This window comes from Malurus melanocephalus, unplaced genomic scaffold, assembly GCF_030028575.1.
Source record: "Malurus melanocephalus ecotype Western Australia unplaced genomic scaffold, MMel_1.1 scaffold_217, whole genome shotgun sequence".
NCBI lineage: Eukaryota > Metazoa > Chordata > Aves > Passeriformes > Maluridae > Malurus > Malurus melanocephalus.
Genome location: NW_026623449.1, coordinates 1181814 through 1249272, shown reverse-complemented (window position 1 = coordinate 1249272; position 67459 = coordinate 1181814). Strand labels below are relative to the sequence as shown.

Below are 67459 nucleotides of genomic sequence, written 5' to 3'. Positions count from 1 at the left end.
ATGTATCCATTTAACAGCTTCAGGCAAAGTAAATTCTACATAAATCTTAAATAGATTTAAAAACAAACAAACCAAAAAACCACCAAAGCAAACCAAAAACCATGTAGAAATCCCAATGACCAAGTATCATCACCAGAACAGCAGGCTTGGTCTGTTTAAATTTCAACATTAGTGATAGGAAAGAAAAGGCAGTGAATTACTTACAGTTTGTGCCAGCTTCAAACAAACAGACAAAAAAAAATACAAGTTAGCTTTTAAATATGCTTGCATTTTTAGTCGCAATTATCCATGAAAGGCACAGAGACAGGGCCTCGCTCAAGTGACAGCATGTTTAAGKGAATTACCATGCTCCATGTTTAAAMAGCCCATCTTAATCATCTTTGAGAAGCTGAAGAGCCTTTCTGTCGCACAAGCARTTGCTGGGATCGTGATCAAAACTCTTTGGGCTGTGTCCTGAGGGAGATATTTGTACAGTGGACAGTTACCTGTGGTGTCCCCTGCAGCAGGATTCCCTGGATTCAGCAGGCTGAACCTTCGGCCATCTCGGCGCTGCCACAGCATGAGTTGAGCACGAGGCCTTTGCCATGGCCCTGTATGAACTGCTCCTGGCAAACGTGCTCCAGGATGATCCCGTGTCTCATCCTAGCTAAGTTTGGCTATAAACACATGTGGAAGACCTGGGAGCAACAGGGAATGCTGTGCCATCCCAGCTGGTTGCTGAGGACAAAGAGCGAGCTGAGTCAGCCTGCACACAACGTGACAATRGGACAGCGTAACAGGCCACCAAACAGCACTGCATCCCAAGATGCCATCAGCAAGGAATAAAGGACACTCAAACTTTCTTTCCACAAATACACAACAAGAAACCTCTTATTTGGAGCAGTGACCWAATGCCAGCAGGGAACAAAGCACGGCTGTGTTCCCAGAAGACTGTGGCCTTGCAGGGAGGGTCCAGAGGAGCAGCTGTGGCCTCACGTCCGTGCTGTGGGACATTTTGAGGAAAGAGGTGAGCCTGCACTATCTATGGTCACATTCCCCATATTGCAGCTTCCGTGCAAACAACATTCAAACACACAGCTCAAAAGCTGCAATAATTTGCCAGGCTGGCTGAGTAGGGAGCTAGGGCTGGGGCGTGCATTCCACAATATATTCCATGAGCACTTCCTAGCTCCCCCACACAGGCAGTGCTGCCTAACCCAGTCCACTGTTACTGAGTCTATTTACTCAAGTTCTCACAATAAATCAAAATAGCACCTCACAGCTTTCCCTTAAGTCTCCATTGTAAACTCATAATAATTCCTTATCTCAAACAACAGCATTTAATCACTGTAGAATAAAACAATTAAATCAAGACAATAATATAAATKATTAAAACCTGCAACTTCAAATTCTGTCTTTCTAGATCTACAAGCTAACCTAGAGAAAACTGGAGGTGATGTTCTGGTCCAGGTCTGTATCTCATACAACTCAGGAGGAATCCCAGACCTGTCATTTTTAACCCAGGTTCCAATAGCTGTTGACTTGAAGGGGAGTTGGGATGTGATGATCCTGACAATTCCAGCTCAGCATATTCCATGATCCTATAACCCATCACACACATGCCAAGCACATCTGACTTTCACCTAATGCCTAGTCTGACCAACAACAACTGCACAGTAAGCTCTGGGATGGGACATGACAGATATATATGCATAAGTACAGTAATTAAGCTGTGGAATGAAAATATAGCTTTGGAAGGTCATTCTGTGCATAAACACATTGTAAGAATGCTTTAAACTCCTTTTGCATATTTACTGATTAGCTCAAAAACCTATATGTGAAGGCATTTGCCTAAAGTTTTTCAGTCTTTTCCTCATCCATGCAAAGAGATTGCCTCARCACAGAGAAGCATCTTCTCAAAGTCCAACTTCAATCAGCTTGACATTTTTCAGATAATTAACAAAAAAAAAGTATATATATTTGTTAGTGCACATATTTGCTACACACGAGGTTACAACATCATTTTTATAGGAGCAAGATCCATTTCCACAGACTATTCACTTGGTAGACWACCCTGCTATCCCTGGAATCTGAATAAATGATGAGGTGAAGCACTTTGCAGCCCCTAGGAGAGAGGGGAGCACAACACCGTTCTGCTGAAGGCTCACCATTCCTGGAAGCCCTCACATCAGTGCACACCRTGGTAAAGATTCAGCCACACTTCCAGGTAGCTGCTTTCATCATCCAGTTCACCAGAGTAGTYCAARCTTTGCTGGGTGGCATTTTAACCAYGTTTAATATTTTCATCCTCTCACTTTTGTTATAGGTGGTGTCACAACCACCTCTTTGGTTCCACAACCTTTAGATAAAATAGGTGAGACCTGGACTTGCGGAAAGCATTCCCAAATTATTTCATGGTGTTCAAATAGAAAACCAAAAGGTGCCTCAATCTCCAAGATAAAAGGACAAGATTCAGATATATATATCTGAGGTTTGGGGAAAACTGTAATTAGCACAAACAAAAATCACATCAGATAAAGCAGTAAAGCAAGAGTAAAAGGCAATTTTGTCAAGAGAGATGCAGTGCAGGGAAGGCCAGCCATAAGGGCATGCATTGCTCACCCTTATCATCAATTTGACAGCTATCAGAATGGTTGCTATAGGCTCAGAGATCTGATCCTCATAGTTGTTTAATCCAGTTTAAATATCTGCTAAGGAAAGKCATTTTAAAGTAATATATGGAGATTAAAATTAAAAGAGAATGAAAGGAAATATTTCTAAATCCTTAAGGTTTCTAAGCATTGAAGGATGGAGAAAAACAGTGTTTGAGCAGCAAAAATAGCCACAAACAAACTTTTCATTAAGAAGCTCAGACATCAAACAGTGTGCCAGAATGAAAGGGAAGAACATGTCCCTGCAGAGAAATGATGACTAAACTTGAAGGGGAGAATCTAATTACTTGGCTTAAGCATTCATTCCTGCTGTTAATTAGGGTATCTCCCAACAGAAAAGCAAAGTCATGATTTAACACTGAGGACCATATGACTAAGGGCAATGAATACAGCTTTGAGTAGAGATGCTGATTTTAAAAAATGTGAGCAGGTCTGAAGCATAATGTTGATCCGTGTCTACTTGATTGTCACTGATTAGTTAATTGCTTAGTTATTTTTGGTAAAACTTGTTGCATGAAAACAAATTATAAGCTATTACTGAGTCAAGTTAAAGTGGACATGAAAAAGCCCTTTGGAACAATCTGAAGGGGGCAATTAYAGTGTAGAAATTCTCCTTACACAAAACCAAAGGCAGCTCACTGCTCAGWGTGCAAATTGCTCCCAATACATTATTTGYGTACTCCAGGAAAGGCAGCCTGAKGAGAGCCCTGTTCYATTAACCAARGCAGATGGGCAGGGTCTCTTACCTTGTACGWGACAAGGGGGATGCCAGAACTGGCCCGATTCGGATGGAGGCATTTGGTCTGTAGGCTTACTCAGGCAGGAGCCAAGTCAGATTCTCTCCTCTCAACCGAAGACTTCTGGCTTAAGGAGGGTAGTAAAAGCTCCCTAACCACAGGGCATAGAAAGCAGGGCTAGCCACTAGATCCATTCTCTGCCCGGTCTGATGGGAATCAGTTCTTGTGCCTAACCCCCTCTCTTTCCACCTACAACAGGCATCCCCAAAGCAGCAAAAGAAGATTGAGCCATATTCAGAGCCTCAGAGCATCTTAGRGGGCACTGGTCCTGGGAGGAGCACACGGGTTAGAAATTAGACTTTTCACAAAGGTTAAACTGCCAGAAAGCAGGATCCAGGGCAAGCTCAGGAGGGCACCAATGCCTGTCAAGCAGAGTGMAGCAAGTGATGACTTGCTGGAAAGTGACTTCCGAGGCATCTACCAAGGGCTGCAGCCWAGTAGTGCTTCAGGGCAGTGCTCAACTTCTCTGGGCAACTGTATCTCTGGAGCTGGTGCCAGTCTTAAGTGCCAGCCAGAGATACCAGACACCTGAGAATTTCAGGAGGTCTTAAAGTGACACAGATACCAGCCTTGGAAATAGCTCTTTCGAACTTTGTGCTGGAACTATTTACAAGCACTTTCTCCCTTCCTTTCCCCTCTGATGTAACAAAATGAACAAACAAGCAAACAAAAATTTAGCTGAGGTGAGCCAGCATACGGATTTAGACCCCTTGAAGTATAGAGTCAAGGTTAAACTAAAAGCATGCAAAAAAAAAAAAAAAAATAGCTGAAGCTGTTGCTGTTTCTTGCAAACATTAGAGTTAAAACCYTCCTCACAGAATGTTTCCCACTGGCTTTTTCCTGAACAGCATAAACACTGGCAGCACTCATCTGACGGTCAGCATTGGCTCCACCCCATCTGGAACAGTTTAAAGCCACAGGCTCTATGCAAAGCCATGCCCAAGAGTCAGGAAAGCAAATCTGCAGTTAAAAAGAATAGCTGGAAAGCTCTGGCTCAACTGGACAGTTAGAAGAACAAAGATGAAAGCATCCTCCAACACAACATGTGCTCCAGGCTGGGGGTGGAGGGAAGGAGAGCACCCTCATGAGCACTGCTAGGGCAGAAAAGTATTTGGCTAAAGTACCAAGGCGTCCGCACGGCCATAGTATGAATGGTTACATARGCAACCACTTGAAGGGAAAGTCTGTCTTTTTTCCTCTTGGCACATAATGAAACTGAAGACAAACGGTGTATAAATAAAGCAGGGTGCTTGTGTAGTACAGAATGATAACAATCTCAGCAATTCCTCGGCTCATGCCAGGAAATTCTCCTCACACTCTGCTTGCAGGTTTATCAGCCTTATCTGATTGGACACAAAAAAACAAAAGGACAAAAGTGAGGAGGCGAAAGCTGGTGTCTCCCCAAGGAGCTTCTAAGGAGCAAACAACACTTTTGTGGGAAAACTTTCCCACTTTGTGGGAAAACCCAAACCATGGCTTGACAAATACTGTGTGAGGCAATAAAGGGCATAGGGCCCTCAGTGCTGTGCCACTGTGGATCTGTGCATTGTGTACATCGTATCAGTCATCCCGTGACAAAAACGCCCAAGTACAAATACTGAGGGCGGACACACACCTACCTCAGGTCTACTGCTTGCGAAGGGAGGGTGTCACACATATGCTGCTCCTCACTAGACCACAAAGTGCTTCACAGATGAATGAAGTATCACCATTCTTCTTCCACAAAAGGGAAATCTGAGCAGCAACACATCCCACTTACCCCACGTCCAGCAAGTCTGATTCCAAGCAGCTCTTTGTGACCTTGTGAAGTCTTTGTCCCACCCTTGAAATCAAGATGAATTTATGTATTCCTACTAAGGTAATAGATGAGAGCTACAACTAATGCAATTCTGAAGATTAAATACCCTATAAATAGCAAATTTTATTCATTTGGTAATCTTTTAGGAGAGGCTGTGAAACCCCTACTGAAGGTTTACAACCTTGTCTTCCCAGATACCCCAAAACACCTGAYGGGAGAGCAAAGTGAAAGCAGTCTCACAAGCAGTGCCAACACTATTTCATTCACACCCAAGCTATCCCTTTGGATGTTTGGAAGCTCAGATGTGAAACTACACTAATGCTCCTCACATGACCACCTGCCTCACAAGTGAAGTGACAACACCAATCTTTCCTATGGATTTGTTTGTCCAGGTCCTCTGTGTTTGGTGGCAGCAATATCACTTCAGCAATCTCTACTATGCTTAGAGCTCTTGCATTTGATCTAGGTAACCAAATCAATATTTAGTGGACAGTTAGAAGCCCAATATATAGGTACATATTCTCCTCTGCTCATCTTGTGCTGCTGTACYGGCCATGTTCTTTTCAGGGCCTCTCCTTTATTTTTTCTACRYACTGACACATTCTACTCTAGATACMTGCAAAGTCACAATACAACAGCCTTTTAAGACAGATTCCTAAAATTCCCTCTTCTAGGAAAGTGACACAGAAGATACTGATTCKAGAAATTTTAGTCTCAGATCACCTGGTGTTTTGAAACCCTTTTGAAATATCATTGTGCCTGTATTTTCCTTAGCTAAACACATAAAAASACTTAATAAAATTAGGGTATCTGCCTAAGTTTTACAGAACCTGAGCTTCATATTTCAATTCCACCACTCCAAAAGGCAAATCAATCCATTTCCAAACTTTCATTTTTTAATCAGTTATGGATTTATTTCAGGTGAGTTTAAGACTTCAGCATTTAAGAGTTTAGGCTTCTGCATGTTCCGATTAGGCTAAAACTACAAGGGCAATCTCTATATAGAACAGYCAAAAACACATGGTTTGTTTTCAGGGTTTCAATTTTCTATTAGTTCACCAGTGATGAGATATAAATACTCCAATGGAGCCTAGACTAAATGTATTTTTAGGAGCAGTGGTCTAGAAAATATATAATTAACAAATTAAGAAGCCAAAAATAGTTCTACAGAGYAGCCCACGACACTTCTTCAGCTTGTCACACGGTTTGTGCTGTGCCCAGCTATAACTCCTCACCAGCAGCATTTTGCTCAGTTTTTATAATTAGCTACAGAGTTTGCACTAATTTGCTTTCGGAGCAGCTCCCATCAGGCACAGAGGAAAAACCCTCCCAGTTTAGAGGATGACATCTACATCTGTTCCTTCACTTGTGCTCATGGGGGCTGTGCTCTAGAAGACACATTTATGTCACAAAAACATATCCTCATCCCACAGCTGGAGAGAAAAACACTTGAGATTTAAGTGAAAATGCACTAAACTAATTGATGATTTTCAGAAAGTAATAAAACTTCTAAAGACAGTAACTATCAGTCTGTGGATCTCTTCACTTGAGTATTTCAGATGAAACAGAAATGGAGTCAAACAAACATGACTTACTGATTACTTTGATTTAGCTAATCATTTTTGATATGTGCAACTAAATATTTGTAAAACTATTCATTTACAACATGGACTTAAAATAAACTCATTAAACCCACAACTTTTTTCTCCCAAACAAATATAAAAAGAAAACAATATGGCAGTTTATACCCCGTTTATTAAAACAGAGCCATCTATTACTTAATACACTGGTTGGGTAGCCATAAATCACATTATTTTCTRACTCTATTAAGATGCAAGACAGTTTGGCAACCAAATAACAAAGATAAATTAGGCAGGGTGGAGAAACATTTAAGCTGCAGCAAGTTAAAAAACATCTAAGCTGGGGAGACCTAAACCAGCAGTTACACAAGGTGCTGGCATCGGGTGACGCTCAGCATGGCGTGCTTGCCAGCCAACTCCTCGAGTGCCCAGCGGGCCTGCCAGGCCCTTTCAACTGGAATGTCAGAAAAGGTCCAGAGACCGTCTGGATGCCGCTTTTTTGGACATCTACCAAAGAGCGCACCACCAAAGCTACAGTTTCTGTGCAGGGATCGCATAGTTCTTTGTAAGAATGAAGGCTTCTGGTAAGAAAGTTTATAGTGCAATCTGAATTAATTTGTGCCCACAGTGTCATTATTCATTTTCCCAAAACAGTCTAAATATATTTGTGTAGGAATTCGCTATCTCTGTAAAGATATTACAAAGCAGTGCTTATGCAGTTGGTGACTACGTAGATTCAATTTTAATAAATATCTCTCCTCAGGATTTCGCAAAACTACAAGTACAAAAGCAAGAAGTGACAAAGCAGCCCAATGCTTCTGTATCTTCGGAACACTATTAAAATTCTCAGGGCTCTAAGGAGTTTAGATACTTTATCRCACAGGAAGCACACCCCGTGTTCAGTTTAACAGCTGCTCAGGGAAGAACAAAACCTATTCCTGCTTCCTCTTTGCCAATGTGCCACCAAGTCACAGCTCCTGCYGAGAAGTCAGAGAGGTTGCTCTACTCAAGACAAGCAAGTTCAGATATGTTTCTGCTTGTCAGTGTAGCTGTGTGCTTAACATGCAAATTTGTAACATGAGCTGTACTGCACAGAGTTACACACTTTTTTCCCACTGAAGACCAAAAAGGGTCAAGCACCAGGAGCTTCAGCTCATAAACATATTGTGTTGGCCCTAGGGAACCTCGCCGGTAGCAAATGTAGCCTTAATGCAAATTTACAGAGTGAACACTTACTCAGCTTGAAAAGCATACACACAACAGTTACCTTGATAACAATAAGTATAGCATCAGGTTAACAGCCTTTTGATAGACAATTTTTGTAAATGAAATATTTTATAAAATAATAAACGGCAATGCTTCATTGAAATAACAGATTTAATTTGCTTCTTGAAACAACTATTCTTCAATCAGTCTGGCAACATCCAAACAAATTAATAAAAGCAGTTTTTAAATTATTGTAAGATTTAAGTCCTCAAGAAATTGTTCAGCTTTTGCTTTTTTTTCCTTTTTAAAGAGTCTTGATTTAAGACACAGTGACAGGGGAAAACTTCTAAAAAGCATTTTCAAAAGATTCTTATCTCACTGCACAACATTTACTTCATGTATCCTGCCATAAAAACAGCAAGCCTTATTCTCTTCAAAACCCTTGTCAGAAGCATTTTCAATTAAAAAAAAATAAACCTTACAATTCAGACATTTTAAGTGAAGTACATTCAGCAGATAGAACTCATGGTCATGCTAAATGGTTCTCTGTACATCAGTACTGCAAAAAGGGAGAGCAATTAGCAGTGCTGCACCACTCTCAACAAGAATTAATACTTCAAAAGTCAACTGATTTTATTTAAAAATACAAGTATGAAAAATCTCCTTTGGTCACAAATCCAGAGACTACTGTTCAGGCAAGTGTGACAACAGCAGGGAAAAAAACCCCACCAATCTACTGGACATAATATGTAAGTGAATATACAAATAAAATAGTCCTTTTATTTGGAAAGCATGCCATGCACAGACATAAAACTGAGAGAGAATTTTTAGAATTCCAACCCATTAATCCTTACCATATTGGTGTACTTCAGCAGCTTCAAAAAAAGACCATGAATGCAAACATGCTTGGAGGCATCTTATTAACATAAACATGTGCTAGATACTTGCAGACTAAGGTTTGGCACACACATGCTCACTTCAAAACAACAATTTAGGAAAATGAGGCTCAAAAAGCACTTYCATAATTTGAAATGTGAATTTTAAACGTCTTAAATGGAGAAATGCTATTTTAGAACGAATCAACTAAGATTCAGTTCATTTTTTCCATTAAATACTGTATTTCAAGAYAGGTTGAAGAAAAAATAACCATGATCCCTGCAGATGGTACTGCTCTCTGGTACTCAGCAACTTCTGACAATGACAACTTCTGTCTTACATACAACTCTGTAGCAGAGACAAGCTTTAAAGCATTCTGCAAATAATTGGGCTTGCACATGGAGACTGAAGCAAACAGGTTTTTTATCACAGAAATTCAGAATACTTCCTTGTTTCTAAGTAGTGCAGGACCTTAAAGTTAAATACGGACTTAAGGATCTGAGTGACATCTGTAAGGCTTGACTTCCTATTGTCAAACACTAGAGACAGACACACCTTTCCATGATTGTACACTTTTGATTTAAGGACTGTGGTTTTGTAAGCAGCAAGCTGTCAAATACACATAAAATTTAAAAGTACATAAATGCAAAACATGAATTTGTGACTTACTTTCTTCAGAAGCTCCATTCTGACAAGTAAATTATCCAAACAAGTGTCTACTTGCCTTAGGAGTATCTTGCAGTTGCGCCTTTAAAACTGATAAAACTGATAAAAGATCCCAAACACATAAACCCTCCAATATATTAAAAATATAGTATATTTTCCTTTCTCCGATTCCATGGGGATATAAAATATCTTTGTAAGATTTCTCACAAAACTCTCATATGGAATAAGCCCTTTCTATAGCCCTTTCTGCAGAAATGAAGATCACCTCAACAAAATACTCGACAAGACCGAGGCTCAAAAACTCATCTGTCACGTAACCAAATTACACTGGAATAATTCAAGTGTACCTCTTTACACCAAACTCTACTGTTAAATAAAATAACAAAACTGTGGTTTGTGCATATCTCTAAGACATGTATAAGATTTTCTGAACCAAAGCAGAATGTGAAACAGAAATGAGAAATCCACTATTCGCATTCACCACATACTAGCATTTTAATGCCTTTAGAACTGAAAATGTATTCATTAAGAAATACACTGCATCTGGAGTAGTCAACACTCAAGTACACCATAATTGAAAAAGTGATGCATTTTAGCATAAACACACTAGCAAATTATTCTGTATATTTCAGTGAAGCAAAGCTTTTAAAATATTACAGAGAAATAGATAATTCATTTTCTGTGTRTTTTAATGGAACAGTAAATGGCTCCATAAGGATTATTTACACAAATGCAAGACCAAACTTTCTGAGATAAGAGTTTGGGGTTTTTATTTTTTTTTTCCCGAAGATTCCACCACATGATAAAAAATTAATGAATGTGTATTTCTGACCACATTGACAATGTATTTTATGACAAGTAACTGCAACGGGTGTAAACGAAAAACATGTCCCTACACYGGGACAAAGCTTGGTTGCAGGCTGACTGTATGACACTATTATTGAAAGCAAGAATTTAAGTAAACTCATCTGGCATTCAGACCTGACTGAGGGAACAGTGAGAATGACACAGTGAAGGTACACTTAGGTGCAATTTCATGCTGGTGACTTTTTCCTCTTTTTATGCTTAGAGCAGATTTTAAACCAGGAGTTGCATATCCAATGACACACACACACAATTCAAAACTTAAAGAGACCATTAGCACAGTTGTACACATAATTACATAAACTTAGTATTTACATATTCTAAACAAAGTTCCATTTTAACAGTTGAAGTCTTTTAACACATGAAAGAAGATAATCTACTACAAAGAATGCATAACRGGATCACAAATTTTCCACAAGCATATAAACACATGTTTTAAAGTGCTTTCTGGGTGCTTCAGATCAACCCCTCAGTACGAACTTTTATGTAGTGCTGTTCCAGTCATTACAAAATTATTTAAATCACTCCTCTTCAGGTGCACTGTGAGTTCAGGAACAATGACGACACCATTGATGTAAAASCTTTAGGCTCTACCAACATAAACGTATATGTTACTTAAATTCAGATGAAGTTGTCAAACACTTTGGTTATCATAGCTTGGGATAAATATTTGATAGAACAAAAATTGCACCTCTCCACACTTGAGTTTGTTTTTTTTTACTAAAAAAATACCCCAACATAAATTGACAGTATTCTTTGGTAAAAACAGGACATTTGGCCAGCTTTTGTGTACATCTATTTATTAAAATAGCCTAGAATTAAACAAATGCCGCTGCTGTACTGTCAATTTACAGGAATAAGTATTCCTTGCTCAGTGGGGAGTACCAAAATATCAACCTTAGCAGTTAGCTATATAACGAGCTGAAACACCTTCAGCAACCATTACAGGGGATCAATATTGTTTTAAAACACCTTTTGCTTAACATTTATCCTTTGCATTACAAAAACCTGTAAAATGCTCTATGCCTGCAGACAAGTCCATACCTTTGCAGTGACCATAGAAATGTTATTCAATGGTGTGCACTGTCAAGTTTCTGTAACAAAAACCAGGAATACGGTGTGCCAACCAACTAATACTCAACTGCACAGTACTTGTGCATAACCTATCCTAAATACTAAGAAAAGCCTATTAAAAAWTCAGTTAACTGCTACAAGTTAGGTGAATATATAAAAACAGAGCAGATATACAAGTATAACACTGAACATACTGTACTTTATTAGCACAAAAAGCCAGAACAAGGCACAGCAAGCAGAAAAATACATCAATAGAAGGGTTAGTGTAGCATACAAGAATAACGTTTATTGTACTTGCAGCCAAAATGTTTCCTACCTCACACAGGTCACTGCCGTAGAGAAGTAAGAAATAACACACTGTAGCAGCTGGTAAAGAAACTAGGGAGCACTCAGAACTGGTACAAAACATGAAAGAGGGGTCAGGGCATTCCAACAAAATTTTAGTGCAAAATATCTAAGACAGAACTACTTTCAGTTCCATCTCCAATTAAATATGCAAACAGAAGTTAGAATCCTGTTTCTAAGTAATCTGTTGAAACTATCATCAGTGCATATTACTTTAAACCATGTTTAAAAGCGCAGATGGAAAGATATTTACAAATAAAGTGTAACAGTGAAACCTGACATTTGTTTCAGATATTTCAGATTTTGTACTCTGATTATAATAGTTCAACTAACTGTCACGTTCTCCATAAAAATATCAGACAACTTTATTTAAACTTTTTTTTCCTGTTATTGTTGCCTTCCATTTCAAGTTACTAGCAGTCAGGCCACCAAAATCTGCTTTGGAAAAAACCCACAACTTTATGTTTCATGGCAATAATCTAATTCTGTGTCCTGCCACAGAAGAAGCGATKCATACTGAAAGGTATTTTTAATTGTCTGAGACAGTATTACTTTTGCTAACAATGCCACTTAAATCTCCAAGTGTTTATAACAGAATTACAGTACTGAGCAGGCATATTCAAGTCTTAATGATTAGGAAACTTTATACACTGTGAAAAGCATGATTCATCTGTTAGCATCAAARAACCATTAATTCTTAATGGACTGCTTCTAATGAACTGCTCTTCATTAAAACAAAATATTCGCTAGTATTTGGAAACTTGTTTGTGAGCTAAATTATTACTTCGAGTAGTGGAAAGTTTTCAAGATCAGAATTTAAAAAAATACTTCAAATATTAGCAAAAATGCTCCTCTGATAAAGCCTTTCTTTATTAGCATTAGACAAATGCCCCATGGGAAATGCCTCATAGTTTCTTCATCCAATTACTACAGCTATAAAAGGGAAACAAAGTATTTAGAAATTAGCAAAAATATTTTCATTAGGCCTTAATGAAAAACGTGCGGAATTGTGTCTGCTTATTGTTTCCAAGAGGCATCACAACTTAGTTTGATTAACAGCAGGCAGCATCTGACAGGATACTAACACTCAGCTTAAATASGATATTGCAGAAAAGCTAGACGTCGTCGGTGCGCTTGCCGCAGTTAAACTGTAATACACAAAAAAAAAAAAGCACGTTCCAGAAGCTTATTTTGATCTCCATTTACTTTGTTTTTATAGGTTCCCGTTCCAGCCATCGCACCCTGACTTTTTGTTTATAGTGATACTCCTTTAGAAAGTCTTGCAACATTGAGGGTAGAGGAAGGTCATCAATTCCATCATACGTAGTGCACCTGCAGATTACTGCCCGGCAGATATACTGCAGACTAAAGGGAAAGGTCCTATTCAGAGACACAGTAAGCAATGGTTCAAAGAACATGCAAGAGCTGGGGTCTTTGTAGTGTTCCAGGAGCCCTGTAACAGTGGAGGAGTGAAATACACAGGGATCGTGGGCATCGAAGCTGAAGTTGTGGTTCCACTGCTCAATGCGTGCGTGCAGCGAGCGGTTGTAGCGGCGGAAGCTCACCGAGAAGAGGTAGTCCTCCTGCGCAGAATCCCTGAGCAAAAAAGTGCCTTCGGGTTTACCCTCCAGAAGYGCCTCTGCTTCGTAGCGGTCCATGACCCCCCAGTAACACGGGTTACCTGTGATCTGGAGTAAGTCTGGCACGAGGCAGTGGATGTAATCGATCTGAGTGTGCACTTTCCAAGCCCCCTGCCTGCTGATATGGCCATGGCTCTCTCCTGACATCTGACGCTGCTTCTGCCGGCGCGACTGCAGGCAAAGCGTTGTTGTGTCCTCTTCAGAGTCACAGTTCCCTGGAGGTGTTATGGTTTTGTCCCCGGTCAGCTCAGTCATACCGGGGGCTAACTTTGGTCCCAGTTTATACAATGGATTTACCTGTGCTGTAGCTTCAAAAGTGTGTATTTGGGCATTGGGAGGGGGATCGACCCCTTCTTCAATACTAAGTCTACGTCTCTCTCTGAGCCTGTCTTCTTCATCTTCTGTGGAAACCAAGGAAGGATCAAATGTGTCAAAGAAAGTTGAATGAGGACTCACAGGGGCTGTGTGTTGTTTAATCAGATGCCACTTCTGAGCCAGATCTGAGCCTGCAGGAAAAGGGCATTTCTCAAGCATTAGTTCAGAGAGATGGATCTTTCTTTTGTTAGAAAACAGAGGTTTGGACTGTTTGCTGTAAGTTCTCATGGGAAAGCACAGMCCAACAGTATCTTGGAGACGCTGTCGCAGAGAACGGCTGCCTACTGTCCTGCTGGATACTGCATCCATGTCGTGGACCGAGCTCACCCCATACCTTCTCTCCCTCCTCTGCAAACCACTTCGTGTTCTACCAAATCTTTTTTCAGTATCCAAGGAGCTCTGTGTTTTGGTAGAGCAGGAATGCTTCTTCTTCCCACCCCAAGGAGCATGCCGAGAATAAGAGTCCCTTCGAGCAAGCCTGGCTCCCGTGGTGACACACGAGTCATTCTCTTTCTCAATGCTTATTTCAACAATCTGAGGAATTTCTGTGACACAGTTTTGGTTCCGTCTTGCTGAATTCTTTGAAGGACTYAAGCCTAATTGCAAAGCAATGTTTTCTCTCAAAGGGCTGCTGGGTTGTTGTTGAGTCAAATCAGTTATCTGCATAGTTTTCTCTTTACCAGATGAGCAATTATTGGAGTTCACAACTATACTCTCATTTTGGCTTCCACCCTCATGACTAAAGAGATTCTGGCACCTGTACTTGAAATTGTTCCACATCTTTCCCACTTTATCCATGGATTATGTTATCTAAATTCAAGAAGAGAAGAAATATTAAAATATAGTTTAAAACCTTGAGGCTATATCTTCAGTTATCAATTAAATTACAGACCCAAGATGACTATTAACTCCATGCACTACGTCTTAAAAAGTGTCCCAGTCTTTGTAGGGTTATGTGGAAGCAAGATGCATCGCGCCACTCATATTTAGAAAAATCACCAAGAAGACAATGTTCATTAAATTAAAAACATTTCATTTATAAGCAGGCCCTCTCATTTTTCTGTAGGCATGTAGGTAGGTCCRCATAACTGTATTTGATGGATAGGAAATACACAGCCTAAAATTCTTCATTTTAGGAAGMATTTTTAAGTTATATGTATGACTCTTTAATAAGCGTCCAATAAGCAGCAGTAAAACAAGTTCTGAATAAGAACTGTTCAAATCCCAATAAGCAGCTGTAAAACAAATCCTGAATGTGAACTGTTCAAGTCACCCCAAACTAGGAGAGCAGTGAGTAAAATCCAACAAGCGCAATGCAAATGTCCACATATACCATGAAAAAGCAAAAGCTCCCTGCAGGTCAGATAAATCCTAAGATATMACTTTGCAAGATTAAAAGAATTAAYACAAAAATAGAAATTTAGCGGCAAAAAAAGAATTCATTGTTATTAGATGAAACAATCACCGAAAGACAATTTTAGAATTACAAAGTCTCTGATACATTAATATACACCATATGAAACAGCTGAAAAAAACCCCCACCAACCAACGGTCTGGCTTTATTACTTAAGATACAAAAGAATGAAAGAGCCCAAGGAGCTTTTCTATCTTTAGTAAGAACACTTAAAAAGAAAGCAGCTCCACAGCAATAACMCGATGACAATGAATCATGAAGATACAGTAAAAAGATAAAAACATTAGCAGTGTGTATACTGAAACTACATCTTTAGAAACTGAGTCTGATAATTGGAACAAGATTTCCAAAATTACAGGACTGCCCTAGGACAGAGAGAAACAGGCTAATTCTGTACTAAAAAAAGTCAGGCAATGCCAAGCTAAATTAGATCTAATTAATTTCTGAGAARAGTGCTAAACTTAAAAGACTAAAATACGGCATCTTATCTAATTTAATCCTTTWTGGAAACTGCTTGGTTCCATGAAAACATAATTTTGAAGCAATATTTCTCTGTTGCTGCAATTCTTTTCTGTTTGTAACCAGAGAGGAACCCGAAGCAGTGATTTGAATGCACTGGGGCTCATGAAATAAAGTGGATGCTAAACAAGTAAGCAATACTGCAGTGATCCAGCCTCATAGTCCYAAGACAGGAGCACAGCTGTAAGGCTGTGACTTTACAGCAGAATCCACTGAGACTGGGGAAGAGTCAGAGGCACAGCTTACGTAAGAAACATGAAAGCAGAATGAACGTGCAACTTCTGACTGTGACAGGAACAGAAAACAGGGCTTTTTTTTCTCACTCTGTCATCAGATGATCCAGCAAACCCAATGATCCAGGTATCTACATCCAGCTGCACCAAATGAGGCCTTAAGAATWTAGTGCGGATGAGAGAGGTGGTGGAAAGAGGGAAATCAGGCCTTCAATCAGACCTCTGGAGGTTACTACTACAAGTTACCTACGACACAGTGCTAATGACAATCTGCACATCACCCAAGTGGTTATAAAGGAGGGAGACACTTGAAGAGCACTGTTGTACGTAAAAGATGCTATAGCATTCCATGTGTATGTAAAAGTGTAAAGTCAATGAGCAAGGAATGTCTTTCTGATTAAAATAAAAAATCCTAAAATTGTTTTTCTTTCTGGAGTTGTCTCGATCAAACTGGGGAAATTCTAGGAGCAGCAGAACTACTAAAGTCAGACCACATACAGATTTGCAGGAAGAATCCAACATGTATCATGTCATCGCAATAATCAGAGCTGTTTGTGGTATCTCAGAATATCCATGCTGACCATGAGGGATGCACATGTTTGCTGGCTGCCAGCCTGTCAACACAATATATGTAAGGTTGACTTCTGCACATTTTTTTTAAGTTGTATGTTTTTTATTCTCTTCCTAGTCAGAGAGATGTTTAAAATTTTTGGGCAAAGATTGAGACATTATACAATAAATTCAATTCCTTTGCCAAGTCAGGCTAGAAAACGTACACATTTTTRTGACAATGAACTGGAATTAACTTTTCTAACCAATCATATGCTATTCAGTGGTGTCTTTTATTCGGAAATTGCTCTATATTTCTCTTCCTTTGCATTATTAGCYTAAAATGTCTTAAGACTGTTAGCCAGGTGGAAAGTTCTCTAAACATGCCCAAAAAGCTTCAAGAATAAATAAAAATAAAAACCAACAAAACACTCCACCCACAACCCCCCACCATTGTGGCTTGACAGACTCTACTTTTCAAAAGTTAAATTTAAAAGGTTAAGTACATTTTGTCACACTCGAGAGAATATAGATACCTTTCTTACCCAGAAAAGTAAATGAGTCACTGTGTCTTGTCTTGAGAATATACCTCAACATGAACTTGCTAGATTCCTTCTTTGACTTGTGSACATGATTACTACAAAGACAAAAGCAGAAATTTCGTTAATATTTAGAATATCTTTTCATTTAGATATTTACCATTAGCCACCGACATCAAAAAGTTACTTTAATATTTATTTCTGAAATGTGTGCATGARATTGCCTGCTCACTATATATTTTTAATGCATATTAACATAAACAAAAAGCTTCAAAGAACTTTCTTCTTTTACACATTAACAACATTTGTCAACGACAGTCATGGGGAGGACTCTCAAATAAAACTTTTGACAACCAAGAGCAAAGCCACAGCATCTGAATCATTCAAGTGCCAGGCACAATGGGCATAATCAGGCTTATGAAATGGTTTTCCCACATTTTGGTCTCCAGTCCAAAACAGCGGTTCCCAAGTTGTGGCTGGCAGTGCTGTCAGATCACCACACACTGTCTCTCCTCCTTGTTTCCAGCTGCTATATCATATCAAAAGGCAGCTAAAAATACACRCTTTTCTAATATTACTTTTCCAGGTAAGCAACTGCTGTACTCTCCACAAGGATGTTATATGATTGTGAAGCAAGAGCAATATGAACCATGATTCTAAAAATGGGAAAGTGGAATACAAGACAAGTTCTTTATTAGAAGAGTAGGTCAGCACTTCTCTAAAATAATCATCATTGTTTTTCAGAAATCCAAGAGGAGTTGAGAGATTTAACATGCTCACACCACTGTCAGAAATCCAACAGTAACAGGTAACAGAACAGAGAAGAATAATTTGCTTCTCCATGCTAGAACTAAGTCCAGGAAAGCAGTAAGAGTTAACAGAAAACATTACGAACTTACATTAAAGCTTTACATACAGAACAGGAAGAAAAATATCGAAACGTGATGCACGTGTWCTTGAATTAAAAGCTACAAGGTTTAGCAATCACTAGGAGAATATTAAAAGTTAATATTCTTATGTAGAAACTCAGAGMAGTAGCAGAAAAGTACAAGTATTACTAGTTTCCATTCGCCTCTGGTAGCAMTAAAATTGCTGAAACATTTTTGAAGTTAGGCCACATTGAAAGATTCCATAAAAGTAATCTTTTCAGAGAGCTACAGAGTGACAAGTACAAAGTATTTAAACAAAACGAAGATCAAAGCACAAGAACAGTTCTTTTGCAACTGTAACATTTACCCTCATTTCTTTTGTTCKGTATTATGCTCCTAGCAAGCCTACAAATCCAACACAATCAAACCTACTCTAATGGGTTCAGTAGAAGGCCTTAATCGAGCTAAAGGTAAAGATGCTAGAATAAGGGCTACCAATTTTAAACAAAACCTTATGTAAAACATTAGGYCATTTGGCCCACCGAAGTATGTCTTCATTCCAAATAAAACCAGTAATGCTGTTTCATTGGGCACAGGTGGCAAAGGGGCTGCATGCTAACCACTTTAACTCATTAAAAATACAAAAACCCCCACATGGATGCTTATCCTGAAGAGTCATGCTTAATGGCATTMGCTTTATATATCACTACTCTTCTCAGGTCTGCTCACTAACATGAGCAGTTGTCCCATCCCGCTGTGAAAAGAGGGAGTCAGAAAGGATTCTTTTAGTAGATTTCTTGAACAAAAAATRAAGCGCAAATGCGGCAATATTATAACTGAGAACTGCTTATTAACAAAGAAGGGCAAGAAGGGGGATGGGAAAAGGAACAAAGGACGAAAAAAAGAAACGGAGAGAGAGACAGAACAGTAAACAGATCGTTCACGCTGTACCCCGGCCGTCAGCTCGGCAGACGGAGCGGGTGTGCTTCGAACCGCGAGGAGCCTGCGCGGCTCCCRAGGCGGGCTGGGCGCGATTTCCAAACAGCAGCGGCTGCGTGTCCCTCCCGTCGGCAGAGCACACGGTGCTGTGGCTACGGGCACACTCGTGGGGCGGCTGCGGGACACACGGCTGGGGACAGGCTGGCTGCTGCGGGCACCGCCGCGGGTGCGGGCACTGCTGCAGGCGGCGGCTCCGTCGGTCAGACAGCGAACACGAGGTTGTCGCAGGGTTGAGCTGCCTCGGGGAAGTGGCAAAACAGAGCACATGGGCAGGATAGGTGCGGACAGGGAAGGCAGGACCACCGGGAGAAAAGGAAAAGCGGAGGCAGGAGGGCCAAGGTGATCCTCCAGGCGGTTCCCTGCTCCCGCCAAGAACCCAAAGGAAAATGGCCCCGGCTGTGTCGCAGTTAGCTGCTTTTATACGCCTCGCCCTCCTATAGCGTGATTTCCCGCGCGTTTTTTTCCGCGCACTTTCTTCCCGGGCACCACCAGCAAGGGGGGCAGCGTGCTTGCACAGCAGTAGGGGAAGCTGTCTGTGCCATGACTGGCTGCCGGGCGAAGCCTCCCGAGGGACAGGGCTCCCAGCATGCACACCACTCCTGAAAGCCATGCTTTACCTCGTGTAACATATGCTGAGGCAKGAATAAAAATCAGATTGGTCTCTGTCAGCAGTGAATGCAGCACCTATGACATCACCACTGCCAGCCAGCTGACATGGCCTCTTGGACAASCTGTCAGGTGGCTCCAGGAAGGAGTGGTTTCTTTGGGAACCAGCCTTCCCTAATGGAAAACAGTTTCTTGAATCTGGGCGAGTTCTCAGTTAAACCTCTTAGACTTATGTTAGAATAAAACTTGAGTCACTGGGAAAGTATTTAAAATTCAGCCTAGTGATTTTAAATTAGTTTAAATCAATGTGCAACAGATGTGTGCTTTCACAGATTGCTTGTGGCAGCACTAAGCTTGACAAAATAAAAACTGTTTCTGAACTGGTTCTAAAGCCATCCCAGTTTTACAAAGGAGCACCGCCAGTGCTTATTCTAGCCTAAACAGGAAATCAATTTCATTCCATCAAAATCCACACAGTGAATTCAACCATTTGTAGATATTCTAGGAAAAAAATTAGTTATTTTTGTAAGAAAAATAGAAGTTCCACTGATGTYCTTAACACAATCTCTTTTCAACTAAAAATTATTTCTGTCTATTTTGAACTGGCATTAAGTGATCTTAAAAATAACAGAGGGACTCCACAGGGATCATAGAAGCAATGAGCAGTGGTATCTTAGTGCTATATTCCCATTTGGAGTAAATTTAGAGACATTCCAAGGCATGAAGTTTGCATGAGTGTAGTCTTCCAAGTATTCAGAGTGCACAAATGATGAAACAACGAAGATTTTGAGCAATATGATAAAGCTACGGTTACAATCTGTTTGTAATCCTAAAATACCACATATTAACAGATTACTGTGAAAATTCAGACCACTCTTTCCAGAAATGTCRTAAGATCTAGCTAGAGCTTTCAGCCTGTGACTTCATAGCAAGACTATTCAAGGTCAAGACTACGCTCTGTCTGAAAGATAATACACTTCACTCTCAGAGTTTACACAAATTAAAAAAATAGTCAGTATGGTTTATTTTATTGAAAGTATTAACTCCTAAGAGTGTACCATCTTCACAAAGATGACACACTGCACAAACTACGATAGCTTAAAGAACAGTTTCAAAAGCAAGAACCTACAAGAYTATTTGTTTTGATATTTTTGTAAGAGAATAGCTTCAAAACATTGAAACATAACAACGTCAGAACACTGAAGGAATACAAAACCAGACAATTCTTAMAAGTCAAAAGGCCAATAACCTGATAGGAGAAGGAAAAGAGGGGAGGGAGAGAAATCGAACTCCCTACTCCTTGCATGCTGTTTCATTCAATGCCAGCAGAAGCCTACTAAGGCAAACCGGCTACTCCCTTCCATGGCACTGGTGCACACCCCCATGGTGCACGGAGCTACAAGAAAAAGACTGGAGGGAAACTATAATTCTACTTGTATCTACTTGTATTCCTTAAAATGATTCACTTAGCAGTGACAAGAGATTCYTATTAAAGACATTTGCTTCCATGAAGGGATGCTGGCTGAAGAGGTCACTGTCCTGTCTGCACGCTGCCAAATGCCCGCTCTAGACGTCTGCTCCAGGATGCACTGAGGGAGCTGCTCACATCAGCATTCCTCAACCTTATTCAGTCAAAGTGAATAAGGCTGGCAAAGCCCTATGTCTGAAGTAACCCACTTGAGGAAGGAAGGGCAATACTAAGGAATACAAAGAAATTTCCTCCCTTCCAATACACATTCCAGAAATAATGAATTACTACTGGAATACTATAGATAACATTTCTTAAAAAACAAGGAATATGTTGGCTCAAGTGGAACCATGCATTTTTCTACACACACAAAAATGTGCTCACTGCAGACAGCTCAAAGAGTGATTTAGAGGCCTGGAAGGAAGAGGTGGCTGCTATTTTTTTTTAACTAGACAAGGTAAAGGCACCAAGGGCCTCAAGTGTTCATAAAACCTTATTAGGATAAAGTACTACTGTTTTTTTCCTATTAGGCTTTGATAAATTGGAAGTGCAGTTGCATAGGAAGACAAATATGAAGGTTTGAATCCCCAAACCAAAACTCAGACCTGCCAGAAAAGAGCTAAAGAATACCGAGCTGCAATTCCAACACACAAAATTGGCCTAAGTCAGCACTGCAACCAAAAGAAATGGCGTCAGCCTCTTCCTGGCCACCTGTGCCGGTGCAGAAGGTGGTCTGTACACCATATGGCTGCTCAGTCAACCAGCTCAAGGAACTGATCCAGACTAAAATGAATTCTCAGAAAAAGTCTCAACCATTTACTCCATCTGGTTTATGACTTCTGTATAAACATTCAAGTTAACACATGGGAGGAGAGGATGAAGAGAGAGGAAGCAGCAGTCAGGGCAAGACTGCTTCCTTCCACAGCAGCACTGGTTAGTTCTGCTTAAGTTATTAAGTCCTTAGATGGCTACTTTGAAGAGAAATCTCCATTTGAAACCTATATATATTAATCAACTGTGGGGCCCTGGCTGCAAAGAGAGAGATTAGAACTCCACTTAAGATGCTGCTTTGAACATTKGCATTGAAAGTTCAGCCACCAAAAACCCTTATTTCAAAAATAAAATGCTGAGTTGGCTTGATGCATTCTGCTAAAACACATGGAAAKCTGCAAAGTTTCAAGGACTTAAGCTGGCAGACTGTCAAGTGAATGAAAAATAACGATATTTTGCCATTGTTCCAACCTGGAGTAAGAATTAATCTCCTCCCCCTCTTTGGTGCAGATTGACAATGAGCAAAAAGCAGTCTTAGCTTGGACAGCTGATCTTCTGCCAGTTTCTTTCCAAGCAGCTACACATTGGTAACTTCAGTTCAAAAATACTGCTCCAAGACATTTCGAACAGTGGGAAACATTCTCGTAAGCCCTTTACTAGGCTTTGGGTTTCAAAAATGACAACGCTGGGACTATGTGTGCTCACCCTGGACTGAAATGTACTGTACAGTTGCTCTCCATTTCTTTTATGTTTAGAAAATCTACAATCCCTGAAGTAGACAAGCCTTCAATGGAAGAGCAGAAGGTAATGGCATTGAACCAAAACTAGAGGCAACTGTTTTTGAAATACTCCTTTTCCTGTACTTACACAAGTCTAGTAGGTAATAACACAACCACCATGAATAAAGCTATTATTTCTAAATATGTAAGATTCTAAATATGTAAGAGCAAACATGAGTTTCAGATATTGAAACAGAAATAACACTATACAGATCTACCAGGAACTCCACATAGTGGCAGCTCTCCATGCTAGAAACTGCAAATTCAAGACAATGTTGCACATTAATTCCAAGTCAAGAAACCTTCAAATCATTTAGGCGGTATCCTGACRGTGGCCACTCATTGTAACATGTAAATCCACACAAGCAACATTAAATGGAAGCAGTTTCCTTTAGGCTATCTCCACACACCACAAGCAGGCAACTCAATTGCACCTTATCACCTGAAAAAACRAAAGTATGAACATTAAGTTAGCAAGGTAAAGTACCTGCTGTGGAAGAGTGCTACTTGCTGTAGTAATGTTTTCTATACTGCTATGTTTAACTCTTCTCATGCAGAAGCTGCCATATACTTTYTTTAAAAGTCATGGGGACAGAATAAATGGTTCCAACCAGTGTTCAAGTTAAGTACAGCAGCCCTCTTGATGACCTCTGCAAAAGTCGTAAGTACTCTGAGAAAAGTTATGGAGCTCTCCACTAGCTGAGCAGAGTTTGTTTCTCTTCCTAAGAACACTAATGAAGCATATCCTCCTCTATGAAGTTCTAAAATATAAATAGATCTCACATTGATTCTAAGAGTGATCTAATTATTTGTATGCAATTCTTGGTAGTTCTGAGTTAAGAAAAAGCATACCTTAATAGCTGTGCCTCACTAAAAGCAAAGGAAATTGGAAGCAAAGTTGAAAAGATGAGTCAAATCACATCCCACATCCTTCAGTTGCTCAGTAAAAACATCCAATTTAATATATTTTGTAAACAGAGCATTTCATTCAATTGCAAATGGCCTATTTTCCAAACACAGTTTGTCTGTTCTGAGATCAATTTATACTGGTTTAACAGCCCTATTTCTTCTCACTACATTTTTCAAAACCTCAACAGCCTGTCTAATTCCTTTCCCTCACCACCATACCCTTGCCCCACATCAGCTTACAGGCATCTTGTGTACAAAGAGCTTTTCTAATACACCCAGACGGTTCCCATGTGCCCTCTTAACCTGACCAAGCATAAGATCATATTTTCCAATACAAACTAGCTACCTGTCACCTCCTATCAACTGATAAAACGGAAGYTGTACTTGTCTTTCTCTAGCAATGTATCTGCAATGGTGACCACAYAGGAAAAAGCATTATTGCTATTCATGCAATTTGCAAGACATAAAATAAAGCAAATTAAAGTTAAATGGACCCAGAAGTTCAAAAGTTTCTAGAGCTATAACAACTGAGAAGAGCAACAGCCTAAGCTATTATCCAGCTACAGCTCTGCTGTACAGCAAGTAGAGAAGGTGGCCTGGGATGGACAGTTCTGATAGCATCCACAAATTTACGAAGTGACCTTCATCCTCACTTAACTCCTAGTTCACATTCCTTCATGCCAGAAGTCTGGCAAGTAAACTCTATCACTACACACCACTGCAAAACTTAGACCAGTTTCTGTACAGAATATACTTTCATAAAATAGAAGCTTATTTGAATAGCAGCAGAATGAGACCAGGGAATTTAACCTGAGAAGCATTTGGCAAGCAAGGAGTTAAAATCCTGCCTAAGACTACCCCACAGCTGCTGTCAGCAGTCAGGCTTGTCAAGAGAAGCTCTGGGCTGTCTTGACAAGACTAATTGGCAGYAAGCACCTGGTTCCCCAGGCCCAGCCTGGGGAAGGTAAAAGAACATAAACCCTGCAAAGAAGGAGAAGCAGCTGGAAGGCGGCCAGAAGGTCTAGCCTGTTTCATGTTTTCACTTTAATCCAYAGGCAACTTTATCCTAGACTATACCCAGTTAGTGTTAGCAGAAACATTTCTCTGCAGCCTCCCAGCTGMAGGAAGCCTGTGCTTTGTGGCTCTGTACCAGCACGTTCTGCCACTGAGCACCCACCAAGCCTTGCTGTGCAGGGTCATGCTGCAGCACAGCCAACTGCAACATCAAAACTATCACTAAATTGCAGGGGAACTGAAATTTTGGTTTTCTAATGTCACCAAAAATTCACTGAAAGATGTTACGCTAACTTTAAAATTACGGACTAATATGCTAGAAAATCAAAACTAAGATTGTATATTGAATTTAAGTTCAATATATAAGTTCAATTTTGTATATTGAGCACATAAAGCATGTATTGACAACTTAAGAACAAGGTGCTCCCTTAAAGGAAGTAAAAAAAAGAAAAATTAAAAATCCCCAGCATTCTGGAAACTAGCTAAAAGTAGGATGCATGAGGAATTTTAAGTGGGAATTCCAGAGAAGATAAACGACTTTAAACATATTTTGACCTCTGCTAAGTATCATGATTTGAGCGAATGTGAAGCTTTCTAAATTTCTGCCCTTGTTTTTTTCACATTATTAAAATTCAAGTAAAAAAAAACCTAAAGCATTAGCCTTGTAGGTTTAGCCCCTGAGGTAGGGAGATCTTTCTTACAAGTAAGGGACCAAWAATAAAATCCCTTAGTTAGTTTAGCTGAGTTTTTATAGTTGAACCAACAAGTGTCTAATTATATATAAACATACACATATTTTATATATATCAATTTTTGTGTAACATCAATATATATCAGACTTTTTTTGTGCGAGACAGTGTAAGTATAAACATTAAAAAGTCAGAACTAAATTTCTTCAAAGCAAATTGCTCAGCAAATACATTGACTATGCCTCTGCCAAGTTTCACATTTTAGCCGTTTTAGCTTGCTAGTCGAGAATTTCAACAATGTAGAGTAGCACGAACGTTTCCGTATCTTAAAATCGAGGAAATTTAGAAGTGTACATAGTCTCAGTATGAAAGACACTTCAATCAATAAGCATTAAAGCCACATTATGGTGCTTGGGTGAACAAAAGATAGCAATGGAACTGCTTGATAGTCAAACAATTGGTATCACTGGAACAAACTCACCCCAAGAGCCAGAGAGCGTCTGCTCTTAGCTGGACACACCATTCAAACGATCACAACATTCCTTTAACTGGTAATATTAAAAAGTACCAACACAATGATCTATTAGCAATATTTAAATAGAAGAAACCTCAGTGTAACAAAATTATAAATTACTGTGTTCAGAGTTACTGCTCTAGCAATAACAAAAAAAGTTTCTCTGCCTGCCAGCAAAGGATCCAGCCCTTTGCAACACCTGCTCTCCTCTTGTATTCAAAGACTACAAATGAGTTAATCTAGAGGCTATCTTGGTCTCTACTCATGCACTTCATGACTCAGTGTGTCAAAAAAAAAACCAAAACAAAACACCAAAACCAAACAAACCCAACCAAAAACCCCACCCCAAAACCAAGCCAAGACAAAAAAAAACAAACAAAAAACCCCAAGTAAACACCCACACTACACTTTCCATGTGCCACGCAAAACATGATGCCCATGATTCAAAACACARGATCAAGACGCACCATAAAAGCTTCAAGCAAAAGAATATAACCCTTCACATGGTCAAAAATGTATGACTATATGCACAGGACATACATTACAGAGACTGAACAATCATTGATAAGGGAATCAGGTCTATCTTTCCTCTAAAGAGCATCAATTGCTTCAGTCCATTACAACTGAGGTGCTAACTAGATTATTACACTAGTATCATACCTTCAAGGAGCTAAACTCTGTTGCATAGTAAGATGAAACAAGATAGCAAGATTGTCAAGATATGGCTACATCTTTCTTCTAGGCCTTACATAAAGCAACACTTAAATCAAACCTATTGGAATGAAATGGTTATTCCACCAAAGAAGCACTTGGGCATGCTAAGTAAGTGAACTGCCACAAGATGAGAATTTTCTAAGAAAAATATATGTATTTGGTTAGCTCCTAAATTCTTCCAAAATTAAWATAAAATAAACAAATGCTTTGTCTTTTGAAGTCATCGATCCAATAGGAAAGCTGTTACAGTGATAATAAAAGTTATCATTAAGGACTGCTGCAGCAAGACCTAGTCTATGAATCAGTAAACCAGTGGTTAGTTAACAGTCATTCCTAGAAATCAACATCTAAAAAGACAACTCACTAACCTGAGATACCACTTGAATACCCACAAACCAGCTCATTCAGCATTGGAAAACTGCTTAGTACCCATGGGTTGCTATCTGATATAGATGAATATAAGTTTCAGGTTGCAGGAACTCCAAGAAGATGCAGCAAAGGAACAGCCTAGAAAAATTAATCTTTACAACAGCATTACCAGCTGCCTAAGACTATGAAAAGTAATAATGCTCTTTTGCCCTGAACCAGATCTGTGAAAGCAGAGATTCAGCTGTATGAATGGTATATCCTGCTTGGGCAGGGAGGAGAGACCAGATCACSCACTGTGGACCCTTCCAACCTTACCTGTTCTGGGATTCTGTATAGGCTTAAAAGGCTGCATTTCATACAGGAGTCTGCAGCACCACATAAAACTGAGCAAACCTAAATCAGATTATTACTGAGTGATGAACTTGTCAGAAGGTGGGCATTGAAGATTACAGCTCTTTCTAGGTTGTTTCTCATCACAGAACTCCATAGCCATAGACAGGGCACCCCCAAAGGTGATAGTCTATGGTAACTAATCTACTCTGTTTTGCTCCTATTAAAAGCAACATTCATGTTTCCCTCCCACCCCTTTGCATYATACAGCATTCATCTGACCTCCATYTTCACCATAAGCTAGCTAATGGAAGCACAAGCCAGACAAATGGCACCTCAGCTAGGAAAAAGAAGCCAGAAGAGACAAGTGACAGCATGAGGGCAAGAGAATCTCTGGAATCTTATGCAAACAGTAAAAAAGGGAAAAGAACCACTACTCTACCAGTGAGCTGCTAATACTGGTTTAGCCATTTCTGTGAAACCCAGATTCTCCTTATAAYCAGAAACACATTTTATCAAATGAAAGATTAAATCAAAGTCATRATTGTAAAGGAAAAAATTAAAAATTTATCTTTGAGACTAATACTCATCTAGAAAACCACTGTATCCTTCAGATCAGAAACTGTAACACTGTTAACAGGAAAAGCTATTAACATAAAAATGCAAGAACTATTCACCTTTATTTTTTAAAAAAGATGGTTTAACTGCTACTTGAAAGCCGAGACAATTCATGGTTATTTTCATAAACATTTTCAAGAGTACAGGAACAACCTGTTCAGTGAATGATTTCAGGAAGTTGTGATGGTTAAGCATGCTCCATGATGAAAAAGAATTTGATTCTTCATGCTAAAAATAAAAAAAATTCTCATTACGAGACACAGCAGTTTCCATATCTAGCTACTGTCACACAGAGGCTAGGAATTCCTGAAGAAAAACATGCATGGTGATCACAAGAATGAGAATTCCAAATTCTAGATTCAAAAACAGATGAAAAATAAGAATTTTTTCTTGAGAGACTCRTGATTAGTCACAGCTTGAGTACCCTTCAAACCATTATATAAAGCTGAAGGGTCCAAATAACTAAAACCAGTTGTGCAAGTTCAGAGATCTCAAAACTCCTCTGCTACAGATTGGCAGCAGTCTGCCACTTAGGTGGGGGGAGGGAGGGAAAACCCCAAAACACTGTCTAACATTTGACTGTACACAAGGCTACAAATTTCTGATTGYACTGGTATCACTGGCACATAGACATACAAAACTATCCTGCAGGTTTTTGAAGAAAAATTATTTATCTTCGTAAGAGTTCTGACAAGCAACCAGACTGGAACATTCCTTCAGCAAAATCTGTTTGCCTCTATAGTGAATTAAAGTAGAAAAGAAACACCTGATCCACCAGGTACTAACTTTCCAAAATGTTCACAGTGCTACAGTGGGCTCTGCTCTCTTCTCTCAGAGAAACAGAGAAACACAAAACAGAGAAAGCACAGCAATGAAACTCAGGGAAAGTTCTCTCACACAGCTGCAACTGTCTAYATAATTGACATAGATTTTACTACAGGGGAAATGCATTTAAAAAGGAAAACTTTCAGCTGTACTGTGTCAACTGGCAAAGCCATATTTCTTAAAGTTTGAACTAGCTACCATAAAAACAGAAAGTCAATGTAGTTGGTGGCCTTAATTCCCAACAAGAGGGACATGCCTCTGAAAAGATTTTTTTTTCTTTTTCCTTTAAAAAAAATATTTACTACTATCACCTAATGCTTCCTATTATCAGACACATTTAATGGCTTTCTGTAGCTTTCTGATTTGGTCAAAATTTCATAGGCTGGGTAGCTAGCTAAAATAGTTCTTCAAAGTCTAAGTTGCTGTAGGAAAAATGCCAAAAAAGTTACATTTTGGCTGCCTTTAAAAAGCCACCTCCTCATTTTATAAATTTGGGAAGTGCAGACTTTGTGTGGAATATCTTCTGCTATCCTTACAAAACTTCAGCCAAACTTGGTCCAGTTTGGAACTCCATAATAAAAAAAGATCTTTCCGGTTAATTGGCCCAGTAGTCTTTTGAGATTTAATCCATGAAGGTTTCTGAAGGTTTCTTTTTTTGGCTGTCACAGCAATCAGTCCTGACCAAATGCATATACCCTGCTTGTGTGAAGTRACTGAGCACTCTCCCTACAACCAGTTACACACTGGTGTGAGGTTGACATCCTTGTTAWGCTCAGAAGCAACAAATGCATTCAGGTATAGAAGCCAGGCTTTAGTCCAGTATGGATACCTCAACTTCACTGAAGAAAAAGGCTTAACACAGTCAAAGTCACAGTCAAAAGTACGGATGTTGATAGGAGCCTGGAGATATTGCAGAGCTGATGGGACAGCAAAGGAGGAGGAACAAATGCATGATTCAGGAGCTGACATGTGTCAGGGCTGTCTCAGAGATTTCCCACCTAGCTTTGTGCCATAGGACCCCCTCAATCGCCTAATTAACTTGGGACAGTTCTGGCTCCCATGCTCTGCACAGCTTATTGCAGCCCAGAAACATACTTGAAAGCAAAATCCTACTGAGCATACAGAACGCAGACAGTCTCCAGGGTACACCACAGAAAACAAAACAAAAAGCTGTCATGTCCAGATCAGAAATTTTCGAGAATTGACTCAATTCTGATAGATTTTCATGTAAAATTAAAACAATACTGCTCAGCCAGAGGCTGTCCACTGACAAATTTCAAGTAGATGTTCCAGAGGTGCACTACAATATCTCAAAGCAGAGACTGACATAAAAAAATGGCCCACTTATTCTAGATTTGTTTCTGAAAACAGATGAAGATTTTGGCAAAAAGCTTTAAGCAAAATTAAACTCAAGGCAAAGAAAARGCATAAAGTATTTTGGTCCAGAAGATCAGAGATGGGGAAAGCTATAAATGAATACACAATCTATTAAYATTTTTCCAACACTTCCTATTATCTATGGAAGAAGCAGATGAAGGAAGAACACCAGTGGGAACAATGACTCRTGTGAACTCCCATTTTCACTTAAGCAGCAATGCTCTTTGTTACAGAAGTTTACAGCTGTGTAACAAAATAGGATGCTTTGTCAATGATACAAAATCAAACCATTCAAATTCTGACTTTCAAACTGCTGGGTGAACAGTTAGACACTCAGAGTTATCTGTGCAATGGCCAATGTCGGGTTCAGTGAAATGACAGCACGGATGGAGCCAGTAAACACAAGTAAAACATAATACTATCTTCCTTCCTAAAAATTCCAGTTATTTGTTTACTCATTGACATCAACATTAATACTCCATGCCATCTTGTTTTCTCAGAAAAATRAATTAAGGTAAATCAGAATGACCTTTGCAAGCCTCAGAGACAGATGCAACTGGAAGCCTGGATCTCACACAATGGCATACTTCACCCTAAGAGAGCAAACAAGATGAAGCAACATGGACATACACAGAAGACAATATTCTCTTAAGTCAACACTGAAAATAAGAGACTTTCAGTCMCACAGTAAGCAGGAACTAAAGTCCATAAGGACCAGAAAAGACCCCTCAAAGAGACTGAAGAGGGGAAAACCCCACCTCAACTGTAAGAAAATACAACAAAGTTTTTTATTCACTCTTCTGACACTCTTCCAAGCAGTTCTGGACATTCTATTTAAATTTAAACCATATATAAGTAAAACCAGAAACTGCCATGGCCATCTAACTCTTTGCATCCAGTTAGCATTGTTCAATTCCCCCTATGGGCAGTGTAAGCTATTTGAAGTAKCACGACAGGAGCACTACATGCACCCAGCCTAAAACTGAAACAACTGTGAACACAGCTACACTTGGTAAAAAGTTAACTTTGGTTGCTGGATGTTTGCTGTTGGGGCTTTTTTTTTTAGTTTGTTTGTTCTACAGAATAGAATATTTCAGTTGGGAGGGAGCTATAATGACCACCTGGACCAACTGCCTGACCAATTTTGGGCCAACCAAGTTAAGGCATTTGTTAAGGACATTTTCCAAAAGCCAATGAAACACTGGGGCAATGACCACSTCTCTAGGGTGCCTATTCCAGGGTTTGAAGAAATGCTTCCTGATGATCAGTCTCAATGTGCCCTGGGGCAGCTTTGAGCCTTTCCCACACATCCCATCTGGATCCCAAGGAGAAAAGTTCAGCATCTCCCCCTCCACCTCCCCTCTTCAGGAAGCTGYAGAGAGCAATGAGATCATGCTCAGCCTCATYTTCTCCAAACCAGAAAAGCCCAAAGCCCTTGGCTGTTCTTCACAAGACAATCCTTACAGGCCTTGCACCAGCTTTGTTGYCCTCCWTTGGCTGCAAGGACTAACTGTGTYCTCACAAYAGATTTCCATGGTCCTATGCCMTTTTTACCTGATGASRGGGGAGAAAGATACAAAAGCAGAAATAATTATTTTACACACCAGTTTGGCATCATGGTCAGCTGTGGTTGTGCTACTGCCATACTGCAAACTGGAGCTTGGCAGGGATCTCACATAGAAATCAACTCTGCTCACTTCATGATACACTCCTTTGCTGTTGCTCCTCACTAAGGGGGCTCAAGCCTGTCTTCTTTCTGTGTACYAACGACCCAGAGTGCTTGAATACACAGTTTACCCCTATCTGCTTGACTCCTGCACACACAGGACAGGTATGTTTCTGCAAAGCCTTTTGAGTAGCAATTTTCTACATGTGTTTGAGCCCCAGGCTCAGCTCCTGCATACAGGCATCACTTCCCATGAGAGYTAAATACATAGTTAAACTCCAGAATTAGTAAAAATATGAAATACACACACAAAGCTAAATGAGTAGGAAATAAAGCTTAGGAGTACAGGATTCAGCTACACTTACGGGATTTGCAAGTGGTGCTGTACTGATAGGCCCACCTAGTGAGATTCTGTAACCTTTGTAGACTGACATTCTTCTCCTGATTTGGCTTTCATCACTGTCCCAAATTAAAGACCAGAATTTTTTCATACATAGCTGAACCTTTAACACCACCATAATTCCTGCTACATACGARTTACAAGGCTTCCAACAGCAAAGAACAAGACTATTTTTCCATGCTAACAACAAAGTCTGCTATGTTTGCAAAATGTTTCCCTTTGGATCATTCCTTACAGTAATACTATAATGTTTTTAYAAAAGAAAAGTGCATCCTGAACATTAGGAAAACGTACAGTGATTAATGAAACCGCAGAACTAAACATCCTTCAGAAGAGAGGCATCAACTGCATACTATCACACGCTATTGAGTGACCAAAGTATGTCATCCTGCTGCCTCAGAGYACCACTGCTGCCTCTTCAGCCCCTTCAGGACGATAAAGGAAGGCACATAACCAAAGCAGAAGAGAGGTTCTGTTAGCTATGTCATCCATGATGTCCTACACATTCTTAAATCAACAACTGCTAACTTACTGTCCTCTCTGAATTCACAGTAACTTGAAAAAAGACAGGGTACCATGCTTTAGAGATGACAACCTTACTGTTGACAGGAAACTTGGAGGCAGTTTTAAAAATACCTCAATATCAATTTGCTTTTAAGAGTGAAAACTAAAAAACTTCCAGGGAATTGYAATCTGTTTTACAGGTGAGCTGTACTCCAGTAACTTTCTCACCAAATTAAATCAGTTTTTTACTTCTTTGGGCAACAGCTCACACTACATCTACAAATTACTTMGGTAACAGAGTTTTGAAAACCTTACTAGCACCTACTCCTATATTTGCCTTTGGCAGAAAAAAGTTTTTGACTCATTTTTACGTTCAATTAATCCACAGTCACATTCTTCATAGAAAGACTTCTGGAAAAACTCAACTTGCTGGAAACAGTAACTATAATTACTGACCCTCTTCAAGTCAGCCAAAATTAAATTGCAAAGTAGAATTTCTGGCATTCAAGCTATAACTTAATAGTACAAAGAAAATCAAGACTATGAGTAAAAGAAGAAACCAAGTCCAGCATTTCTGAGAACCCAGAAAATGAAATGCAAGAAGGGAAAAATTGAGAACGGACCCTGAACAGTCTCCTTCTAGATTTGTACTGCATAACAAAAGAGGCAAAACTACTGCTTTGTTCATCTTTGCCGTATCAAACTTCTGTCAAACAAAGCATTAATATTAAAAATGAGAAATACAACTTCATCAAATTTCGTAATAAAGAGCAACTTAAAAAATGTAACTGTATGGCATTCTACCTCCTTATATAACATTATGGTCTTTTCTGCACAATTTGCAGTTTTGTTTTACTTACTGCTCTCTGTAATTATTAAGGAAGTAAAACYGAAAAATGCAGTGTATTTCTCAGGAAAACAGAAAACTTCACTGCAGGTGTCCCATTAGGAAAGCTGTGTGAAATTACACATGCCACTGTCAATGAAACTGTCAAGTCAAGATCCTTTTCATTTATTACAGGCTTTAAAGCAAGTACTAGGATCATATATTCCTCAATTATGCGCAGATATACTATTAGTGTGCCATGTTAACTTTACCAGCATTGAGACAATTGGTTTATCATGGTGCAAAATTGATGAWTTTCTCATATTTGACTAAAGTTTAAAAAATATAGAATTCATGGGCTATGTAGAAATTCTGCAGTTTTTGCTTCTACTGAATTATTTGCATAAATAAAAAAAAAAGTGGTTTTATAATGTGATAATTTTTGAGCCCACAAGCAAGAACTTACAGGACTAAAACCAAAATAATTTTTATCTTAAAAACCATTCACAAAATAAGTTGAAGATTTGCAGTCAATGCTCTCTGTTGTCATCTATAATACTCCAGGAGAGTATTTTCTGCAAACAGGGCTGTAAAGTTCCTACAGAGCTCAATAACAAGGATCTCCAAATATATTTTAATACAGGTACCACCCAAAGAGACAATACATGGTAAAATGCTCTTTTTTTCCATTCTTAAAATTCTGATCAAAACTAGTGAAAAAAGCTAAACATCAGTCACAAAAAAAACCAAACAAAAAAAATTCCCAAAACAAAACAAACCCACAGCAACCCCAGAAAAAGCACCAACCTGCCCCCCCCCCCCAAAAAAAAAAAAAAAACAAACCCACAGCAACCCCAGAAAAAGCACCAACCTGCCCCCCCCCCCCAAAAAAAAAAAAACCAACACCAAAAAACCCCACCCAAAACCAGTGAATCACCAAATGTGGGGAAGGGACAAAGCAAACAACACTCAAAGCAAGGACAGTTCAAACTTCCAGACTGCTTAGGACTTAGCTCCTAGAAACCAGCCTCTGACTGGAAAACAAATATAAGTTCAATCAACAAAAAGCAAGTTTTTCCTGAATTATATAGAACTATAGAACACAATGATTTTCCAAAACTAGCACCATACTGAATCTAAGTTCAAACCTTAATCCAAAATACACGATGCCTACTACCTTTTCAGACACTAGCTGCTCTACTGGTCTGGACYATAAGGCCCCTAACTTTGTTTATTCTGTTCACAACTGTTAGACAAATATCAAAATAGAAAACGTGCTCAATGCAGTGGTCATCAGTCACCCACATAAGCAACTCTGAGCTATAGATGAGTGCAATTACTCAATGGTTKTGAATGTTAGTCACCATCATTCTGATGAAACCACTGAAAATCCTTTGACAGACTCTTCACACCCAAGGGAGTTTGAGAGAACGAAACCATGTCGTATACACACGGGGACTAAGAGTTCTACTGACAAAAATGCTAAATCTTCTAACATGCTTCAGACGCCAAGGAATTTGAGAGAACAAAACCATATCATCTGCACATGAGAACTGATATTGGGAACAGACTCTTGAGGCAAAACAGCTTTCTTACTTACAACAGCACAACTATTTCAATATTATAAAAAATAAAACTTTTGACTGATTCCCAGATTTTATCCTTTTAGTTCCAGTAAATGAAAACAGGAGATCACTAGGTTAATCTGAAAGAGTAACAAAGTCTCTGTATTTATTAAAATAAATTTTGCTAGAATACAATTCAATAAAAATAACTCTATAATATAGGCTAACTGAACTTGGAAATAATTCAACTGAGACATGAAAGACCTAAGAGAATTTATTTTGGAATTGTCATACAGGAAGAGTAATTGCTAAGTTATCTTTATGAGAAAGAACAAAAAATTATTTTTCCTTCTTAAATTGATTAAGTGAATAGGGCTTAAAAATAAAAAAATACAGTATTTCTACAACTTTACCAGCGCCCATTGTGCTAAGCATCAAGCATAAAGCTAGATTTTCTGCAAAAGACCATTTCAAACATTYTCAACTAAAGAGAGATAAATTATGGGAAGAAACCAACAATTACAATGTCATAATCCAGGATGGGTCAGAATTTGTTAACTGCCAAACCRAGCTATATGCTAATCATGTCAGCAAATACTAACAGGCAGATGACACACTCCTGAAATACAGTAATGGGATGTAATGTAAGAATAGCCCTGACCATCACAGGGTACACCTAATAAAAAACCTGTCTGGCCAATACATGCTGCTCACAAGGGAATACAAGGACAGGTGAACTATTTATTAACACATTCTCAGTACTCTGCAGGTCCAGGGGCTTAAATCCAGAAGCAGTAATTTGCCTTCTCCAAGATACACCATACTATCAATAATGTCAATCTCATAATTTAAATCTAAATTATGACACATAACCTGTTTTACATCTATAAGAACCAGTGGTCCTGCTGTCCAAGTTTTTCCTTCCATAAATAAGTTGTCTAGATCTTAAGAAAAATAAATATGAGGAATTTCTTCAGTGGATAAACCACACACATTTTTGAAGAAAAAGCTGGTTAGATACCGAAACTTTAAATCTGATTTATATTCCAAGCTACCATTGTGACAATCAGCATTAAGGTCTCAATGTACTATTAACAAATAAAATTGAAGCAAAAATCAAAGCACATCAGGTGTGTTGCCAAAGTTTTAAATAATGTCAAGTGTCCAAATGAGTTAAACTGCTGGCAAGAACTTGCAGAAATACCCAGTGAGATCTTGGCAGCTGATCTTGCTCACTGGATTCAAGAGACTTTTCAAGAGACAATAAGAGTAGAGCCAGATAAGGCAGACTCGAGATAACAAGTCACGGCAGTCTGAAGGGACAAGGTAACACCATCGCCTTGTCACACACCCCAGGACACACCCCTGTCACACACCCACCCCCACGCCCTGTCACACACCCCAGGACACACTTAGGCCAATACCAACATCCAGAGTTGGTCTCCCTTAACAACCCACTACCAATCAAACCAGAGGAAAATAGAAACTAAAACAGTGTGGACTAAATTAACCAGTTGAATAAATACTGAGAAACTGCATCAGAGAATCTGGGGACTCCAAGTATACAATAAACAGGCACAACTTAAGACAGGTCAAACAGAAGCTTTATTAACTATGATCACGGGGAGAGAACTTTGAGAGCATCTTTCCTGGTTCTCTGCCAAGTGATTGCAGAGACCTAACCCATACAATGTTTCAAGAAAAGGCAAGGAAGAGCAATCATATCAACGTTAACAAAGCCAGGTACCCTTTCCTAGGAAGGACAGACTTCTTAAGTCTGTTGCTAAACAGCCACAATTTTAATGAGGACTAAGGCAGTAAATAACGATAGGAAGATGGTTCTTGACGGAGCCTACAGGGATGGCCAGCTATTATCCTGAGGCACAAAGCTGCAAACAATCAGACTGCTAGCTTTTAGTTGAAAGGAATGTTCTTGAGTATAGACAACCTCTTAGCCAGACCTCTCAATCTTAATGGTTAATAATTTTACCACAACTGTTTGACAGATTGAAAATACATTGTTATTGTCCTCTTCCAAGCCACAAGTAATGCAAATGAATGAGAAATCATATATACAAAATCCAAAACACAACTGAACAGAAATTTTAACTTACTGAGCAAATTTTAAATTAAAAAAAATTATTCAATTGACAGTTTAACTACTCATCCTGCACATCTGAAGCAATAAACTACAAACCAGTTTTAAAATGCTCTTTGTATATTTAATTGACTTCCATTTTCTATCCAAGAGAGATATAACATTTGTTTTTAAAAAATATTTAATTCACTATCCCCCAACAGAAACAGAAAAATTAAAGACTTAAGAAAATAAAGCATCAATTAAGCAGTGTGTTTAACTGAATTTGTCACACAAAGGTACAAGTCAACTGAAGATTAAAGATAATTTGCTGTCTAAAATTTATCCATATGCTACTCCAAAAGAATAAAAGTTCTCTTAATGCACTAGTGGAATGACTAAATTATCTCTGTCGCAGATGCCAAATGTAAAAGCTCCCCAAAACCGAAGTTTGGTAATGAGTACTTTTTCCACAAGCAAATTAGTCAATAAATCAAACAGTGCTGCACAGGTCTTACTGCAAAACCAAAACCCCAAGGTACCAAGGCAGAGTATTTCGCTAGATATAAAAACGGATTTACCTAAGCAGATGAAATTCTAAGTATCAGAAGTTAGAGACATCTTGGAGATGGAWGTTTCCCGTTCAAGTTCCTTTCAAGAAACAGGGTCYASCCCATTAAATATGTTCATCCTTAGCTAGGCAAATTCCATGAAGAAATTTAAGTCAAACWGGCATAAGCAATCACTACAAGCTAAACTTTTGTTATTAGAGGCCAAAAAGTCTAAGAGATTATCTCAATCAGTTTTTATCATAGTCTTGATCAAGCCTAATTCATTCAACTGCAGTCCTTGAGTCCCCACTAGCCTAAAGGGAATGTTAGGTAGTAAGCRCCAGACAATTTTTATCCCAGTCTTACAATTCTTAATCCTATGATTGACATTTGAGTCTTGAGCAATGAGGCCCATGTCATTTGGGAGCCAGGCTGACTGTTGAATTACTATCAGAATTAATTCTGCTAAGGAGGAACAAAAATTATATCAGATTTAGTATTGGAGAAAAACTACTTTTGATTGCTCCTACCCTGGTTAAATTTTTAAGCAATACTTCAAATTTCACCTCTGTAAAGGTGGTCCAGTCAGAAATGACTGAAGCACTTACMAACATTATAAAAAATTCTACCTGCAAGAAACTGGTGCTTACCACCACTATTACAATATGTATTGCAACAGTATCTTAAGGAATGCTCCATGCACCTTCAACAACAGTGRAAGTATTTGTCATAAAAACCTTGAATTTACACGAAGTATTTATGTACTGCACTGAAATTGCTCTTATTCTGTTGCAGCAAAAAGAAAACCAAAGTCCTGACCTCTGATTCTTCAAACACTGTAAAGACTCAAACTTTCACAAGAAAGGAGTACTGGTTTAAATACTTCAGTTGATAAGGTAGTACATAAACAAGTAGTCTACAGCTAGCCCTGAACACACAGTATAGGGCTACAGAAAGAAAATACTTCAGAGTCCTTAAGAAGTATTACTTATCTGGGCTGGCCTCCATCTCCCCCTCCTTCATATCCCAATCTTTCAAAGATAGGCTTTAAATGTTTTGCAGCTGTCCAACATTAAGGCTGAAGAATTCAACAACCACAGCACTGCAAAAGCACAGGGTGAAAAGCAACTATGCTCAGGACCTGTTACAGAGCCAGAAGAGGTTCCTGACTGCAAATTTCTTCAGCAAAATCTGGATAAGCTCCCAAGAGCAGATAAACCTGTAAAATTATTCTTTCTTCCTTCCAGATAATTCTTCAACTGAGTTCCTACCATATAAACTAGTGCAGACTATGCATAACTGCATTGAGTTTTAGCCAACCTCTCTCACAGCCAAAAATATCAACCACCACCACTGCACACATTTTCTTACTGAGATTTTCAGAAGGTCTGCATAATCCTGTAACTACGAAGTTAGTGAGCCATTTCATATTTCCTGAAACTAAACTGCACATTAGATGATTCACCAATTAGTGTATTCATAAAGCTTTAAGAACCAATCAAAATTTCATTTTTGTTAAAAAATTTAACAGAAATGTCCAGCTGTATGCATGGAGAGAGCATGTGGGCTCTTCTCCTTTATTTAACTTAACTAACAGCTACGTTAGCTGGTGAAAAATATTCAGTATGTCAAAGTTAATTTATCAAGCTGACAAAGTATAAGGGCTCCAGAAGGTATGGCATACATTTACTAAATTTTAAATACAACATTTTAACTAGATATAGCTCAAAGATTAAAATAAACTGTCCAACAACCAAACCACACAAATACATACCACTCCAAGGCACTTCTTATTTAATGGAGCAATTGCATGCTTGTTTCAAACTAATGCATAGATAMCATATCAGAAAAGCTGATCATCCTTCAGACCCCAAATCCCATACATCAAAATGTTTTTTTAACTGGGTAGCTACGTTTGGAAGACAGAGGGCTTGTCAGTACACTGCAGGCCACAATCAGATCGAGGGGAGGCACTGCATGTTGCTCAAYACAACCAAACCTTGCGCCTCCCCGAAGCCTCTAGGCACAAATACCACAACGTAAAACGGAGTGCTAATTTMCCCCTACGGTTGAGACTACTGAGCACAGTTCTTGGGGAAACAAGAAGCAAGGAAATCACCCTATTCAAGAATTACTCAACTAGCCAATCTATTCCAATACTTTGGAATTGAAATCAATATTTTAGGAGTTTATTGATGGAGCCTTTACATCAAAAGTTCTTTTATTCTACAAAGTCAGGAATGTACGATTTCTGACAAAAAGGGATTCTTTAAATTTACATTTGTAAATGTAAATTTACAATTGTTTAAATTTTACATTTGTTTTCACTATTTGCAGCAAAAAATAAAATATCACCACTTTAACTAAATTTTAAGGATAAAATTGTTGGATGTAATTTACATGGAGTGAGATGAATCCAGGAAGTATCTACCAAAAATTGAGCTATTTTCAAAGAGGCTATCACAGGGCAAAATGGTTTACAACTATTAACAACAATCATTACTATTGTTCAATTAAACTAAAAGACATCTCTTAACTTTAAACACAATAAATAAGCCTAAAAAATATACGTTCTACCATATTGGGTTTTAAGTCCATCATGGAAATACGTAAATTGTCACAGCTAATTTGATGAACAGTCAGTCATCTCTCCAGAACCTTGCTGCAGAGTGACAGGTTTCACATGTTTCAAAGAAGATTAAAAAAAAACCCTTTCTGCTAGAACACAGTTGATTTCTAATCCCTTCCATCTGCTCCCTCTTTCTTAGAGGTACCTGCCATCATTAAAAGAGCAATAGAAGAGAAATTCTAGATACTCCTTCAAGGACTCACCCAGCCATTTTTTCAATCCTCTCATATATATGAACTCATGTCAAGCTACCGCTACCCAGCTGTCTGAATTAACTGCCTGGTTTGTATTGCTAATGCAATTCTGAAAACCAGAGTGGAGGCAGGACATTTAGACCAACTGGAAAATCAGAACAGATTTCATCAGCTCAGTCCACCAGGTCGCAAAATTGGCTTGTTTTGTCTCTTTCTGTCATTTGCTTTGGACTGGCAAAYAATACACCCTAGTAGTATAGCTAATTCACTCCGCCATAGTCAAATACAAAAATGTAAAGAATTGAATCTGTTCTGACAGAGATTCTATTGCTAAGGCTATTGCTTTGGTATGAGGTCCATTTGAGAATCTTGGTTTACAGACTGACTGAATGAAGTAGGAGGTTGCTAACTTGGAAACTTGCCTCCTTTCAAATGTCTCATTGCAGCAAACTGATCAGCTGGGGATATTCAAGGTAATGGGGGTTATGTTCAGGCTGAGAGCTGCATGACATCTTCAGTGGGAAGCCTTTAATGGCACAAATCTGCATGACACAAGGTCTTGAGGTGCGTGGATCACACCTCAAGATTTCTATGGATGCAATACTCCCAAACCATACTGGAATTACCTTCCAGTAAAAAGCATCTTTGGTTTGTGTGGTATGGCCAGGGATCACACCTCACATAATGGGATATGGCCCTATATGATGAATAGCATAAAAATTATAGCTTACAGTCAGAAACAATGCAGAAAACTTCAATGAGCTTTACAGGACAGGGGGAAAAAATAAAAGAGGGGAGCATTCTGTAAGTATTCAGKGAATGGAAACATGACTATTGTACATGCTGGGTTCATAAGACTACGTGATCAGATGATAACAACCCTGATGAAGTAAACATTCAGAGACAGAAAYGTATTCCATGGGATTAAGAAAGTGTGATTCAGTTCAAGTACTGAAGTACAAAGTTAACAACATCAGCAGAAATWACTCGGTTTACTGCTCCTACAATTCCAAGAAACCACTCATAACTTCGAGTCAGATGCTTATAAAGACCACTTGCAAACTTTTACAAGCATTCACGAGGGAAGACGGCCTGATGTTTAATGCACCCCCCTCCGCAGAAGGGGTTAACAGGAGGCTGTGCGCCCTGAGGGCTCTTCAGTGGCAATTCTGCCAGGGTGATTTCCATACGGACAAGCCGTGCGTGCAAACTCGGACACAGCAGACCGCCGACCACCCCACTGCTCCTGCACCAGCCCCACAATCACGCCGGGTGCCGACCCCGGGCACCCCCGTCCGGCTGGGGCAGGTCCCACGCCCCGCAGCCGGGGCTCCGCAGCGAACCCTCAGCGGGGCGGCCGGCACCGAACGCAGCCGCCCCCCCACACCGCTCCCCGCCTCCCCCGCCCCAGACGCCCTTCTCCCGGTCGCGGGCATAGCCGAGACCAAGCTGTTCCTGCCCCCGGCTCCCTCGGGCCGGGACAGGGCGGCAGCTCCCGCCTCCCTCCCGCTCGGAGCCGCGGCCTCGGAGGGCGGCAGCGGGGCCGCGGTCGCCTGTGGCCGCCGGGGGGCGAACGGCGCAGGCGGGTCCCGCCCGCCCGCCGCGCCCGCGCCCCGACCGGAGGCAGCACCTACCGCTGCGCCGTCCCGGCGGGGGCAGCGGCGCCTCAGCGCCGTCCCGGCGGGGGCAGCGCCCGCAGCATCCCCGGCCCGGGCCCGCCGCCGGTGCCGCTCCCGGAGCGACCGGACCGAGCCCCCTCCCTCCGCCCAATGGAAAATAGTTCCCCGGGCCCCGGAGCGGAGACACCGGGAGCGACACCTCGCCGGCCAATGAGAGACGGCCTGGCCCCCCGCGGCGCCAATGGGAGCGGCGGGCTGGCGGGGGCGGGGCGTCGCCCAGCCAACCGGACCGCGGCGCTCGCACTGACCCGCTAGGCTGTCTCCGGTGGCCTCCATTGACCACCATCTTGGAGTCGGGCGCGATGCCCGCTCCGGGAATGGGCTCGYCCGCCCGCGGCCATCTTGGGTCAGGGCGGAGTCACGTGTGGGGGCGGGCGGCAGGAGGCGGTGGGGAAGGGGCGGCCGAGCGGAGCCCCCGCCCCGCCCCGCCGGGAGCCGGAATTCCCCGTGACACTCGGCGTCAGAGGCGGAACGAGGGTGGGAGGCTGGGTTCTCCGAGCGCAGCTCCCAAGCCGGCCGGATGCTGCGTAGGCAGGAACCGCCCCGGCGCTGCGCCTGAAGGAACCAAGCGGCTTCTTGTACGCTGAAGGGAGCCGCAAAAGCTGACGCGCGGAGACCCTTGGTGACGCGTCGGKATTGCTGGCAGTAATACCCCCTTCCTCTCCGTATAAAGGGGAACAAATCCATGGCTTGGCCTAAGTGCAAGTGAAGTAACATCCGATCACGTCGAGCAAAGGAACCGCACGTTGCAGCACCAACGCAAAAAGACATCTGGTATTCCAAGCAACAGAGCGCATCGCAGCATCCTGTATGTGRCAGACACTGGGACACACAGTGCGGAGGGTGGACACTCAGATGGAAAAAGATGCTCAGGTGTCAGGCTCGGAGGGAAGGGTCCATGGGTTTGCTGTACTGGAAGCAGCMGCAGGCAGAGAACGGCAGGGGCCGGTTCTCTTCTCTGACATCTTTATCAGAGGCTTTTGAGGAGAACTTGGAGCGTGTGCTCAACAAGTTTGCAGGTGGTGCTAAAATGGGAGCAGTGGGAGTGCAGGAAGACAGAGCTGCCCTTTAAATGTATCTGGACTGGTTTGGGGAATGACCTGACAAGTAGCAAGGGCAAATACAGGGAAATTCGAAGTCCAGCACTTGGGAAGGAACGGTCTTCTGCAACAGTACAGGGTGGGGAGTGATGGGCTATGGAGCAGCTTCGCAGGAAAGGATGTGGGGTCTCACTGGACAGCGGGTTGGCCATGAGCCAGCAGTGTGTCCTGGCAGCAAAGGAGGCCGAGAGCATTCCAGGTCATACCATTAGAARCATAGCCAGTAGGCCAAAGAAAGGAAAGTGATTATTTATTCCTGCTCAGCTACATGTGGAATAGCAAGTCCAGTTTTAGGTCCCAAAACGCAAGGAAAATCTCAAAAAGCTATAACAAGTTCAGTGCAAGCCAGCAAGTGGTCCAGGGGAAGATGCAGCACTTGCCTTGTGAGAAGAGTCTGAGGTAACCACCCTGGATTAGTGTAAAGAAGAGACAGCTTAAAATATTTCAGGCATACAGAACACAGCCTAGCATATACATTAGCAGCAAAAAAACTCCAAAGATGAAATAATGTACTGTATAAGCAATTCTGCACCTTGGACGAGGATGAAAAATATAATGAAATATACRTAATTGATGTTAGTTGCATTCAAAATGATACTGATGAGGCCAGTGTGKGAATTTACATTTCTAGAGCAGGGTAGCACTCATGAAGGATTCATGTGCACCCCGCACAAATGCAGTGGAATTGCCACTTGGCAGTCCCTACCTTGGCAATGCAAGAAAGAATGTGCTAACAAGTAGCAACAACAGGGAAAATAAATATAGAGCCAGTGTAACCAGGATCTAGTGAACAGTTCAGCATGGGGAAAGGCAAAGTCCTGCACCTKTAGAAGAGCCTGTACATGCAAGGGGCTGTCCCAGCAGCTTTGTGTGGAGGACCTGAGGGTCCTGGTGGGCACCAAGTTGAACATTACCCAGCAACATGCCCTTGCTGCAGAGAAGGATCCTGGGCTGCATTCTGCTGGCACACTGAGGGAGTTGATTCTGCTCCTCTATTCAGCAGTGGTGGGGCTGAACCTTCTCAGCTCCTGGGTACAAGGGAGATACAAAGCTCCTGGGGAGAGTTCAACAGAGGGTCACTAAGATATTAGGGGATTGGAGCACCTCTCCTGTGAAGAAGGGCTGGAAGAGATGGGGCTGTTCTGGCTGGAAAAGAGAAGGCTTAGAAGAGGATCTCATCGATGTGTGTAAATACCTGAAGAGAGGATATAAAGAGGATGAAGCCAGGGGTTAAACCACAATGGTCTTTTCTGCYGTTATCCAACACTGACTCCACTTGTATAAAAGTTCCCTAAGTCAGTTTTAACCTCAATTTATAGACTGTTTCACTGTTTAATTAATTCTGTAGCAAACGGTAGTATTTTCATTTCCAGTATGCAGTAAATATTTTTATGCTAGATACCTAGAACTTCTCAGAATTATAAAGTTTTAGTAACACAAACCCTCAGATTTGCTGTATCTCTTCATACTTGTARAGCAGGTCGTCTTGATGTTACTGTTTTTGTCGGGATTAAGGTTCAGCTACAGTTTTCTTCTAATGAAAACATCTGCCATTCTGGCCTGCTAGGTGGGCAAAGAACTTGTAACTGAGTGGAGGAAAACAGTCAACTGYTTTGTTCTTTTTACTATAYGTTTCATTTTGAGGATCYSATGATAGGATGGAGGAAAAGAAACRGGCTGCTAYTTGCTATAARCAATACGATAAATTGTTAAAACCAGGAGAGCCAGACTGTGGCCAGAACTCAGCAGGATGGAGACTGCAGCTGGTTGTTACCGTGCCTGGGCTTCACCAGCCTGACCCACACAGCTGTAGGGCCTACTTTGATTTTGTAAGGAAGCATTGGTGCAAGGGACCAGCTCTGAGTCCTCAGAGCATGATGGCACTTGCAGTGGTTTTTCTGTACTAATATGTTGGAATGGACATCTGAAGAGCTCTGTCAGTAGGACTGAGGAGGATATGAGAAAGCCATGGGCTGTTGTGGGTGCTCCAGACTATGAGGCTGTAATGAGCCTATTGAAAGAAATCAGATCATCTCCTTTCTCAGGATGTGCACACACCCTTGAATGAAAAGCAATTCCCAGGGAAAATTTCCGGGCAATCCCTTCTTTCATAAGGCAATTAATTTGCCTGATAGAGGGCAATGATCCGTGCCTTGTAGGAGGACAAGGGGATGCTGTGGGGAAACACCACTTGGAAGAAGGTGATCAGAGGCTGGAAACTGAGCCGGCTGCTACCTCCCACATTGGCTTGCTTTCATCTTTCAATGTTTATTTCCCAGGCATGCCGCCAGCCTGGGGTGTGTGCTGCCAACAATGCAGCGCTGCAGGGCACGCCGTGCACAGTGCCCTCAGTCTGCCACTCCTGGGTGACACTGCCCACTTGCTGTGCTATGGGCCACCGTGGTTGCTTCACCAGCCCCGAAATGACACATTTACCGTGTTTCCTTAGACCAGATCTGCTGGATCATTGCTTTGTGTCCCTGGCTGATACTGCTCCTGTGTTGCAAATCGTCTGACCCTGGCAACCTCTGCAGTTCTGGCCCTGAGCACTCTCTCCCCCTCCCTTCTCCAGGGTTTATCCTCTCTGCAGCCTAGAGCAATTTTGAGAAAGTAAATTTACAGCAGGCATAGACCTTAAATAAAACTTTTCAGTTGCAGATGGAATAAAGTTTCATGAAGTTAGTCAATGTAGTTGTTCTCCCCTCACTCCTAACTGCATCAGCCACRTACCAAACCTCAATGTGTCTGGAGCTGTAAAACTGAATTGGAGTTCAGCAAGGCAAAAGAGCAGCTTTCAGTTCTGGCTGATGTAGCAAGCAGCCTTCTCTGCAGACCCAGCATCACTGTGCCCAGAAATCTGTGTGTCTGTGGAACTGAGGTGCAGCTACAGTGGTAGGAATTTCCTGTACTTGGGTGCTTTTTCTAGGCCATGGTGACACACAGCCAGAGGATTGCCCACRGGAATCAGGGCAGTCATCAGAATGTGAGCATTTGATGCTGCTTCCTTCCAGGCTTTTTCCATTCAGAGTCAGATGAACACTACTCTCCCCTTGAGCCAGGCAGAGTATAGTAATTAGTGATGGAAAATCTAAGATAATAGCAAGGAAAGAAAGGAGGAGTAAAACAATAACCACTTTCATTATCCTGCTGAGGAGATTTTGTTTCTGGATAAATCCTGTCAGCAAAGGATACCCTGAAGCAAAAGGCTGATAAGCATGTACTAGATAAACCACAAGATTTTGCAAGAGGGACTTACAGTAGGGACAGAGACCTCTGCAAAGCAAAAGTGGACAGTCCTGGGAAAGATCTGGTGTCTAATACAACAAAAATATTCCCAACATGGCACAGCTTCAGGATTAAGAATGGAGGAACCCCCATCAGCAGGCCAACCAGCTCCTGCTGGGCACCTTCACCTACCAAGTGCTGCCCTGCTTTGCCTTTGCTGACCTCTGAAAGTTTTGCTTGCATGTGTAATCAGTCACAGCACAGTAATCTGGTTATTCACAAGCTGACTCACTGTTAATTTTAAGGGACCAAAAATTCTACCCTGCCAAAATAAATAGAAGGCAAGTCTGCACTTAAAATGCAAGAACGTCAGGTATCAGAAGAGAAATACAATTTTGAAATTTTGATCTGAACATCAAGCACACCTGCTCTGGCCAGGGATTGCCCTYCAAAGAAAAGGCAAGGCTGGCAAAACGACTGCACCAAGCTGGAAGGTGTAGGTCCAAGTATTTATAATCTGGGCTAACTGAACATGACTAGAAATAGAGGGGCATGAAATAAGGATACCTCTTATGTAATCACTGTGGCAGAGGAAGAACTCAGAAGGGGCTGGTTACTTGCTTTCTCCTTCAGTCCTTTGCTGTCACCTGGCTGCTCCACTGCAGCTGAGCTGGGGAAAAGACCTATAAGTCTTTCTGGGTTTTTTTGGAATCTGAGTCATTTGGGTGGATGAAATAAGAACATCTATGATGCTCTTTTCTCCATTGTTCTGTACCTTTAATAAGCATTGACACCAAAGCTGAAACATGAACTTTCTGATTTGGTTGCAAGTTCCCCACTTTGCACAAGTGTTAATAGTGATCCCTCCTGCCAGAATAAGGACACCCAGGCCCCAGAACAGCTTCAGGCAGGCACAACACATGCAGTGACTTTCAAAAGTACTCTGACATGTCCAAACACCACCCAAGACTGTAGTATGCATTCTTGTTCTTTTACTGAGTAATACAAAGCAACTGCTAGAACCGGTCCATAGCCTACTCTCTTTTGCTTGTTTGTTTGTTCATTAAGTGACTTCCAATCATCCCAAGAGTCCAGAAGACTGTTCTTGTAGGTGCAAGGAAGGTATAATTTTAAAATATTTTCCTTTGAAACAGTGTTATTTGTGATCTGCTCTGGTGCTCTATTACTCATTTATGAATTGGCATACTTTTGTTACCAGTAAACAGTATCTGCCAGGATCTTAAAATGACAGGGCCTGAAGGCTGTGAGAGGAAGCTGGACCATTCGGAGAAAGTCAGTGCTCAGCATTGTCTGAAACCAGGTCCCTCTTCAAGGTATTTCAAACAGAGTACACACAAGCAAAGAAACCCCAAATCATTAGTTACTTTTGAAAGTTTTAGCTGGGGAACATTTTTTTTGGTGCTGGTTGTGGATCATCAATTATCATTGCACAGAATGTAATAACAAACCAGAGCTCCCCAATGGATGAAAGCAAACCACTTCTCTTCTAGCTTTTCTTTATTTTTTTTTTTCACAGCAATAATAAAACGTATTATTATGCACTTTCAACCATGAATGTTCTCCAAAGCAATTTGACATTAAATCCCAAATCATCTGACTGGATGAGTTTTTACAGATTGCTACAGCAGGGCAAGCCAGGAATGGTATTAGAGTGGCCTGAGGCGCAGTGCTGTTTCACGGAAAATGAGGAACAGTTGAAAATTTAACGTGTCCCAAAATTCCTTTTCTCAAAGAGGATTTGTGGCACTGCTGAGATTAGAATCATTCCTATTCAGGCATCTATATTCCCCAGGAGACCTTCATTTGTGCCTATTTAGTCTGAAGGAACTGGTTTAAGTCACCAGGGCAGAATACTAATGTGAGTTGGTGGATCTGTTCTCTGGACTTGTTTAGTTTTCCTTCCTTTCTTCAGCAGCGACACATTTGCACCATTTTTCAGGCTACAGCAACAGAATGAAGAGGTTGGGTTGAACCCCAGTTAATTCCACCCTGATGCATTCCAGGTTTGTATTTTCAGTGCTCAGTCCTTCTGACTGTCCATTGTATTGCAGGATTGGCAGACTATGCCTTCTGTGATCCAACATGTGAGACTGGCTTTCAGCACTGATTCCAGCACTTTTCATCTGCAGAAATCACCATTAGTTAGAGAGGTGAAACAAAATGGTCTGTAACTCACACCTGACACCTGCATCAACAAGGTTGCATTACATTACATGGACCAAGATTTTTTATTGAACAACCTATAAAATTGCTTTAAAATATCTCTTTGTTCTCCAGGTCACTTGACTGTCAGTATGATTTGAGCATAAACTGAAGCAGTTGAACAGTCCCCAAGAATATCTATGCTGCCTGTGTCCTTCTGTGGCAGTGCCTATCACGAGGTAGTTTGGGAAACGTTCTGTTGGTGGCTTCACTTGCTTGGAGATTTCCATTCTTGCAGCAAAGAAGTTTTGAACTTGCTCCATGTTTTCAAAGCACTGAAGATCAGCAATATAGGATTTAGGATTCAGATCTTTTACTCTCATAAGAATCTGATGATAATCAGTAATGTTTGGTGTTAGTGGCTATGAATGTGATTTCCAAAGGCTGCCAGCTAAACACCACCAAGCACCTCAATAAGGCCAGCAGCACTACGGTGATCCCCAGGGAGCCCAGGCCATCTGAGGAGGAGGGAAACAGGCTAGGTTGGAAATGAAGAGGGACAAAATTCAGGATAATAGACAAATTAAAGAAGTTAGGGGACTTTTAGATGTGAATTCTAAAACTAGAAGAGAATTAGTTTGTCTTAAATGTTCTATATTTTGAAAATATTTCATTATAGTTTGACTTATTTTTTAAATGAGGGGAGACTTTTATCACATGTTCAGCTAACTAAATAGTAGCTAATACCTTATAAATTAGTTTTCTAAGCCTTATCTCCTAGGTTAGAACATAATTTATTTATTAGACTACCTACCTTGGCACTGGCACAGAGAGCATAGGTTTAGTTTAGACAAGTTACCTGGTAATAGAGCCAGGTAAGACAACTCCTGGATYTCCTGCCTCACCCCCCCACCACACACACAGACAGAGTGGTTTGGCGATGTCATTAGCAATGCATCAAGCACATCTGGCAAGCATAGACCTTTTCCCAAGCCTGCACAGCTGGACAGTGATACACCTCCCCTGGGGCTAGCCATGCTCAAGGTAAGGCCACTCCTTTAACCTCCATGTCACCCTGTTCTGTTGGGGTGACAGAGAAAACAGTGAGCTTTGGGGCACTGTTGGTGTTTCCCACAGGCAAACCACATTGTTGGGGATGTTTTCCAGATGATGCTCTGGACTTCAAACACGTTGTTAGGAYTGACTTTGGTTGTCACCTAGGTTGCAGAATGGGAGCAATAAACTGCATGTCTCATCAGACCTTCGCTTCACCAAGTATTTCCRTGAGTGCCATGCTTCATTGCCAGCTACACAGACTGCCTTTGCATCCATTTTGCATCCATTAAGATGGAGTCCACTTTGAGGACACGTCCGTCAGGACCAGCATGGACTCCAGGAATATAGTCATAGACATGTCTGAGAAAGCAAGCAGCAAGTCATGATTGTTTTCATGCCTCTTCTGAGGTGAATGGGGGCCTCAGGGGTACATCTCAGAAGTGTGAAACCATGACCAGATTAAAGGAGATTTAAAGCACAGATTAAAAGGCGCCCTTATTAGAGAACACATTAGAAGAAGTAGGACAGCCAGAATGTTTTCTCAGGATGTGCTCAGAATCACACAGGAATTGTTTCAAAGAGCAGTGGCTCACAACTAAAAGAGACAGTTTAAAGTGGTTTTGGACATCATATGTTTCTCATCTTTACAACAGGTTTAGCCTTGCATGGGCAAACAGTCCAATTCCAGCACAAGGGGCATCTCATTTATTACTAAATGATGCTCTTTAAATGTTGGCTGTTTGAAGCAAGGGTGCAATGCTAGATTTTTATGTTCTTATGATCCTTCTTCTCCACCCTTTTTGGGATGAAAGCCCATCAGGGTTTAACCTGCACATATTGGCTAGGTGGGAACACAATTTATGGTCAAATATTATTGGTTCCAGTGCTTATTTATCTAAGCTTATTTACCTATTGTGTACAGACATGCTATTTCCATTGATAAAGACCATCCTTGTTGTAAAGAAATGTACTARTAGGTACATTTCCATTTGTAACTGACAGGTAGATGGCCTTTTAGCTGGCAATATACCCAAAGTATATGTAGCTGTATGATTAGAACAAGATTTGCTTGAAGAAACTGAAACATTCATGTTGAACTTACCTTAAAATTTAAATGTCAGTTTCCTATCTTTGACATATCTAACTCCCACTGATTCCAGTGAAATAGATAATAATTACACTTGAGGATTTGAACTTGGAGATAACAGAAGGCAAAATATAACTCACAGAAATGCATAATAGAAAAATAATTACATTATAAAAATAACTGGTAGTGCTGTTGCAGTGCATATTCTGCCCTCAGATGTTTCTTTTAAGGGATTTACAAGGTTTATAAATCTGGTTTTACAATGCTTTAGAGCTCAAATCTGAGATAGACCATGGTTTTCTTCATTGCCACAAGCACAGGAATTTAGTTTAAAGTGCTCCAGCCTACAGGAATGAGTATGATTTTCTTGACAGGCTCTATTTTCTACTATATGTATTTTATAATGGAAGCTCCAGAATCACTCAGTTGTTCCTTTTAAAGACTGTAACTCTGCAAAATTCTRAAAGTAGGCTCTCAAATCGGCAGGCCAGAGAAAACAAGCTATATTGACTGTTAGAAGAGCAAAGTATGTATTAAGCTTTGATGTTAGCTATCACCTGTGAGAAACATTAAAAGAAATTGGCAACAGCCAGCATTTAACTTTGTGTGACAGGAAATGTAAGCTATGAGGCTAGTTCCAAAATCTAGGTGATTTTGGTCCAGGAAATAAAATTTTCATTTTTAGGCACAAAACATTATAATTATAAACAGGCAGTTTGTACCTGCMGATAGACAATTAACTGTTTGGATGTCCAGATGACACTTAATACTTCTGTTGTGCTTTAGAGAGAGATGCTTTTTGAGGTATTGATAATGTTTATMTTGGGTTCAGTAGAACATGACAGGTTTTCAGGTACCTTGTGGTCTTACTTTGTGAAATGAAAACATTCAGGTAGCTTTCCACTAATCATCCTCTATACAGTATCACTTATCAACCAAATGAAGGCTCTCTATCATAATCCATGGAGAGACTGCAACACTTGATATTCCTCAGAATTCCTCCCTGGCCACACAAGTAAAATTTGGATGGTAAATCTAAGCTTCCCATTTAGAGCTGGACCCGAATCCATCATTCCCTGGGCTTGGCCTATGCTTTTTGAGTGAAAATTACTGTAGTGCCATCTAGTGCTACTCTGCTGTTGCTTGTATTTGCTGTATAATTTCCAAGGACATTGCTCTGGATTCAATACTTCTACCTCTGATCATTCTGAAACCTTGAAAATGAAATTACCTTTCTTGACTTAGCTTTTTTTTCTCAGGTAAGTAATAATATACATTATATACATTTCTATAACAGACTTTGCAGCAATGCATTAAAATTGGCTTTGAGCAGTGTGACAGTGTGGGGAAGGAACTGGAGATTATCTTGCAAAGAGCATGTGTTCCCATATCTTCAAAATGTGCAACTTTTAAAAATAGGAATGCAGAAATTGCTCTGGAAAGTATGCCTATAGAAGGGAAGGAATTCTTGCTTGTAAAGATGATTTTGAAACATCAAGCCCAGCCCAGTTGGTTGAGAAACTATCCTTTTCCCTGTATATACAGGGTGCTATATCTGTTGAAAAACCCACAGGGATTGTCACACCCTAGGAAATGAAAAAGACTTCCAAGATATTCTGTGCAATTCTGCTCACTAAAATGTACCTGGCTGACGCAGCAATTCTGGAAACRAGCACTTCGGGGCTTGTGAAGGTCCTGCTGGGTTCCTGTCCACATCTGCAGAAGTTCTTGAATGTGACCTCAAGACACCTTGTGGTCAAGCAAACGTGCTTTGCTAAATGTGACACTGGTTTTGTGAGCTGTGGTACAACTGGTGAGCTGTGGTGCAATGTGATTAAAAAAGTAGCTGCTGTTGCCAGATGTTCCATGTGTCTCCCTAGCCCTCTTATTTAAAGTGCTGGCAGCAGCTACCCACAARCAGTCCAGCACCCAGTGGGCCAAATGACTGTGTTTTCTTGAAAAGCTATCAYGTTAACACGTTTATCTGAAGTAGTTTGAGGCCCATGATGCCCATGGTAGCAACTAGGGGGTAAATAATTTCAGGTAAGTAACAGGTTCCACTTAAACCATTAAAGTCTATTCTATGATTCCTTTCATGTTGCAATCATTATATAGTTCAAGAACTATATTGGGCTTGCTCTTGAAAAGTCCTACTGGCACTCCCAGCATCCACCTTTTCATCACACCTTCCAAATGGGTCTAAAATTAGATCTGTTCCTGTAATGAATATATTGCTCTTCAACACATGAGCTGCAAATTGAACAATGAATTCTTGTCTTAGCATAGAAGTAATCTGAGGTTAGATGAGGAAGTTTTACATTATGCCACATAAAAAATTTTAATAAATAATAATATAATATAATATTTAATAAATTAAATAATAGAAATTGTTTTCCATGCAGTCAGCTTAAAACTTTTTACAATTTACTAGCTAACCAAGTAAATTTTGCCTGATAGCAGAACTATAGGTAAGATAGCAAAATAGGTAAGAGAAGAAAGCTTATAAAACTCTAAATGAATATTTACAAGAATTTAACCCAACGTACAAATCTAGAAGCATTATCGCTATTTTTTTAAAAAACTTAGGAATAGGCACAAACTTCCACATACTTGATATAAATGTCTAGACCTTATTTTGTTTGAGTGAATTCATGYCTATTTAATAAGCAGAATGGTGCCAGCAATTTTATGGAGAGCCCCACATGTTTTTTTTCTTCCCTYTGGAATGTCTCCAAGCAAGTCACACTCCTAAAAAAAATTTGGCCGTCATCCTGCAAAGCCTTGTGTGTGTGTCAAGTTTTACATGCTGTGAAGAGCCTCATTGATTTAAATAGAGCTAGTCACAAAGTAAAATGTTAAGCCTCTGCACAAATTTCTCCAGGTTAAGAACTTTTGTTTGAAATATATTTCTGTGTTCTCAAGTTTCCTTTTGAAAGAGCCCCTACTGTCCATTGCTCCGTTTTGGTGTATCCAACACTTTCTATAGCTGCTCTGGTATTACTCCAGCCTGAATTTGCTGGAACATTTCAYAAGATCCTGCAAACTTTGGAAGAGGAAGCTGCAAGTAGGAAACTTACCCAGTCTATATTTTTCACAAATYAAGGTTGCAATACATGATCCTTTGAGCAGTATTCATATATTTCTGTGAGTTAGTGAGATAGAATTTGATCCAAAAAAGTGTCTAAAATCACTCAGCAGGATGCCCCCTGCTCCCCCCATGAATACCAATAACTTTCATTTGAAAAAAAAAGTTTCTAGTGCTGTTACTGAAAAAAAATTCAAATATGACTTGAGAATGACACAGCATAGTAYCATCTTCCTGAGTTCACAGAAGATTATTTCAGAGTCTCCACTGCTGCCCAACACCTTCTCAAATAGCAAAGGGGTGAGAAAACCTGATGTGAGAAGACGCTTTTCAGATTTTGCCATGTAAATCCTACAGAATGACAGCAAACCTAACATCTCCYTGAAGTCTTCGAGGTGACTGTAAAAGCTATTTCAGAGGTGTTCGCTCTCGATCTTGGATCATGCTCAAGTTAGAAAACTGAAAGCAGTGATTTATAATTACCATCTGACTGCCATCCGTTTGGAGCATATCACAGGAACTGTGGGAACGACTGATACAGTTTAATTTAGGGACATTCTTACCGAGTTTTAYTTTCCATTCTATGTGAGCTCTGATAAGAGTTTCAATTTTAAGACTGTGATAAATATGTCCTAGCAGTAAAATATACCAAGAGTGCAAAWGATCTAAATTTTACTCTTTTTTAAAGGTCAGGATTACATTCCCATTTTATCTAGAAAACATTTCACACATTCTGTGAGCACAGTGCATTAAACAAAATTGAGCTGACTGACAATGGCACAGCTAAAGACAGYACACAACTGTCTCATTAATTTAAAATGTCAAATAGATGTTCTCCTCTGGTATACTTCAAACAGAATAARAGATTTCRATATAACAGGTGTAAATAAGTTTTYCACTGTCCAGAAATAAATATAACTTAAGAAACAATATAGAAACAGAAGGCTTTAAATACAAGTACTTCCTTCCCCTAGGAGTTGTACAGAGGAGCCAACACTTTTGAAGATTTAGTGACATCTGGCTTCACATTTTTCCCACATATGATGTGATATTTGTCATATAAAATTCTCCTGTCTAATACTGTTCTGACTGCTAAACCTTTAACCTGACTTGATTTCTGTCTGGAGGACTTTTTCATGTCTACTCTCTTTTGCATGTTTTGTTTTGTTGATGGGTTGGTTGGTTTATTTTTCTTTGGTTTTTTTTTTTTTTTTTAATTTTTAATTTTTATTACTCTTTGCTGCTTTTACCTGTGGACAGAACTGGTCTGATTTGTCCCTTCTTTCATGGATGATCCYRARCATGGTACCAAGCAACAGAGTAGGGAACCAACCACTTCTCCAATACAAGTCCTTTCCAGARACCTGTGTGAATAAATGATCACTCAACCTGATGAAGGAAGGTAACTAACCATCTACTTCTATATTAAGCATGTATTTAATATGTAAGAGTCACATGAGGGGTGTGTGCACATGTGTATGAAGGGAGAGGTCAAAACACTCTGTTCTGGAAAATATTGGTGTTGGGTGTTACAGGTGGATGCAGCAAGACAYGGTGGCTTAAGAAGGTGAAGAAAGGAAGGAGCAACTGTGTAGGAAGAAAGCTGGAGAGAAGAGGGTGGGAGTGAAAACTGGGATGCACAGGAAGAGTGAAAAATGAGTGAATGAACTAAAAGAGAAGCAGCAAACAACAGCAATGGGTCAGGCAAATGGAGSCTGATGCAGAAATAGGAGAAGCCAGATTCTGGAGCTGGTTCAGGATGTGCTTGGGTCCAGAAGGACAAGGTCCTTCCCAGCTGTTGCTGTGCATCTCTAGATAGATGAGGGAAAAGAAGGCTATTGCTTTTACTCTCTGATCTCAGCCTTAAAGGGATGCTTTGAAGAAGAATAAGATTTTAAAATGCTGAGGGAGAAAGAACAAAAAAACAAGGGAAGGTGAGATAGGAGTCAGGCCTCAATGTGACTTGTGATTTTATTTCAGGCTGCTTGCCAACACATCATTTATTTATTTTTCAGGTTACTATTGGATAATGTTAAAATGTGTGTCAAGTTGTGACCTGCCAAAGGTGTTCAGAAGGCTCTCAGTCTTTAGCAGGGAAAAGGTTCTGCCRCTCCCCAGGTTAAATATTTAATATGGCCAAGGGCTATCTGTGAATGCAGTGGAGAATCCAGCTGGAGYAGTGCAAGGTGGAGGTGGTCTCTGATAAAGAGACCAGATAAAAGTGAGAACTGAGCTGTGCAGAAGCCTGTAAGTGTGAATGTCATCTGTACCCTGACATCACACTGAAATAAAATACACTTATAGTGCAGTCTTCCAGCCTTAAGAAATATTTTTTGATGCCCTTGAGTATGGCAGATGAATACCTGGGATCCTCCTCCCAGCTGCCGCTGCTCTCCCAGTGGGAGTGAGGCTGTCTGATCTGCAGAGACCTTGAGTGGCTAGTYGTGATGGCAACAGGGGGCCCCTTTCAAACTGTCTCACCCCAGATATCTTCTTTATCCCTTAACCCAGCATCTCTAAAAGTGAAGAGGAAATTGGTGAATTTCACACACTGGATCCTGTCACTGAGCTTCAGGGCTCAGGAGCAAAGGTACTGCAGCATCAATCTCCCTGAGGAATGGGGTCCTCTATCAGCCTCCACTGCTACAGGCTTCCAGAGTCACTACTGCAAAGCCAGCCTCTGGAGCAAAGCAAGGAGGGAGAGAGTTATTTCACCCATTCTCTGCTGTTGTCAGGTAATAGTGCATGGGCAATTCAGTTTTTTTAACTAATTACAGACTAGCTGGTATTTCATAGGAGTGGCTGGTTTTGCTTTGAAAAGAATTGACAAGGTGCAGGATTGTCAGCTCTGGAGCCACTCTCTTGCAAAGGGTATCCCATTCCACACTGCTGACTAACACACCCATCTCTCAGTGGCACTGTTTCATATTCCTTCTGTTTAATAGTCAGATTGATTTTCATTCTTTATTACAATTTCTTTAGTTTTACACAGTTCACTGCTGTAACTCCAAATAATCTCCGTCTGGAAAATCACTTTGCCTCTCTTTTTTCATATTACTTGGAACTCATTTAGTTGTGTCAGTGTTTCAGTTTAACTCTGCCTTTTTTTTTTCATTTTTCCTTTTCAGTTTTGGTAGTGAGTTTCTGGAAGGTTCGTCGCTGAGTTTCTGGGTGGATTGCATTAACTTCTCATTCTGATTTAAAGATACAAAATGCTRAAAGTTAACAGGTAGTGTCACAGAAGAGATGTCATAATTTTTTCCAAAACCAGAAATAATGTTTGTAATGGATTCCTTTTTTTTGTCCTCCCAGTACTTGCTGTATATTTGTGATGGACACTATCAAGATAACAAGTTTAGATATGAACTTCCACAACTGTTCAGCTGTGTTCCCACATCTCTGTAACTCCTTTGTGGTAGTGAAATGCTCTTCCCCCAACTACAATATTTACATAGTTTCATGTCTCAATAAGTTTAAATACTATTTTTACTTAATAGCAATAACATGGACTTCTAGATAACTTGTCTTTCCGTAAGATTGGTTTCTTCCTATTATTCTTTTCCCTTACAAATGTAAGAGTATCTTAGAACAAACTTGCGTCTGTATCAAGTGTTCAATTAAAATCAGCTAAAGGCTCCTCTCTATGATTTTTGCACAGGCAGGACAGAAAGCAGTGAACTGATTCAGGACCAGGCTCTGTCCTCTTTTTCACAGTAGAGATGTCTGCTGACTGCTCTGGAGTTGTGGCACCTTAGTTCACATAATACAATTTCTGCTTTAATGTGTAGCCAGCAGCACAGCTCTYGTATTGTCAGGAAGATGTTAATTCCTATTAGTGTTTAAACTTTGTTTTCAGAAYGGTTAYAAAGTGGTCAGTAAGTGTRCTCTGAATTTGCATTGATAAATTAYGGTRTTTTACAAAGTACTGCAGAAATTCATTACACCCTGAAATAAAGGCAATTGATTTTTTAAAATTTTCCCTTCAAATTTGAACACATRTTTGACTGTCTTGGCCATTCTTTCACACAGGATCTAGTTATGGTGCTATTGAAGCAATTTGATGCCACTGGTGCAGCAAACTCTCTCTGATATGAGGGATTATCTGTAGATCTCTCTCAATCTTTTTCCCTTTCCCTGGGCCTAAAATTTGGCAGATTCATAATCTGCTCAGGTGGTTTTCTGTAATATGACTGAAATGTGTTTTACAATGAAGTGAGCCAAGAAAAGGACACAGAAATTATTCTTTTTATTTTCTATTGATTTAGTGCTGTGACTTGAGATCCTTTGGCAGAAAAAAATACTTGGTTTGCTGAGATGAMTTCTGTGATCTGCAGTAAGTATTGTCAAAACTGAAAAATTTGAAGAGGTGTTTTCACTCTCTTTGTATTTTCAATAGTGTATTTTCGTCCAACTCTGTAGATTTCATTCTAGGCTTTTGCATGTAAGTTAAAGAAATTCTGTCCCAATAAATGGAACTTCATTCAGTAAGAGGGACACTGAGAGAATCCTTCTCACCCCCTCCACATGGGTAAACTCCCTTCTTTTGTGGGGTCAGAGCTCTTGGGTTTGCTTGAGTGTTTCAGGGAAACTGGAGAAGGCTGGCCTGTGGGCCCCTGGCATTTGCCATTTCAAAAGCCAGGCTGGAAGTGGTGTGCTTGATTAGTGAAATCCTGCTGCCTCTGCCATCTCAGAATARGACAAGATGGTCTTCAATGGCTTTCTGGCTGCAGGGTTTATRAATAAATGAAGTGATTAAGAGACATACAGAAAAAGCCCGTGTTCTTGTTCTTGAAGGCCCATCCTCCTGCTCAGGAGGAACAGCAATCTGTTCATGTGCACAAGAAGCAGAGTTACAGAGGCTTAAAGGGCCTTCARATTATTATTTCCCAAGATTGGCAAACTTTGCTTTCTACTTTTTATAAAGTAGAAAAGRTTTTCCTTTGGAAAAGGAAAGGTTTTCCATGGAATTCATCTGTGCTTTGAACACATCTGGCACCTGTTATTATTTTTGCGTGGTAATTACCTTCTGCTCCTGACAGCCGTACTGACACAGCGCTGTAACAGCACTGACACTGTGGCTGCAGGATTCCCATGTGCCACTCATTCTGTCAGAAAACATTTTTCTACTGCTGGAATATTTTACAACTCTTATTGACTGATCTCATCTCCAGTGGAGAGACGCTGAAAACCAGTTGTGGGTTCTGCTATTACATGCTGGCTTGCTAGAAAGACTTACTCTTTTTGTTGAGATATTAATGAAAACTAATTAAATTTGGTTCAGAAAACATACAAGTTGCATTATTGTTTTTAGGAGTTGTAATAACTTAAAGTATGCATTTATAGCTCCTCGGCTCTGAAGGAGCATAAGTTTTCCATAAAATAATGCTTTATTTTTGAAAAAGGGTTGGTTTTACTCCACATGCCAAAAGCTAAGACATTTGAGAATGTGAAAATCTTTTTCTATTTTCATTGGAAAAGAATTCCCATTTCTGATGATATACGATCTTACAGCTTTGTAAGGTGATATTAACCTCTATTACTGCTAACATTTATTTTGGAGAAAAAGTCAGCGGGGAAAACTATGGGGCTCAGCATGAGAATAGAGACCATTGTAACTACATTWATTGTCTAATATTTCTTCAAATAAATTTGTCTTAGTGTTACAGATCCATTACATTTAAATACCAGCCAGCTTTACATAGTTGTAATGTAGTTTTTAGGATTTAAAATGACATCATATGAAATTGTTTCTCTGACCACTGTATTTTTTTTGAAATAAAGCTCACTGTTAAGATAATTATTTATCCTGTCTCTCCTTAGAGATTTGCCTTTTTTAATAACAAAGCTGCCTCCACACCTTTCAATAAGGGCCATGCATGGGGCTGGGCACMTCAGCTCCAGCCCCAACCTTGTTTWAAAGTTGGTGTGAAAAAAAGAAAAATTCTGGAATGAAGTGAAAACAAATGCAATGGAATGAACTGAAGTGCAGTGAAATGATCCAAACCTTAATGAAATTATATTCATGAAAATCTCAAAATCTCATGTCCTTTCATGAAATGAAGAATTTTCATTTCATGAAAAGAAATGAAATGAGAAAAGAAGGAATGAAGTGAAATGAAAAGACAGGAGAGGCAATGAATGACTGAAATAAAATAGAATTGAAAAAAAGAAAATTCTGAAATGAAATGAGAAAAAATTAAGGGCAACGGAATAAACTGGAGTGAAACAACCCGAACCATACTGAAATGGTACTCATGGAAATCACAAGATTTCATTTCATGAAAGGAAATGAAATGAGAAAKCAAGGAATGAACTGAAATGAAAAGACAGGTGAGGAAATAGAATGAAATTAAATCAAAATCAAAATGAAAAGAAAGAAAATTCTTAGGAGAAGTTATATTATTGGAATGGAATGGAATGGAATGGAATGGAATGGAATGGAATGGAATGGAATGGAATGGAATGGAATGGAATGGAATTAACCAAAATTTAATAAAATGGTACCCATGGAAATCTTGAGATTTCATTTCCTTTCATGAAATGAAAATTCCTCATGAAATGAGAAATCAAGGAATGAAGTAAAATGAAAAGACAGGAAATAGAATGAAATGAAATTAAACTGAAGGAAAAAGAAAATTCTGGAATGACTTACAGGTGTTCTGAGCCCTTTTGCAGCGCAGCTGGAGTGCTCTTACTGTGTAGGAAGACAACAGATGCTTCTGATTAGGAAACTGAACCTCAGTGGTTCTGCAGTGTGTGCTTCAGCAAGGACTTTCTCTTTCCTTGAAATATTTGATGGAAWTTGCCAGAATCTAAACTATTAAAGCTGGAAGGTTACTCCTGAAATTCGAATACATCCCTCTTGGTCCTAATTTTTGTTATCTTGTTGAGTGGTCAACCTGATATAAAGTAATGTGAATGTAACATGTAGTTACAGTCAACCCTATGTAGTAATTCTGTATCTCTTTTTTTACACTCATGAACATTCAGGTTGCCTGTRCACTCCACATACCTATCCTAAAATRTTAAATTCCCTGGATGCAAACACTTAGCAAACAATCTGGGCTCATGAGGGAGGTGGGGAATGCTACAGACATCTGTGGTTGTGATAAAAGGAGTTAAGTACTTTGCTCTGCCTTCAGTCACCGGATGACAGGAGTGGAAAACAATTACCATTTTTCCAATTGAATCCCAGATTTATTGTCTTGGGAACATTCCTTGCAGATGACAAAAAGAGAAGAAACTATCCTACCAGATGTACTTCTAGCTATTCCAWTACTTATCTCTCCTGCCACTTGGAAGTCTGTTTATTAGGTTTATTAAATATTACAGCTTAAAATACCACATAGCAGGGCGGGTAGAAGTGCTGTGTTATCCTCCTTTGTTCAGCGTCTCTCTGCCAAGGTCTTTGTTTAATGAGTATATGCACATACAACATTCAAGGCACRATAAGGCAATAAACTGTTCTCTTTTGCCTATCAGCTGTAAAATCTGCAGGATGACTGACAATTATAAACACTTCAGGAGGTGAGGTATGAGATCCCTTTTAATACTGGATTCTGATATATATATTCTGTGTTGGAGGCATGGTCTCTCCAGCAAAGAGCTGTGTTAAGCAAATAAATTGGAACATATGGAATGTTTCATTCTTAAGGCTCCATTGCACCTTCCTCTTACTAAAGGACACTCAACATGAGCCATTTTTTACCTCCCTGCGCTGCTCTTCTGTTTCTGCATCAGACAGAAAAAACTAATTTTTTGTCTTTCAGATTTCAGGGCAGCTGGTGAACTTCTTAAGCACTTTACAATGAAGTATAAACTCCTGCCCTGTACTTCCTACATGGCACACACAGTTCAGTGAGGAATGTRTCTTTCACAGGACCCTACACTCTATATTGGTCTGTACTTTAAAAATACATGTGATGCTAACATTTAAATAGGTTAATTGCATTTGGTCCTTACCGTCWCTTTACTGAGACAAACCAATACATTGATTAAAACCCATGCCATGATCTGTGTATGATACAAAACAGAATACAGTGCACACTTCTGAATTAGCTCAGATTTTCTTTGTTCTGATGAGAATGAGTGCAATGATCCAGGACAGAAGTGAGAAATGGATGGACAAAGGCAGCACAGTCATTGTCCAAGACAGGTACTCACAGGCTGCTAGTAAGGCACAAGGGGCTTCCTGCCACCACTGCAATTAGCACATCCAGAGGCAACCAAAGAATGCCAGCTCTAGGGGGAATAAAAAAGGGTAGGCATATTGTTAAATTGATGGGAAAGGTCATGTGTAGTTGTCACTCCATCTGAGTAAAGTAAATACAGGCTTTCCTGAGTTTTGACAGCATTAACAAGACTAGAGATCTATAGCTGGAAGGGTTTTCCTGGTATTATTTACTCMATTCTCCAGCAACAGCACAAAATAATGCCTATCATGCTATTCCTGACAGACGCTTATTTTTTAATAGCTTCCAGTTAAGGTGATTCTACAATGATCACAAGCAGCATTCCCTCATGCTATTTCATTGCCCTTCTAACCTGACTTTTATTCTAATYGCTAATCCAAATATTTCTGGTTACAAATGAAGGTAATTATTTTGCAACTTTGTACCTGCAGTGGTACAAAGCCAGTTGAATCTGCTTCATGACAACTGAAAACATACTCAGCAGATTGCTATAATTTCCCTTTTCTCAGTTTCCTCCTCTTTTTYAGCCTAAATTCCTTCTATCCTTTCTCAGAGCTCAAGACTTCTGAACTGCCTGACAGCTTTTATCTCAGCTCTCTCTAGTTTTTCAWTCTTTTAAAAACACAGTGCYTAGAATGGGGCTCTCWATTCCAGCTGTKGAAGAAAARCACRGTGCCAAACAGACCCCAATAATGAKYTTTGGTTTATGTTTRGTCTTGCTATTAAAAYTTCCCAGAACAWTGTCAGTTTTGCAATCCTGCCACATCAGTGACTCGTGCTCATCTTGTGACCYGTGTAACCCAGGCTGTTCCATGAAGAGAGGACTGTGCTTGAGGGTCTTGAGCTGCCTCTGAGGGACAGATGAGGGTGGATCACAGGCTGGATCACRTCATGCTGTGACAGCTGTGAGGGAAGAGAGCCTCGGGGCCTGTATCCACAGCCATGACCAAACCAGACACAGCTCAAGGATAATGCTGTCAGATAGTCTGCACAGGACCTGGGTGCAATCAGTGCCACAGAAAGGCTTGTTCCTGGCGCTGGGTTTATGAGTGGATACTTGCATTTATCAGATCATTTAATACACTAAAAATGGACTGAAACAAAAGTAATTGGAGCCCATGGGCAGCGGGCAGTGGGGAACAGAGATGTCCTGCACATTCAGGTCAGTTTACCAATTTACAGGTCATGGGTCTCAAGACTGTCATGCTGATTCCTTTTGCCCTCAGTGTGAAGAAAGACCAGAGGAGGGAGTTCGCACCAATAATTGGTGTACTTTTCTTCAGGTGACTTCTTCTCACCTTGCTGCTGCCTCCAACTTTGTAGAGGGCTCATCCCACCTAACACCTAAAACTGGGGTCATGCATAATCCCCTTTTGGTCTGTTCTGCAGTCTCAGAAATGAAGAACTTCCTTTTGAGTCCTAGATTCACCCCATTTTGAAATAAATGTCTTAGAGACCAGATATGAATCACCTCCTGAATGTGCTGCCTCTCTCCATTAATCAGTGAGGGAGTGACTAGTCAGCCTTAGGCAGGTGTCAAATTATTTGACAGCCATGGAAAGGCAATCACAATTATTTCCTTAATGATGGGCCAGACTCTCTCACCAAGCTGATTACTCTTCCAGAAAAGCACGCATAATCTGTTCCATGCATAACAAAAATCACTAAATGTATGAGAATCCATAAAGTTTAGTTTAAATGCTGAATATCCTCTCTGTTCTCTGTCTTCCACACATCCTCTCCCTCTAGCCCTAGTTATCTATAGCAGATTGTCTTTTCCCAGCCATTCCTGGCAATACCTCAATAACCAGCAGCTGGGTCACATTCATGGAGTCACAAGAACAAGACAAAACTATCAGTTAAAAATTGTAATTCCTCTCCCTGGCTTTCTTTGCCCTGGCATAAACTCACAAAGGGATGTAATTTTTTTTTCTGCCCACATTTCTCACAGCACGTAGAAGGAAGTGCAATTTGCTGTCACAGCATTTTTTCCCTTTCACACTTGGCTAGCCACACTGTACATTTCACACAGATCTTTTCACTCAGCTGCTGCAAGTAATGGCCCCGAGGTACCAGAAATCAGAGACTGTGCTGTCTCAGCTTTGTTAGGAGCCATAGAATTCTATGCTAAAACAATACATGCTTTACTCATCTTGCTAAAACAAATACTTTGGTAGCAAACTCATGAAATGCAAACTGTTGACAGAAAGGTTTTGCTGGTAGATTTTTGCAGAGTATCACATTAACATTATATGTATCTGGTTCTTTTTCTGCCAAACTTATTGCAAAAACTGGAAGGTAAACATCAGTCCCTAGAAAGAAGGATAATTAGCAGATAAATGTGGAATGCAAAGGGATGCTMTTATGGGTGGGTTAGAAGCTGCAGAGCAGCTCTACTCTAGACCAAAGCAGAAAACAATTTTCTCCATCCAGGCTGTGCTTGAAGGTTTATCTAACAYCATACTTACTTCCATAAAAAGTACTGTGCATTTGCCACTAGTGGACACACAGATGTTCATTTCTGTCTCTGACTTGATCTACTAGTTCCAGTGTAACATCATGGGATGGACATGGGACTGGAAATCATAAGCATAGAAAGTCTTTTCTGTGTCCTGATCCGCTATATTTGTATCTTGTAACCGGAAAAACACAGTTGTGTGAAATTAATTAGGTGATGAGCACCATTAACTTTGATTTTGGTTGAAAGCTCTTGGTAGTGACATTCTGTACTCAGTGGTTGAAAGCTGGTCTGCATTTTCAAACACTAGATGGTGCCAAGGGTTCACATACAAGGGAAAGCAACAAAAATATTCCTTTTACTGGCAATACTGCTGTAGTTTGGTCTTTCTGTAGTTCTGTGAATGAGTTTAAAATCTATTCTAAGAATGCCTCATTACCAAGGAAGTGACAGTGAAAAAAATTTTGTACAAGATGACACTAATCCAAGCCACAGCTAAATTGTTGAAGTCCCCAGAGAGAGCAGCAAATCAGACATAAAGTTTCAATACATGGATGTTATCAGCATGGCTTTCTAGATTTAGTGTTTTCTTGGACTGAAAATTTTGTATTTGCTTACTCAATACTCTTACGGATCACACTATACAAGCAAACTCTCAGGGACCAGAAACAAATTACCACAATTTTAAATCAGAAATGCATAATATCCACTGCATACTGCTTTACAGCAACATTTAGGGAAAAATCTGTAGCCATTTTTCAAGCCMGTATCATACTTTCTTGAGGCAGTTTGTATGAAACCATTATCTSTGAGATCATGATACTGTTAGTTTGCAGGAAAACTGTTAATAAATTAATAGCAAGAAAGGCCAAAAAGAGAAGGAATATTTGATTCCATATGAGCATTTCTGTTCCAGCATTGTTTCAGGTTATTGACACTGTTCAATTTTCCAAGCCCAGATTCCCTGTCTGTACACTGTTGGAGTTCTGAAGTGAAATGTCTGTCTGCTGGGATATGCAAGAGTGTARAATTATCTGAGTCTTGAGGAAAGTGCTCAGTTCATGCATTTATCTGTCAGTACAGGTGACAGATCCCGATCCTGTGTTCAGWAGGATTATCCTAAGGAACCTCTCACAGATGTCAATGTAGCTGGACAAACAGCCTATCTTCTCAGAGGAGACAAGTACTGTTTCTTAAAGCCTTCTGATCCAAGCCTCTCAGAAACATCACTGGATCCACACTTGATGTAAAATTGTTCCCTGGAAACCAGGCTGTGATGCCTCCACAGTGCTGTCTCTGTGTGTTTTGTGGCAATACCGTGTTTGTAAAGAAATGAAGTTACTCCTCTATGAGTGGCCTGCAGAACCCTGGGTGGCTCTCAGCAGCCCACAGGCACAGGAACAATGTGCTGCAGCCCAGCACAAAACAGGCTGAGCAAACAGAGGGCACCTGGTCTCTGTTGTTCACACATCTTGCATTTACCAGCACTCTRCTGCTCAATGAACTTGTGAGCAGAAGCTGTGGTGAGGACAGACGGACATTCCAAAGGGGAAACAATGGTGCATCTCTGCCTGATGGTGATGTTTCGAGATACAACACAGTATAAGGAGTTGTGAAGAACGAAGACAGATCAATGAGACAGAATGGTCTATGTGGCATGGTCAACTGGACACAGAAGACATAATCAAATCTAGGATGAAAGCATATTCCTTATATTCAGACAACAGGTGAAGGCTGGGAGAGCTGTCGTGTGAAAATGTGACATTGGAAAGGATTTGGCAATGAGTAAGGTGGGTTGTCTGCTGAGCATTCAACTCCTGCTCTGATTCTGCAGCCAAGAGCACTAATGCAATAAATGTACTTTAAAATCAAAAGTGAAGGAGCCTATTTAACATTTGTGAGATTGATCTCCACTAATTTCAGTGTGGAGAYACTGAGAAAGTTGACAGAAGACACAATTGCCACTAAAAATTGGCAAACAGTTTGCAGTAAAATATTTCAGGAATTTGCTTTGCTTTGCTTATGAAACATACATAAGTCTATGATCCTGTGTGCAGTTTTTCCACAGATTAGTTCACTTCACATGTCCACTGGGTGCACTGTGTCATCCCTATAGCATGTGCATGTGTAGACCAGGTAGTCAGGGTGAGGTGCTTTCAATCTCATTTTGATTGAGTTGCATTTTGCAAAGTCAGATTAAATATTCTTAAAAAAAAGAGAGACCCAGTGAAAGAAAATGAATCCATTACCCATTTGTTAAGGACATAATAGCAATAAGGAYTTTAAACTCAATTCTGAGAACCAGGCACTGCATGTTTCAGGTCATGCCTGTCTATGCATGTCCAACTGATTGCTGCAACACCGTTCCCCAAAATCCCCAATTTCTAGGTGTCCTTCCAAAGACACCTACACAGCATCAACTCAAGCCCAAAGCCAGGAGTCTTCAAACTAAATTATACTGCTAAATGCTTAATAAGCAAAACTTTACCAGCAGCAAGCAAAACATCAAATAAATGGTTTTTATTTATCCTTTTAAATGGGAGATGAGAGGAGAGAAAAGAAAAAAACACAACAGATCCACTAGATATACCTGAATAGTACATAATTCACAGGTCAACTACATTACTCCCAGTATGAGATTAGAAATAGATTCATCRTAATACTGCTTCAAAAGCTATCAGGAATGACTGAGATAAACAGCTACTGCTCTCATATTGATGTTCAGCTCAAGAGAGATGAGCTGGTGAGAACATCGATGAGCAAGCTGTGAAAAGAATGTTCATTGTCTGGAGTTGGCAAGCAGCTTACAGAAATAGACATTTTGTGGTACAGACCACATCAGTGTTCTCCACCCACAATACAGTACTATTTGAGATCATTAGAATGACCCTGGGTGTCAGAACTGTGTTTCCTAACTTTCCTACTTAACTTAAAATTCATCTGGTTATGTGATACCATGCCAGAATTTTCTCTTCCAGAAGTGTGAATTTCACACACATGTTCACCGAAGAAACTCTGTTTATAC

General features: G+C 40.2%; 1 protein-coding gene across 3 annotated transcripts; it reads right to left on the bottom strand.

Moving 5' to 3' along the window:
• Positions 1-6967: 6967 nt before the first annotated feature.
• Positions 6968-42456, bottom strand: SOCS5 (suppressor of cytokine signaling 5). Of its 3 annotated transcripts, none has more exons than XM_057374128.1 (3): positions 42317-42456; positions 17133-17224; positions 6968-14682 (listed from the first exon to the last, which is right to left on the bottom strand). In XM_057374128.1, exon 3 carries the CDS (start codon positions 14668-14670, stop codon positions 13060-13062), a length of 1611 nt encoding a protein of 536 aa, XP_057230111.1. In that variant the 5' UTR covers positions 14671-14682; positions 17133-17224; positions 42317-42456; the 3' UTR covers positions 6968-13059. The 3 variants fall into 3 exon arrangements, with proteins under 3 accessions (XP_057230111.1, XP_057230110.1, XP_057230112.1); XM_057374127.1 differs by lacking the exon at positions 42317-42456 and adding an exon at positions 42024-42175; XM_057374129.1 differs by lacking the exons at positions 17133-17224; positions 42317-42456 and adding an exon at positions 16537-16770.
• Positions 42457-67459: the final 25003 nt, after the last annotated feature.